Source organism: Callospermophilus lateralis, chromosome 8, assembly GCF_048772815.1.
Source record: "Callospermophilus lateralis isolate mCalLat2 chromosome 8, mCalLat2.hap1, whole genome shotgun sequence".
NCBI classification, from domain to species: Eukaryota; Metazoa; Chordata; class Mammalia; order Rodentia; family Sciuridae; genus Callospermophilus; species Callospermophilus lateralis.
This window is the reverse complement of record NC_135312.1, coordinates 53,409,252-53,481,340: the sequence shown is the minus strand read 5'-3', so window position 1 is coordinate 53,481,340 and position 72,089 is coordinate 53,409,252. Positions and strand designations below refer to the sequence as shown.

The following is a 72,089-nucleotide window of genomic DNA, read 5'->3' as shown; positions in this document are numbered from 1 at the left end:
ACCCAGAGTCACACAGCAGCAAGTGATAGGTAAAATCTGACCCAATAGTCCATGCTTCTAACTACTACCCTATTCTGCATGCATAAGGGAAACCACCTTTTAGTAAACTCATGTGGTTCTATCTACAATGCATTGTTATATAGTTATTTTCTTATTTGTTTGAGTTGAATTAAATTAAACTTAATTACTTATTGAGCACTCACTATGTCTCTCAGGCTCTCTTAGAATAAAGTAAGGCAAATCCCTAATAACAGGTTTAATAGGAAAAATACTGTCTTTCTGTGAGAGAATGTTAAAATCTAAGGGTTGATGAATTGAAAGTATCTATACTTTTTCTGGTAGATCTATTAGACTGCCTAATATTTTTATAAAATAACAGTAATGATAATCTCTTCTTTGGTTTCTGGTAAGGAAATAAATTACATGCCATATAGAATATGGACATTTAAAATTTTGTATTTAAAGTCAAGCCTTTTATTTGACTCAATGTATGTTTTTAGTCAGGCATTACATGCTTTTTTATATTTAATTGAAAAAAAATTTGAGAGTTATGGATATAGAAGTAGGGAAGAAGCTATCATTTGAATCATTTTACTCTTTTCAGAACATTAAGATTTGTATTACTATCTTGAATTGATTTCATAATGCTTCTTCTCCAATACCATACAGACTTGGGACAGATTTATTAAAATATTATGAATAATGGGATAATAATGCATTATAGAGTACTTCAAGCAATTATAAGGAAAATAACACTGATCTTTAAATGTTTTTGTAATAGCTGTTATCATTATGATTGAAATGTTGCAATTAGATCTTTGCTCTGGAAATCATTTCAGGAATAATTAGACTTCCAGTTATAATAATATCTATCCTAATCATATAGCCTTTATAACTTAAAATTCATATGCTAAATCTTTGCATATTTTTAGTTGAGGCATACTGGGAGGAATTTTTAAAGGCCACTTAGCTGAAATTATAAGAATATAAAGATGGGGCTGGGGTTATGGCTCAGTGGTAGAGCATTTGCCTAGCATGCGTGAAGTGCTGGGTTTGATCCCTGGCACCACATAAAAATAAATAATAAAATAAAGGTATTGTATCCATCTACAACTAAAAAAATATTTAAAAAAAGAATGTAATTGATATTTAACAATTTTTAAATTAGCACTATTAATTAATGATATTCTTAACTCTTTAAATATCTGTTAATTGATCCAAATCCAGAAAATAAGAAATTTTCTTTGTTTATTCTGTAACATCATACTTCTCTGTCTGATATTTAGCTTATATAATATATTTTGACACTCAAGAGTTAAGGACCTTTTTAATGGTCATTTGTGTATTAATTCATTTTTTTCCTGTAGACTGCCATATTACACAGCATGGCTACTACCTCATAATATTTTCTAAATTATTTTTCAAATGTATAGAATATTCATATTATAGAATATTTTCTTTAATATCATAATATCATAGAATATTTTCTATCCTTGAAAATAATTTATACAAGAAATACTAATATAGCCCTTATGTATTTGATTTGACTTAATCATTGTATCATGATAATCTTATTATTATTGTAAACAGAATATAATTAGTTTAGGAAAATTATGGTGGAGAATATTTAAAAGTTTTAGGAAATAAGGTTATCTTAGGAGAAAACATGCCTGTTCTTACCTGTAATGCAATTTAAGCAAAAACCAACCAAATAAAAAAAAGAAAACTTTTTTTTTTTTTTTAAATAATGAAGACTGAATTTTTATTTATTTTTTTAATGTTCTTCTGAGGCTCAAATCTTGTGCTTCACACGTGCTGGGCAAGGGTTCTACCACTGAGTTACAACCCCAGCCCCCAAACTATTTTTTTTTTTTTTTTGAGTTGAGGAAGGAAGGATAAGGATGTGTTTATTTTTTTAGGATGTGATATTTTAAAAAAGGTTCAAAAGGCAAATGCTATTTTTATTTACATTGAATGAATTACTTTTGGGAAAAATCTAGATTTTTGTGGTTTTTTTTTTTTTTTTTTTTTTTGTAACTATTAGCCCTGATTTTTATAAGGCTGTGTCATTCAAAGACCTGTGCTTCTATTAGAAGCATTACATGAAAACTGGAATTCTTTCAGTTCAGGTTCTCATAGATTGATCTAAGGATAAAAGAGAAAATTCCCTTTAGAGAACATTTGGATTTCTTTCACTGTGATGTGAGATTCCACTTAACTATTTTATTGTTTTGGTACTGAGGATTGACCCCATGGGTACTTGACCACAAAGCCACATCCCCGGACCTTTTTATTTTGACACAGGGTCTCTCTAAGTTGCTTATGGTCTCACTAAGTTGCTGAGGCTGGCTTTGAACTTGCAATCCTCCTGCCTCACTGAGATCCACTGAGTCACTGGGATTATAGGATTACCACACCTAGCTTCAATTTAGCTGTTTAAGATTAGGAAAGACAGCAAGTAGAAAATGCTGGGATTGATTAACAATAAAGTTAATTTTTTTGCAGGCAAGAAATATAAATGAACTCAATAGAAGCTATATATACAGACTTTTGTTTTCCATTTTTTTGACAATGTATTTACCTTTCAAGCCCAAGATGAAGAAGAGAGGACTGTTCTTGCTGACAACAAATGTAAATGTGCCCGTGTTACTACCAGGATCATCCGTTCTGCTGAAGATCCTAATGAGGACATTGTGGAGAGAAATATTCGAATTATGTACGTGACACTCCATATTTGCTTTTTTCTCTGTTGTACACAGAGATACTTTATGTTACTAAGCATTATTTAGATTAAAATCTATATCTTTACTTCTTTTTTTGACTTGTAATACCTTACATGAGGTCGAATCACGTTAGTGAGCTTGAGGCAGTTTTGTAGAAGCTGAGGGCAGAAACAAAATGTTCCAGACAATCAAAAAACCAGTTAGATCAAATTCTAGCCAAAGGTTCTGATCTAGTCATTAACATACGCTATATTTCAGTTTAAATCAGAACTTTGAATTGTCTTTGATCAGTTCAAACTGAAACTTAAGATTAAAAGCCCTATTTATACCATATATAGGCAGCTGGGTATTTTACATTTATTCATATGTCTGTATTAAGATGAACAGAGTGGTCAAATTATATAATTTGATTCAGTCTTCAATTGTAGAGTGGACTTTAGGTATTCATTTCACCTTACACATACTGCAGAGTTATATGTTACGTAGCTTGTATTCAATATCAAGAATACTAAAAATGTTTGAGAAATGAGATTCCTATTAGATCCAATCAGTAGTAAGTTTTCCTTATTAAACACTCCTTAACAGTCCCCCCACCCCCACTTCAAATACCTATCATAGAAAAAGAACACAGTGTTCAATCCCATTCAATTCATGGGAAAAGTATACTGTTTAAAAATTTTTTTTCCAAGTGCTGGCTGGGTCATGTAATAACTGCATGCATTTATAAACAAGCTGCTTGTCCACTCTAAGCTTTAGTGTTCTCATTTTTAAATAGGGGGAAATAGTGCTTACTTCATAGTGTTATCGTAAAATAAATTGAGAAGTTTTTTCCTTTTAGAGCTTATATAGTTCCTGGCATACACTAAAAAATATTTGCTATTATTCATTTATCTAACCTATGTGTCAGTTATCATTGCCACTATCCTGCTCAAAACCCTTTTGATTGTTTCTCCATTATTATTATTAGGGCATATTTCAAATTCCTATGCTTAATCTCATAACTTAGCATAACTCTCAAGATCATTCACTGCCATTTTTACTTTATGTTAAAAAATCTAGCAGTTCTTCAGTGTCTCTATTTCCTCACATTCATAGAGCTTTTTTCTCTTGTTTTTATACCTTACTGGTTCCTCTGTTTGAAAAACTCTTTCTACCCTCCCTTTCAGTCTGGTTAACTCTTCTTTACACTGTTTATCTTAGTTTAGCTATCACTTCTCTCTCTCTCTCTCTCTCTCTCTCTCTCTCTCTCTCTCTCTCTCTTTTCGATACCAGAGATTAAACCCAGGGATGCTTAATCACTGAGCCACATCCTCAGTGCTTTTTGTATTTTATTTAGAAACAGGGTCTTGCTGAGTTGCTTAGGACCTCACTGAATTGCTAAGGCTGGTTTTGAACTCCTGATCTTTCTGCCTCAGCCTTCCAAATTGCTGGGATTACAGACACCTGCCACCATGTCTGGCCTAGCCATTACTTCTTATACCAGGTTTTCTTTGATCACTTAAATTCCTCTCATTATTCTGTTAGGGATGGAACAATTGCAGAGGCTTGTAATGGAAAGGAATGGCATCCATGACATTGACATTTAAACCATGTTAAAGAAGAGTGTTAATCTTATGTGTAAGGAAAAGAAGATTTATTTATTTATTTATTTTTGCCATACTAGGGATTGAACCCAGGGATGCTCGATGCTCTATCACTGAACTATGTCAGCCCTTTTTATTTTTTATTTTGAGAGAGATTCTTGCTAAGTTGTGAAGGTGACCTCAAAAATTGTGATCCTGCTTCTTTAGCCTTCCAAGTAGCTGGGATTGGAGGGTGCCACCACACCCAGCAGAGACATTTTTCAAATAACTCTCCATGATTCTCTAATTCATCATTTTTTATAACATTATTCTTTTTATCATATTGTTCACTGAAATCAGGTAATTCAGTTACTTCATGCATCTTTGCCTGAGGTATATTGATTTTCCCTAATCTTATTTCTGAAAGTATATTACCATTGATGTATAAATATGGCATTATTCCCAACTCCATCACTTACTACAATAATGTGACTTTGGGGGAAGTAACTTAACTAATTTGAGCCTATTTCCTAAATTGTAAAAAAGGAATAATTATGTATGTATATTTATACACATACAGGTATGTGTATATATTATTTATACATACATTTATCCTGTTTTGCAGTTTAGGAACAGGCTCAAATTAGTTATACATATATATAGAATTCTGAGGATTAAATATAATAATTTGTAAAAGGACAGTGTTCGACTCAGAGTAGATCCTCATAATATTTATACCATGCTTTTCTCATTATTAAAATCATTTATAAGAGTCTCTATAATCTAATAAAGAATAGATACATTCATTCATTCAACAAATAATTATTTAATGAATGCCAAATATTATGGGTTGGTGCTGGGGTTACAACAATCTATATAAAACTAATCCATTCTATCAAATAATTTGCAGTCTAATGGGAAACCTTAAATAAATGATTTAAACAGGCAATTACAGCCAGGCGTGGTGGCCCATGCCTGTAATCCCAGCATCTCTGGAGACTGAGACAGGAGGATTGCGAGTTCAATGCCAGCCTCAGCAACTGTGAGGCTCTAAGCAACTCAGTGAGATCCTGTCTCTAGATAAAATACAATAGGAATAAGGATGTGGCTTAGTGGTTCAGTGCCTCTGAGTTCAGTCCCTTGGTTACCTGCCCCCCCCCCCAAAAGGCAATTACAACACTCTGTTGTAAATGCTATGAAAGGAATAGGCATATGATGTTATAGGAGCCCTGTAGAAAGGTGTTCAGTCCACTTTGGAAGGAGGAAGCTACAATGGAAGGCAGAAGAATGTGTTGGTAGTAAGTGGTGGGATGGTTGATGGTTATTAGCTGAATGGTAGTTGACTGATTAAATACATATGAGGAATGAGGCGGTTGATCATTGGGGCAAAACATTCCAGGAAAAGGAAACAGATTGCTTTGAGAATTATATGAGATTATCATGTAATATGTTTAGTATAGTACCAGGTACACTGTAAGTACTTAGTGTTTGTTTCTTGCTTAACTGGTTAAGATTTGGAGATGAGAAAACCATGTTAAGTTTGTGGAATTGCAAGCAGTTGTTTATAGATGATGGCATGTAGAGGGACATGGTGGCATTGAGAGAGATAAAGCTGGAGAGTTAGGGGCATATTTTGAAATGCCTTCTATGCTATGTTAATGATACCCTGTTATCCGTGGAGATGATATTATTGGTTAGGTGGAGAAGAAAATTGGGCTTCTATTTTAGAAAGACCATTTGGGCAATAATGTGACTAGTGTATTGGGAGGGTCAAGACAAAAGGGTGTCACTACAATGTAGGACAATGGTGGTATCCTGAACAAAGGCAGTAATAATGAGAAAAGAGACAAGTGGATGGATTTCACATATGCAAAAAAAATTAGATTCAACTGGACTGTGAGATTGATTAGACATAGTCTGTGATAGGAAGGAGGATTTAGGGACGGTATCCAGGTTTTTGACTTGGATATCTATGTGGATGGTATTGCTAAATATTGAGTTAGGAAACACATTTTTTCTTTGTTTCTTTTGGTACCCCTCATATGGGGTACATATGAGGAGGAATGATGTAGGTGAAACATTTTAAAGTTAATGAAATGGTTCCGCCCGTGTCTTGCTTCCTGAGCGGTGGTGCGGAGCAGTGACGGCGGTCCCTGAGCTCGGGGCAGGATGGAGGCACGCGCCGCGAATGGCGGCCAGGGACGGCGCGGGCCCGGGGCCCCGCACGCCGGGACCAACAGGCTGCCGAAGCACTCATACTGGCTGGACCTCTGGCTCTTCGTGCTCCTGGACGTGGTGCTCTTCCGCTTAGTGTACCTCTTGCCCTGATGGGTTTGCTGACATCCCAAGATCACTGGATTCTGGAGTGAATTCTGAAAATGAACTACAGTCTTCTTGAACAAAGAAGATGGGATTGTGCTACTGTAGAATTTCAAGTCTCCAAGGGACCTTCCTTTCTTTTTACATATTCTTCTAACTCATTTGGGGAACTACTAAATGAATAGTGATCTCATTCATAGCCAAGTTCCTAAAACTAAATGCAGTGTTTCACATTTAAACTCTTTTCAAACACCTAATGTCTTTATAGGGGCTGGTGTAGAAGTAAAATTTGTACTTCAAAGCTTAGCATATTCACGAGAAGACAGTAATGTCTTTACTGTTGTAAGGGTTGGTCTGGGTTTAATTCAGTCACATAATGGGGTGTGTAACTAGGTGAGGTGAGGTAGTTGTAAATTCCAAAGTTATTCAGAAGAGAGAAAAGGACTGGTGTTCTGAGATTGTGTAGAGGCTATCACTAACACAATAGAGTCCACAGTCTATTGACTCTACATATGCTTAGTTTTTAAATGGTCTTTTCATGACCTTTGAAATGCCGGTTGGCCGAGGATCACAAAGGAGATAGTGGAAAGCCCGCCTGCGTGCCCTTTTGAGCATCCTCAAATAGGAATGTTTCAAGCCTGTTTTTTTTTTTTTTTTAAATTATTGTATTAGGTATGTTTGTGTCCAAAACATTTGCTTTCATAATGCTTGTAACTTATTTGAATACCTCCGCTGGCAGTGTGATATTTACTCATCCTACAGAGCCCTCATCTTTGGCCGGCAGCATTTTAAACATAGCTGTAGGCCAGACAGAAATTCTTTCCTTTGTAGAGACTGTTCTATCTTTGCTGTTCTTTTTAAAAATCTAATTGGTATTAAACTCAAATCTAATTGTTATTTAAAAAAAATAAAGTTAATGAAATAATGTGAACTAGTTGATAATCTTTAAATTTTTTTTTTTTTGGTACAGCATCATGGAAAAGTTTCAGTTTTGCTATGTTATTTGGTTAGGTTACTAACCCCTCTCATTTACAATTTTCACATCTTTAAAATGTGGATAATAATATCTGCCTATTCATTTAACAAGTATTGAACATATTCCACATGTCAGATATCAAGTTAGGCACTAGGATTACAGAAGTGTTTTTGTCTTAAGAACTTAAACAGCCTAGGAAAGCAACTATAGACAAGTGACTGTATGTCATTTGTTATAATAAATGTATAGGCGCTTTAATGAGACTACAAGGAATGAAGTGTATTGAGGGGAAATAGATCAAAATAAAATTTGAGCTTAGTTTTAAAGGAAAAGCAGGATTTTGCCAAGTAAGCAAAGAGAGTTGACAGAAGAATTGCTTTGAGGCTTATTTTAAGTGGGAAATATTTAAAATACAGCAAATTATTGTCAAAACCTGAGTGATAGTATTACCATACAGTGGTTAAAAGTCATGATAAGTATTGTTCTAGCATTATACCTATTACCATAAATAGCAATATTGGTGTTCCATTATTTTGATTTGTTTTCTTTCCTTTATTTTTTTAGTGTTCCTTTCAACAACAGGGAGAATATCTCTGATCCTACCTCACCGTTGAGAACCAAATTTGTGTACCATTTGTCTGATCTGTAAGAGATTTTCCTTCATAATTAATAACTTTTAATTTACGTTGTTAATATGTTTCTGAAAATCTGAACTTTTGAATACATTAATTCATGTGTTAATTATTAGATATTATAACTTCATAAAATTTTGTCACATATAAAAAGTACCTATAAATGTATTCTAAAGAAGAAATTATTTCCATTTATATAGGAATGTCCAGTGTAACCTAATAGTTCAAGAAGTGAATTTCAGCTTATTAACATGCAGATGTTTCTTTGGAAATGATAGAATCCAATATCAAATAGTTTTTAAAAAATATTCTTGTCACTCTTAATAATTCATCTAAATAAATATACAATTGGGAATAAGTTTAACATAGTAAAAATTGCTGTATGGTGTAGATACAACTAAATGTATTGTTTATTTTCAACTAATTTTTGTATATCAAGGTTGAAAAATCTCATACTATTCTGTATTGTAGAGCTGGTTAGGTCTGAAAAAAGTCATCCTTTATTAGAAGTCAGAGCTGCAGCAGCTAATTGATTTGAGATAAAACTGCATAATCATACATATTTTGAGATAGCATTTAATGGGGACTTCTATTTGTTTTTCAGCTGTAAAAAATGTGATCCCACAGAAGTGGAGCTGGATAATCAGGTGGTTACTGCCTCTCAGAGCAATATCTGTGAAGAAGACAGTGCTACAGAGACCTGCTACACTTACGATAGAAACAAGTGCTATACAGCTATGGTCCCACTTACATATGGTGGTAAGACCAAAATGGTACAAACAGCTTTGACTCCAGATTCCTGCTATCCTGACTAATTTAATTCATCGTTGACTGCACAACTCTTCTTGAGAGACTCTCCATTTTGATCCAGAAATTTAGTATATTTATTGGCAATAAATTTGAAATTAAGATTTTTTTTTGGTGATCTAAACCAATTTTCCCTCAAAATAACTGAAATAATAACATTGTTATTTTATTGGGTAATTACTTCTCAACTCTAAGTATTAAAATCATTCAATTATCATGATTTTTCTGAAAGGATAAAAAAATAGATGAAGGGAGAAAATAAAACTCGAAGACTAAAAATAAAAAATCAAGAGGCATAAATTAAATGCCTTTCATTGTTTTTGTTTTGTTTTTGCTTTGCCTTGGAGAGTCAGAGCTTTTGCACATCCTATTCTCTTTTTTAAAAGTTTCACTGTGTAGAGAAAATACATGTGTAAACAGAGGTCATTTATATTGCCTTCAGTATAAAAATAATTGGAAAACCAATTATTTGGAACCAGTTATAAAATAATATAAAATGCTATCTCTAAGATAAGTGATATAATTAAATGCATCATTGAAAAATATATTTTGAGGGCTGGGGATGAGACTCAGTGGCAGACTGCTTGCCTGTCATGCATGAGACCCTCAGTACCACCTCAGTCCCACCAAAAAAGAAAAGAAAAAAATGTGTTCTAATACGACACATAGACTTTGCAAGAGGTAAAACAATTTTTCTTTTGTTGATAAGAAAATTTTTTTGACGATCTGACTAGTGTAAGAAATTCCCATTAGAAATCATCTGTGTTGCAACTGAATTTAATGAAATATGTATTCCAAAATATGTATTCTCTAGTACAGTTTGAACAATTAAATAGATTCATAAGCATGTACCTGTGTGAAATAATTTATTTGGAAAACATTTAGGGGCTCGGATTGTGGCTCAGCGGTAGAGCACTCGCCTAGCACGGGTGGGACCCAGGTTCGATCCTCAGCACCACATAAAAATAAAGGCATTGTGTTGTGTCCATCTACACCTAAAAAATAAATATTTAAAAAAAATTATTTGTGTTAACTTTCTTATATGTGAATTAAATACAATTTGATGAACAATTAGTGTATAAGTACAATGTAATGATGCATTAATCACTGAATTCATATTTGTACATATTTGAGGTGGCTTTGTGATTTTACACCTATAATTAATAAAAAGGCAAGGTCTTCATGGCACATAAAACTTTATGGCAAGAGCTAGGGCCAAATGTTATACCTATCTAAGGGTTCGGTGGAAAGTAAATGCTGAGTCTTTATTTAAAGTAGTGGATGGGTGATTAGTAAAAGTCAATTTCTCTAGGAGGCAGTCTTCTGTTTCCTTTTTTTAGTTGTCCATGGATCTTAATTAATAAATTATTTATTTATATGTGGTGCTGAGAATTGAACCCAGTGCCTCCATGCTAGGCAAGCACTCTACCACTGAGCCACAACCCAAGCCCTATTTCCTTTTTTAAAATAATGATAGTTGTTTTGGTAACCTCTATTGTGATTATATTGATATTTAGCTTTTCTTTAGGGATAAGGATGGGACTATGGTTTGTCAATAGGAATAATAGTTTCATATACTAAAGATACATCCATTATTTATTGAACTTTGATCTAAAATGTGGTTGCAACTAAGTTTTTGGATTTCATTTAATTAGTAAACTTTTTTTGACTATTAACCTATTGCACAAAAATGTTCTATGGTGATTAAGCTTAAGAGAGTCACCATTATTGCTCACTCCCTAGATTTCTGCTCAGTTCTTCTCTGTGAGAGCCACCCTGACTATTTAAAAAATTAAAATTTTAATTAGGAAAAACCTCTTATTCTTTTATTTTGATTTATTATTCCCATATATTTATAACCTTCAAGCAGACTTATATAGTTTACCTATTTGTCATGTTTCTGGTCTGTTTCCCCCTATTAGAGTGTAATCTCCACAAGGGCAGGCAGTTTAATGTTGCCCATTTTTATGTTCCTAGCATCTAGAACTTTGTCTCGTACATAGAGGCTCTAAATATGTATTTGTTGAATGAATGAAGAACATGTGTTGAGACAGTATATGTACATAAAGAATTATAATTATTTGGTAGAAGGTGATAAAGTCAAAGAAATAGACTCCAAAAATATTATGAGAATTTATGGAATACTGCTTTTAAGAAGTTCTTCTACTCTCTCTTCATCTTTGCTGTAGTTTCTCTATGTACACAATAGGAAATTATTTTGCTATTACATTGTCAATTCTTGTATAAATGATCCTCTAGCATTTTTACCTTATTAAATGCTAGATGGAAATGGATGGCAAATTTATAATCCTGCAAGTCTTCTTTCTTTTAGAAGTTCAGATAAATTTTAAAAAAATTTTTTTAGTTGTTGATAGACCTTTATTTTATTTATTTATATGCAGTGCTGAGAATTAAACCCAGTGCTTCACACATGCCAGGAAAGTGCACTACCGCTGAGCCCCAGCCCCAGCCCCGGGAGTTCAGTTAAATTCTAAGATCACCAAGTTAATAACAATTTAGCATTAAGTGTCAGTCTAAGTTCCTTATAAATATTTACTCATTCAATAAAAATCCAGAGTAGCTGATGACTCCTAAATGAAGGTTAATGCTGCCTCCCCATTTTCCCTGACAGATATTTTCCTAAAAAGATCTCTTATACCTTTAAATTTATCTCACAATTGATATCTGCAGTGTTTGAATTAACATAATACCTAATTATTATCTATCTGATTTAATGATGATATTGAACATTGCATTCTTCACATGCCAAATAATTTATATATGTCATCTCATTTAATCCTTATAATAAGTTTTGGGGTATTACTTTCATATTGTAAAGGAGGAAGCTAACTCAGTGGGTAAGTAGCAGTTTGACTTGTTCACTTGTCTAGTAAATGATAATGATAATTCTCAATCACTCTCCTATACTTTATTTATTTTTTTACTCACCTATATTTTAACAAACATCAGCTGAGGTTCTTAGTCATGTTTTCTGTAACATTTTCATGCAACTCATGTGGCATTTTGAGGTTAATGCACCCAATTCACTTACTTGTCCTTAAGTTTATCATCATTTGTGCACTTTTTGTGATTGATTGATTTTGCATTTACTGGGGATTGCACCCAGGGGCACTCTACCACCGAGCTACATTCTCAGCACCCCACCTTTCAAAAAAATTATTTAAAATTTTGAGACAGGTCCTTTCTGAGTTGCCAGGCTGGCCTTGAATTTGTGATGCTCCTGCCTCAGCCTCCTGAGTAGCTGGGATTACATGCATGCACCCCATGCCCAGCTTCTATATGCTCTTTTAAAATTTGAATTAAATGGATGATATTTTTTAAAGACAGGCAAAAGTAGGTACCTTTGGTAAGAAATGTTTTTCTTTTTCCCATCTGCATAAGTCTTTATAAGTAAGCCGTTTGTCCAATGAGCATTCTTAGAACCAGCCAGATTTAAAAAAAAAAAGAATTAGCAATTAGAGTAATGCTTCTTTGTGCCAAGCCAAACACCCAGTTTTCAGTTTAAGACTGTTGTTATTTTTTAAAAAAATTAGTTATCGATAGAACTTTATTTTATTTATTTATATGTAGTGCTGAGAATTGAATCCAGGGCCTCACAAGTGCTAGGCAAATGCTTTATCACTGATCCACAAACCCAGTCCTACTATTGTCATTTTTAATGCTGTTATGTGACTTGATATTAAAAATGAACCATAGTTTCAATTGTACAATCACAAATATACAGATGTATGCACCTCATAAGTAGACATGCACATACTTCTTGACCTGAGAACAGTGAGATAGAATAATTACTCTTTAATGGACCTTTCAGGTCTTTGTTTTGGAATAGCAGTGTATTATATAGTCTAGTGGGTAAATCCATGGCCTAAATTGGAATACAGACTAAATGACACTGGGCAAATTAATTCAATTGAAGGTTGTTTCCTCATTTAAACAATGGAAATAAAAATAATATCTTGCAGATTTTTACAAATATTAGGATATATCCCATATGGTTGTTTCCTCATTTAAACAATGGAAATAAAAATAATGTCTTGCAGATTTTTACAAATATTAGAATATACCCCATATGTATGTATGTATGTTTGTATGTGTGTATGTTTATATGTGACAGTACAGCTGTTAATAACAGTCAACAATACTTTGTAAATTGCAGTTGTTACTATATTTCAGTTGTTTTTTGTCTCTGCCAAAGCAACAAACCAATGAAAAATGTAGATATGTGTTAGATCAGTGATCCTAAAGCTTTAAAGTGCATGAGAATAACTTGGAGGACTCATTAAAACAGATTACTGAATCCTACCCCAGACATGGCGATTAAATTGTTCTGTGGTGCAGCTGGAGAAATTGCTTCTGCTGCAGTAGGGAGTTGCTTGGCTTTGGAATTATAATCTTCCACTTCCACCTAGTGGCTAATTTATGAAGTACAATGTATATGCATTTTTAACTAATGTTTACTGCCCTATGAAAAATTCACTATCTTCATTTTACAAATGATAAAACTGAAATGTGAAGAGAACTAACTTTCTTAAAGTTTTTCAAGTAGTATAGGGGGAACTGATGATTGGATTCAAGACTGTAAAAGTTAGTGCTCTCAATTATCCTTTCTGAACACATTTTTAGACCATTTCCCCTAGTAATTCTGAGGAAATAACCAGAATTACTGACAAAGACGTAAAGAGATATTTATCATGACATTATTTATGACAGCAAAAGTTTATAAGTAGCTTTAATGTTATCATAAGGGAATGATAATATAGATATACTTGAGAATATTTTACAGACAATAAAAATGAAATTAAAAAATTTTTAATCTTATAGAAATTGCTTATACAATGCAAAGAGAAAAATTAAGATATTACATAAAAGAATGACTTTAGGAGCAACCCCTTACACATATATAAGAAATGACTTGAGGGAAATAGACCAAAATGTTATTTTGTTTCCCTTTATTTCTTAGTATTTTCTAGATGTTCTACAAACAGTGTATATTTTAAATTGTAAAAATGTTAGTGATTATTAATTTTAGTATTTCAATTATTAATTTGGGGGAAATTATAAAATTTTATTTATTTACCTATGTATTTAAAGAGAAGGTGAAGTTTACTTAACCTCTACTCTGTGCCCAGCACAGTGCCAGTAGCTATGAGTGATACATAAGAGAAATAAGAACTGACCTCACTTTTTAGAAATTATCCTACTATTTCTATAGGCAAAACTAACAGGAATAAATGAGTACATGATATATGACAAATGTAATTAAGTATAAAAATGATGTACTGTGAACTTTCAGGGAAACCTAGGATATTAGGGTTGGGATAATCTTGGAAAATATTTTAACTGAATAGGATTTTCACAGATGAGAGTAGAAAATTCTAGAACTATATGAGCTAGGCAAAGAGCCAGGAGGAAGTATAACATAGATGTAGGAATATAGAGAGGGTCACCCTGTTCTTTCTTTTTGTTATCTATTAGATTTCTCACTTATATACTTCATTTGTACACTTCCTCTCAAATTGATGCTATTTAGTTTTTTTTAGTGATCAAGACCTTTCTGTCTCTTCCCTGGTAAATGGGCAGTTATTACGTACTTAAGGGAAACCGCCTAGCACTTTGCGATGCCAAGTTTTATCTACTAACAGGTTAAGCCATCATCACCAGGGAGCATGTTAATACTACAGAACAGTGGACCCTGTTCCAGATTTCCTGAATTAAAATCTGCATTTTGCCAAGATTCATGTGCACATTAAAACATGAGAAATGCTGATATGGCAAGCATCACTGTCAGAAAACAGACTTAATCCTAGTTAAAGGAGGCAGTTGCCACTTTGTTTTAATAACTAAGGTACTGACAAGGTCCTCTACCAACAAATATTTCTGCAATTATCCTTCACTAAATACATTATGATTAGACACACTCTTTAAGGGAATAGTGGATGATATGGGAATACTACATACTAGTCAACACTTGAGAAAAATCTTTTTACCAGATTTAGCTACAGCAAATACATGCGTCATACAGTGCAGAACGAAAGGAGATATGGTTATTTGGATAAGTTCGGAGGTAATTAATATATAGGTTCTGATGAAATGCAGAAATGGGAGGGTACTAGTTGCTTAGGCATATGAAAGGGGACACTTTAAGAGCAGGGAACCTTGGTTGGGGAGGTGACCAGTCACCTTGATCTATTTACAATTTTTGTCTGTATCAAATTATAGTTTGGCTTCCTCCTTGCTTCTTCATTTGAAGAGTTCCCTGCTGCTAGGATTGGAATTTTCATTGTTACCTGCTGAATTGTGTTTCTAAATTGCATTAACTATAAATTCAAAGGGAAAAAAGGTCCAGTGACTGTTATTGGAATGGAGTGATTTGAAGAGGCAAAGAAGAACAGGTGGGTATAACCAAATACTGTATTCTTTTGTGAAATGGTGATATTCTATTTTCCATCAAGTGCAGTTTTCTTCTGAGTTTTAATTAGCTGTTGGCTTGAGTCACCCTGAACCTTTATAGTTTTGTGGAGGAGGGACAGGCCTGTTGATTTTAAGTATATTATTTCTGGTTCTTAGAAATGAAGTTTGGTTTCCAAAGGGCAAGATGGATCTTTTTTAGGTTTGTTATGGTAAAGACTGAAGGAGACAGGAGTAAGTGAGGAAAGAGGAAATGGATGGGTAGAAATTTGCAAGTAAGTAATAAATAATTCAAAGTTCTTGTTAAAGATGTGCAAAGTTAAGACCGCTGTGAATGAACAAAGTAAAACCTGTTATCTGCATCCCTAGGTGCTTCAACAAGCCAAAGAAAGAATCTCCATGAAAGTTATTTCTAGGCTAAATTTCAAAGGTTTTGTTCATCATCCTACCTCTCACATAGAGTGACAGAGAGAAAGATTTCTTCATCATCAGGACCAATGCCTCTAGAAAAGTCCATCACAGACTGTGTGACAGAAACATTATAAGGCAAGGTGTATATTAGTCTTGCTGTATTATCTTCTGTGTTTGTAATCCTCTGATGTTATCTTCTTCTTTTTATTTACTTTATCGACTAAAGGTTAAACAGTCATTTTAAAATAAGCAGGTGATGACTGCTAGATGTAGGAACTCACCATTATAGTGGGGTTGTAGTGGCGGGATGGGGATGCTTGAGCAAGGGGATTGTTTTCAGAGCCTTCCATCTTTACTGTGTGCACCCTAACTTAGGGCACACAGTGATTAATTTTTTTAAATATAAATAACTCAATTCTGGTATGGCAGAAACATAACTGCTCATGAGATAAAGTCATTTTCTATAGGAACACTTCCCCTTCTTTTTACAGTATATTCTCAAATTCAGTAGATATTTTTAGTCACACAGTGCTTTTCCATTTTTGCCTTACAGACAACTCAGATGATAACTTAATCAGTAGTACTTTACAGATGTAGATGTGTCAACTTATTTGCCAAAATAACTATGTGACTCATGTTTTGATGAAATGTATTTCACAGTGAAAGTATTCACATTGAGATAAAAATTGTTTTAAAAAAGTGGTGAAATGTTTTGAGAGTGTAATTCTCAAAAGACAGTTTTATACAGATTAAGTTAATGACTTTTTAATATCTGATAGTGTAAAACTAGTGACATGGGGAGGAATTAGCAACTAGTGGATGGCAAACATAATCTGTAATTCTATGAAGCAAATGTTGCTGAATGAATAAAGCTACAGAATGTGGTATCCTTATTCAGCATCCCGTACATTTCACCTGCAGGAAAAGTAGACTATAGTGTTTTCATGCAAGTGTTGAAAAACCATTAAAAAAATCAGTCAATGGAAAAATCTTTACTGGGTACCTTCTACAGTCAAGACACTGTGCTAGGTACTTCAAGGGCAAAGTTTCTTTTCTCAGGAAATTTTAACATTGTTTTTCCCTAATTTTCTGAGATCTTATGAAATATATTCTGGGAATTTTTTTCCCCAAGAAACTCCTTAGGGTTAGAAGTTAATTTTCTAGGTAATTTTGAGAAATTTATTCCTCCACACAAGCACCATCCAGATAATAGGCCAAAATGCCTTTAGTAAAATTAAAATATATGTATAATAATAATTTAAAAACTCAGATGTATTCTAAGCAAGGCAATATAGAAATAACTACTTTACAAAATAATTTACACTATTTAATCAAAACACCAAGAAACTGTGCCTGTGAATAATTCTACAAGGACATGGAGAATAAGCATGTTAGTGGTAGTACATGCTGGTGTAACCACTTATACTGCACTAGTAAAGAAAACTAAATATTTAGTGTCTTATCTGCATAAGGTAGTGTTTCTGAAATATCCTATATAGATCCTGCAGATTCCAAATTGGTGATAGGCGTGTGGCAAATCCTACTCTATTTTTCTGGATACATAGACCCAGAGTGACAATTTTTTCATTCTTCATTCTCTACTTTTCTAACCCTTTCCCCTAGGCTGCTAGTTCTGGTAACTAACCTGTCTTCCCTTCTCCTGGAATATGTTTCTCTAACTGAGCTGTCTACCTGATAGAGATCATAAAAAGTTAAAAACATAAGTAGGTATCAGTGACTGCGATTTCCTAAATATACCCTACACTGACAGTTTGCTGAGCCAAGAAAAAATTAGAGTAGAATTTAGATACAAAAAGTGGGGAAGTGACATTCAGTCTTAAGATACAAAAATGGCATAGCAGGAAAAAGAGAAATTGAGGGGAAGAAAGGAGTCAGAGAACAGTGATTAATTGGCAAGTGATACATTGGGAGACAGGATAGGAAAGTGAAGAGAAAGGAACATGTAATGGAGGAGGTGAACATAAAGAAGAAGCTAATGATGGTTAAAGATAGCCTTTTTAGGATGTTAGAAGTGACAGAGAAAAAGATGGAGAAGAAAAATTAGAAAGGTAAATATAGAATGGTTGAGGGAGAAAGAAAAGAATAAAGGTAAGAAAGTAAATGATAAAGGTAAAGAGAGAGGCATTGGAATTTAAAAAAATGCCAAGAATATTAACTAGAAAAAAAAACGACAAAAACCAACACACACAAAAGAAATATAGAGTGCATCACAATTAAACTGATATTTAGATCTCCATATATAAAATGAAAACTTCATCTGCCTTTCAGACATGCAAAACCAGACAATTTTGTAAATAGGGAGAAAAAAGAATCATCAAAAAAAAAAAAAAAAAAAAAAAAAAAAAGAACAAATCTAGAGAAGTGGTTTCCAAGTTTCAGGGCAGGGGTGGTCATGACCTTCATGCTCTTTCTTATGTCTGCACTTAATATGTGAAAGTGCTGGATCCAACTATCCCCAGAGGCCCAATCTCATTAACTTCACCTGAGCCACTATTCCTACTGATGGGGAAAACTTAAGGATCACCAAAAGGGTCATATAATTAAGTCTTGGGTGGGGAGGAAGTTTGTGAACCACTGGTATAGAATATTAGTTATTTTCCTTCCCCAAGAACATTTGATTAAAATAATTCCTAGACCTGAAGTAATAAGCAGTCTTGTATATGGTCCTGTGGATTGGTCCCTCTTTGAAAGGATTCAAATGGAATGTGTTCATCTGCATTAAGTTGGTCTACATTTATATTCTTAAATGGTTCCTCAGTAGCTAACCCAACCAATGTATTAGGATTTTCAGTAGGTATAGTTAGATCCCCATCAAATTGGCCTTGCCTTCCATTGCTAGATGGAGTTCCAGTGCTGGAAGAGTAAAGCTTTGCTAATTTGGAGCCAAAGCATGGTAAGCTCAGGATGCTAGGTGGTCTTTGTTGCTGTCTCTCACTCTCATTTTCTTGGACTTCATTTTGAATGCCTTCAGGCTTGGAATCTTCATCAATGGTACCAATAACAAGTTGCTCAGGAGTAAGGGCAACAGATCTTTCATTGAGCTGGTTTCCTTCAAAAATTTGTTCTAGAATATTGTTCCCATCTCCTCCAAGATCATTCTTGAGACACGGTATATTTTTTGATTGAGGAGAGCTGGTCTCAGAAGAGGACATCATTCCTGTTTGATCCAGTTGATTCTTTACAGAACATGGTGTATTCCTTCTCAGAGTGGACACATCATCTCTAAAAGGACTTGTGTTTTGGCTTTCCTCAGGCAGTTTCTTCTCTGAGCTGTTTCTTTGACCAGGGAGAATGCTTGTTGGGGAGACAATAGGTCTTGTATGCTTGGTAAGACTACTTTCTGTGTACATAGGGTTGGTGGCTTGGTTCTCCCCTGGTGCAAGATCATAGGATGAAGTGTAATCTTGAAGAGCTAGTGGATTGTCCTTGTGTCCCGTGGAGCCACTAACACAGCAAGAACCTCTTGGGCTGTGGTGAAATAAATGTGCTTCTTTTTGTCCTGATGGGTAGCTTTGAGGAATGAAGTCTGGGAAAGCCAAATGTTGTCTCTCTGGTGAATTTAAACTAGTAATTTGCATGTCATAGTTCAAATTCTGACCTTCCTGCCATGTTGGATTTTTCTGAAGCCCGGCTGGGGTATTACTGGAATAGGGATTGTTCTCTTTCTGGTCTGGTAGACTAGCTTTCTGTGAATTTGTTGCCTGATCCCAGAAATTTCTGTTAAAATATGACTCTCTTTCTTTCTGTCCTTGGGGTTGAATCCTGTGGTCCCAGGAGTTCCATGAAGGAAAGAAAGTGCTTTCTTCTTCTCCAATAGCATTATTACCATAATAGCCCCTGTTCTCCACAGGTGGTGATATAGTGGGACCTGGATTATATGATGGAAAAGTCTCTTCTGGGCTCCAGGGATAAAATTCACTATAAGGAAAGTCTTCCCTGGGTTTTGATGGATTATCTAAGGAATAGGGAGGATACTGCTTTGGTTGATTTGAAGCATATTGCTCGCCTTCATAGAGCCTCACTGTTGGACTTCCTTTAAAGCTCAACTCTTCCTCACCCCATTTACTTCGTGCTGGAAAAGATTCATCTCCAGTTGGATCTATTGGGTCCTCTTCATTGTAATGAACTGTCTCTTTCTGGACTAGAGTATTCATAGAGTACCGTGGATTTTCTGGTTGCCTTATAGTATTGGGAGAATCAATTCTCTCATCCCAGATATTGCTTCTGATGTATGGTAAATTTTCCCTGGGATAATAGGGGTTATATTCATGGTAGAAAACACTTCCTCTAGAGCCTTGGGATGGCTGTGGCAAATGTTCTTCCTGCCTCCCAGGATCTTCCTTAAAGTATGGAGGAATTTCTTTGTTGCTCCAAGTATTTCTTCCAGTAGGAAAATGTTCTCTTGTAGTAGAGGGAATTTCCTCAGGGTATACAGGCTGTTGTGTACTGTGCTTTAATTCAGGCTGATTAGTTTCTGATTCATATGGGATTCTTCTTGGTTCTAAAGCAATACCTTTGGGCAAATTCTGACTTTGGGTTTGTACATCAGAACTTGGTGCTTTTCTGGAATCTCCTCTTGGAAAATAAGAATTTTCACGTTGATTAATAGAATTAAAATTTGGACCTAGCATATTGTCCTCGGGGCGAGGTGATTTATAATTTGGTTTATTAACTCCGTGATGTTGAGAGGTTTTCCAAACACCAGCTGTATCCTTTGTAGGACTCATTATTCTATCTTTTTGGCCTAATGATTTTTCTTGTGGATTTTGATTTTTTTCATTGCGGCCAACAGTAGCCTGTTTGGGGCCCAAGGGTATGACATTGGTTCCCATAAGGTGTTTATTTGGCGCCTGAGGCTTTCTTCTGAAATTTGCTGGATTTCCTGCATAATTGGGGTAATTGACTCTTGAAGTGGGAGGATAAGCTTTACGATAAGTTGGATTTCCTGGCCGAGTTGCTTGTTTTCCTTCCCAAGCTAAGGAATTCCACCGAGGACCCCGTTGAACTTGTTGATTTCGGTATAAAGGCCCATACTGTCTGTGTCCCATGGCAGTACCAGTGGGATGCCATTGTCTTCCAGTAGGAGGATTTCGGATGTTAGGATTTGGGTAAATTTCATGAATATTTGGCTGACTTGGTCTCCATGGGATTTGACTTCTGGGCCCTCCCTGGCCTGAAACATTAACTGAAGGGGGTGGGAAGACACCATTTTGAGCTGTAGGGTTGTTCCCAGTGTTAGGTACTAGGGCATTATTTCCTATTGAGTAGGTGTCATTTCCACCTTGACTTCTTCCAGGATTTGGCTGGGTAGAATTAGTCTCAGTAACTGTTGAATTAGCTGAGGGTTCTGCCGGTGGACTCTCAGTTTTAGGAGGATCTTTTTCTTTGGGTTTTTCAATATCATCAAACATCTCTTCTGAATAATAAGGGGGGTGACCTCCAAAGCCATGATATCCAAAATATCCAAAATAAGGATTCTGTAGGAAAGGAAATGGAAATCAATAATTATTCTTTGTTTCCTACCATGGTGTTGCTTGGAAATTTATAGTGTAATAGGGAAATCTTATCAGCCACGTTCTTAACTTAATCAGCTGTGTTTTATTTCTTGAAATTTGATTCTTCTTTTTCCATGACCCTGTCTGCCCATTTTTGGTTTTCTCTTCTGGTATTCTTTCTGACCATTAGGCCTAGATTTTAAATCTGAGGGTTAAAAAAAAATTTTTTTTGTTCTATACTTTATCCTCCTTACTCTGCTGTTCTTGTTTTACACACATACCTGGAGCAGAGTGCATGCTAATACTTCCAGTAGGAATCCATACTGATAACCCCCAAAGGCCAACAACACTTTCTCTTGAGGGTAAGACAACGAGGCTGCTTCACAAAGATCTTATGAGTACTTTTAATTGAATATACCTAGAACTGGGATCATCTCCTCTAAAACCTCCTTCAACATTCTATATTTAAGAAGTACAATCAAGCCAGTTCCCAGATTTCTGCTCTAACCGTTATTTCCCCAATTAACTACCAAGTCCTAGAAAATCTAAACTTTCATATTGTCTCATCTTTATCCCCAGTACTACTGAACTGTTTTAATGATTTTCTTAATGCCTGCTCTGTATGTAATCTTACTTTCCTCTAATCTTGCCTCTTAATTGCTATCAGAGTGGTGAAGGCTAGGGATGGGCATGTGGAAATCCTTCCACTTTCCTCTTTTAATATAAATGTATTTAAAGTTCCTTACACCTTACAGGATAAAATATATAAACTCTTTAGCATAAAATAGAAAGCAGTACAGCTTAGTGCTAAAAAATGGGGATCTAGACAGATGTGAGTTAACATCTGTATTCTACAAGTGTTAGTACTGTGACTCTTGACTTACCTCAGTTTATTCATTTGTAATGTGGAGATAATAATAAAATAATATCAACTTTATAGCTTGTTATGAGGGTCAAACGAGATAACATGTATAAAGTTCTGTGCCTGGAACTTGGGAATTGATAATAAGTGTTATACATAAGATGATGATGATGATGATGATAATAATAATAATAATAATAATAATAATAATAATAATAACAATAATTTTTAATGATTGTCTGAGCTATAAGTATTACATTCAGCTTCATTTCTTCCTCCTTGTACTTAATGCAATTGTAAATCACTGTTACTATTAGTTGTCTGGGAACTCAGTTCTCTTTATGAACATAAATGTTTCATGCCCTTGCACATGGCTTCTTCATATCTAGCCTTCTCCCACCTACACGTTTATCCTTTCTGGCAAACTTGACTCATCCTTCAGGACTCAGCTTGACTGTCTGTCCTGATTTCCATGGGCAGAATTAGGCTGTACTGCCAGGTGTCCACAGCAATACCAATTTTTGTCATAATAATCATCCCACTGAATTTCAGTTGCTTATATTCCTGGGTTCTCCCACTTGATTTTCCCATGTGAAATTTTTGAATGAAAACATGTTTCTCATCTTAGTTTTCCAGTATCTAGCACAGTAGGAAGTGTGTAATAAATGGTCATTTAATGATTTAATCATCATAAACTCTGTAAATTTCTAGACATTTGTGAAGCATTTAGGTAACTTAGTTTTTGTTTTAAAACAAATTCAATTCCAAGAAAAAGTATTTTTATCCCCATTTGTGTATAGAGATGATGAGAAAGATGAATGATAAGAAATCCTCATCATTCTGGCGATGGTGGCAGTGGCCCCAACTGGTAGAATATGGACTTAATGTCTATACTATTTGCCTGGATTATTCTGCTTCATTTTCTCATGTTATATTTGTGAAAATCTGAAGTACCAATTTTTAGGTTAGATTGCATGTAATTATATAAATCATTTTTATTTTGGGTTTTTACAATATTTAAAGTACTTTATTTTTTAAAAAAATTTTTAGTTGGGGATGTAGCTTTATTTATTTATAAGAGGTGCTGAGAATCGAACCTAGTGTCTCACACATGCTAGACAAGCACTCTTCCATCGAGCTACAACCATAGCCCTAATATTTAAAGTACTTTATATCATCATTGACTTAGTAATCTTCACTATCAACTGGTTTAAGGACACTTTTTCTCTCTCCTCACCAAACTGTTCTGCATTTCACTAAGCACATATCATACATTTAGGGAAAAAGAGGAAATAAGCTCTAGGGGTGGGGTCTTATGCCATAACTGCTAAAATGACATTTTTGATGACATGGTGCTGGAATATTTTAAGAGTATATTACCCTGTGACAGAGTGTGAGGTAGTAAAAAAAAGATTGGACTGGATATCAAAAGACTTAGATTCTGGGTCCAGTTCATCCACTAAGTAAGTAGACAAAACTAAATCGTGATTTATCTTGTCTGGACTTCAGTTTATTTATACAATGAGGGATCTAAAAGATCATTAAATTCCATTCTGAAAATAACATTGTATGATGCTCTTAACTTCCTTCTCTGTTTATCACTGTCTGAGCTTATTAGCTTTCTTAGCAAGTATGTGAGGGAGATCTTTCAATGCATGTAGAAATGATGTGTCACATTTTACTTAGGCTACTGACTTGATTTGTTTCACTTTTTTTTTTTTTTTTAAGTTTTGGGAACATGAGCTATAGAAAGTTCATATGTTGGATTTGAGCTTTCTTACTAGATGTAGATTAAAAAATAGTACCTTAGGGCTGTGGTTATGACTGGGGCTGTGGTTGTGGCTCAGTGGTGGAGCATTTGCCTCACATGCATGAGGCACTGGGTTCAATCCTCAGCACCACATAAAAATAAAATAAAGGTATTGTGTCCATCTACAACTAAAAAATATTAAAAAAATAGTACCTAATAGACTGTAATTTCTAATAGAGAATGTAACTTACTCCTTCTTCATTGCTGAGTGGTAGACGTCCATAACGTGGTGGCGGTACCCTCTGAAAGGTGAAAAACACAGGGAATACAAGAGAAAACCCCCTTATGCTACCATTTGTTTATAGGACTGAAGGTACATTAAATTAGCTCAAGTCAGTATTGGATGTTCGTACTATGAACTTTTAGCTTCTGAGTCATTAGATCTCACTAACTATAAAGACTTATCCTACTCAAAATACCTTGTATAGCCACATATGTTAGCCATCACTCCACCCTACTACTTCCAGCATTCCTAACCTCCACCCCCTCATCACACCTTGCCACACACCACTCCACACATGGGGGAGGGAGACTGTGGAGGGAAGGGAGGGAGAGAGATAGAGAGAGAGTGAGGGAGGAAAAAATAAAGGTATTGAAATTGAGATTTGAGTGATATTAAACATTCATATTTGAACATCTAGTTATAGAGATTGAAATAATGTTATTTTTAGAACGTGTGCATCATATTTAGAGTCAATTTTCCTAATCAAATTTGGAGGATGAACTTCTGCTCAGTGATTTGCAAAGTGGGAGGGTTTAGAAAAGTAGTTTGGTTCCTATAGACTTTCTTTCTTTCTTTCTTTTTTTCCAGACAGGGTCTTATTAAATTACTCAGGCTGGCCTTGAAGTTGTAATTCTCCTGCCTTAACCTCCCAAGTAGCTGGGACTACAGGCACATGCCATGTAGGGAGATAGATTTTCAAGAAGTTCTATGTAAAGGAGATTAATAGTTACTTTGGCATAAGAATCATGCTATTTTAAAAATCTTTACCTTGAATTGCTTTAATTTTTTTAGTTTATTATGGCCAGTAAAAGGAAGTTGCTTTTTTAAGAGGCGGGGGAAGGAACTCAGTTGGGTGTGGTGGCATGTCTGTAATCCTAGCAACTCAGGAGGTTGAGGCAGGAGGATCCCAAATTGAAGACCAACCTGGACAATTTAGGGAGTTCCTGTCTCAAAATAAAAAATAAAAAAGGGTTGGGGGTGTAGCTTAGTGATAGAGAACCTTTGGGTTCAATCTTAGTACTGCAAAAATCAAAAACAAAACAAAAAGTAGAACAAAACAGCAAAAGAAAGGAACTCATACTCCTTGAAATGAATTGTTCTTGTTGATAAGCTCTTTCCATTAGAGTTGTGAACAACAACAAAAAAATCCATGGTATAGCTGAATGTACAGTCACCAAGTATTTCTTGATGTTGTTTTAGGTTTTTTTTTTTTTTTTTTTAAGACAAATAGTCTTTACTATTAACTTAATTCAAATAGTTTATTTTGCCATCCATATTTTTAATGCCTATGACATAATTTCAATATTTAATAATTTTAAACTTTAATAATTCTTTGAGTGTTCTTATAAATATCATTTTGGAAGGTTCTGTATTATGATGTATCTGTGACTAGAAACACTAAGGTATGATGAAAAGATCTTGTAGTTTTAGTTGTAGATGGACACAATACGTTTATTTTATTTATTTATTTTTATGTGGTGCTGAGGATTGAGCACAGTGCCTCACACACACTAGGCAAATGCTCTACCACTGAGCAACAACCCACCCGCAAGATCTTAGCTTAATCATAGCTTACCCTATGTTTTTCAAACTCTGTTCACAGTCAATTTCCCCATTACATTAAATGAAGACAGTCATTGTGTTTTGTAATCTCATAGTGAAGTGGGGTCATAGCTGTTTGGTGATTTAGGCAGTGTTCATGCCATTAATTAGTCTGAACAAAAAATTCATTCAAAAATTATCGTTTTCCTGCATGGTTACAGATGTGATAATTTTTGTTTCATATTCTATTGATTAGAATGTGGCATTCTATTACAGCATCTGAACTTGTATTAATTTAAGATATAACTTGCTAATACCATTTTTTGTTTCTAGTGTAAAGATAAAACATTTTTACCTGTGGAATTGGCCAGGGTGGTTGGCCATAGGGAAATAGTCCATTGCCAAATGGTGGGAATGCCTTGAGAGAAAGAAAGAATCAGAGTTATGTGGAAGTGAGAAAAATAAATTAAAAATGAATATTATTATTTGAATCTTGGGGAACTTTTATTTCCTTTTGCATTAAACTGTGTTTATTTTAGGGCAGAGATAATAATAATAATTACTGTATTGAACCTTTATGTTTCAAGTACTGTGCTTAACATTATATATTGTTAAACTCATATAATGCTCAGATAACCATGGAAGATAGGTACTTCATTATTTCCATTTTATTTAAGAATCTGAGACTCATAGAAGGTAAGTCACTTGCCCAGATTCTCATGGCAGGGGAATGATTGAAACCAGGATTCAAATCCAGTGGTGTCTTTTTATTCAATTTTGTATTTCCTGTATTATAATTGTAAGTGATAATAAATGACCAAAAACTATTGATTGAGATTTTGAGAAACCATTTGCACATCTTTTTGTCTTATTTCAGGACTGCACTTATGTCATCTGAAATACTAGAAGAAGTATTTATTTTAGAGCAGTATTTTAGGTCATCTAAGTGTGGATCTAGAAAGGACTTAGAGACTATATAGTTTATTCATGGGGAAACAGTTGTCTAGAAAGGTAAAGTGACTTTCTCATGATCATAAACCAATAAAACTTGGGAGTAGAACTTAAACCTTTGTTTCTTGACTCTTACTCTTGCGGCCATTTTTGTTATACCATATTGACTCTGTATTTTAAAAGGATCTTCTTTAAGTCAATGTATTTGTATAATTTTGAACCAAACAAGGTTGGAGTTGACTCTTCAGACAGTTTTGGATAAATGTCAGAACTCAATATCATATTACATATAACAGAACCTGTATTAAGTTTCAGAGGAAGTGTGTATTCAGGGATGATATGGACCTCCAAATACATTTTATGGCTTTTACTGACTTTGATTTGGGATTTTTTTTTTTATGGATGAGCCTTACCTGAGGAGGTTGGGTTTCTTCTTTGCCCTGAGTTGTGGCTTGTGATGGCTGCTTTAAAGGCTGTTTTTGTGGTGGATTTTTTGGCTGGGTTTGGTTGGGTTTCTGTGTCTCTTGGGTTTGATCAGTCTTGGTCTGGTGTTGGGGTTCTGGGGGATTCTGCCATGCATTGGGTGGCGGCTGAGGCCACATGGGCATCTGGTACTGTGGAAATGGCTGAGGGATTTGAAAACCATTTCCGTAAAGGCCCATATGTGCCATCTGAAAGAGTAACAAAAAACAGTGAAACCACATTAGGGTTGATATTTAGACTCTCCCTACCCTCTAATATTAGTCTCCAAAACCCATCCTAGGAGCTTAAAAATTCTATGGAACTTGGCTCCACAATGGAAGCTTCAGACTCTTTAGCAGGAACTTTTTTACATAAAAGAACTTCTCTATAAAATCAAACTAACCAAAGCTCAGAATTCAATGAGAAGTTTATTTCAGAATTTGATAATTTTCTAACTCTGAAATCCTGACTCAGGTAAGCAGTGTAAAGTTAGAGACACTTCTCAGAAGAAAATATACAATGGATCAACAAATATATGAAAAAATGTTCAACTTCTCTAGTAATTAGAGAAATGCAAATCAAAACTACTCTAAGATTTCATCTCACTCCAGTCAGAATGGCAGTTATCAAGAATACAAGCAATAATAAATGTTGGCGAGGATGTGAAGAAAAAGGTACACACATATATTGTTGGTGGCACTGCAAATTCTTCCAACCACTATGGAAAGCAATATGGATATTCCTTAGAAAACTTGGAATGGAACTACCATTGGACCCAACTATTCCATTCCTTGGTCTATACTCAAAGGACTTAAAATCAGCATACTTTATAATGACACAGCCATATCAATGTTCATAGCAGCTCAATTCACAGTAGCTAAACTGTGGAACCAATTTAGGTGCCCTTAAACAGATGAACAGATAAAGAAATTGTGGTACATATACACAATGGAATATTAGTTAGCATTAAAAGAGAATAAAATTGTGGTAAATAGATGGAGTTGAAGATTATCATGCTAAGCAAAGTAAGCCAATCCCCAAAACTAAAGGCCGAATGTTCTCTCTGATAAGTGGATGCTGATCCATAGTGGGGGTTGAGGGGTGGGCATGGGGGATAATGGAGGAACTTTGGGCAAAGGGGAGGGAGGGAAGGATAGCAGGCATGGGGGCAGGAAAGTTGGTGGAAAGAGATGAATGTTATAACCCTAGGTACATATATGACTGCACATGTAGAGTGTACATCTACATCGTGTACAACCAGAGAAATGAAAAGTTGTGCTCCATTTGTGTACAATGAATTGAAATGCATTCTGCTGTCATGTGTAACTAATTAGAACAATAACAGCAAAAAAAAAAAAAAAAAAAAAAAGAAGAGTATAAGTTAGGTTCCAGGGAGTTTGATGTCAAACTCAAACCCAGTGTGACTTGTAATAAGGCAGGATAAAAAGAACAAAAAGGAAAAAGAAAATAAAGTAAGCATGACTATAATGCAAAGTAGAAAAACAAGCAAAAAGGACAAAACAACAACAAGAACAAAAACTCCCAAACAGAAATAATTAAAATTCTGTGTAAACACCCTTATATGGTGCATATATTTCTTGATTACAGACGGAAACTCTTTAATGCTGCTTTTTTCAGAATTTCCCCAGTTACAGGGTTGAACAGGAAAGCAAAAGTCATTATAACCTGAAAATGATTATTTATGAATTGATGTTAGTCTTGCAATATCAATCCCCATGATTTCCTCCCTGATTTAATGCCAGTCTCTATCTCCAGTCTTCATTAATTAGTCTCTTACTGTCTGCTGGATGATTACATATGACAATGCATGATACAATCAAACAAAGGTTATTGATGGAAGGCACTAAAACCAAGAATGAGGATGTGAAAAAGTTGGACCAAAGAGAAATTGAGGGAGAGAATATTGAAAATGATGATGATTATAGGCGAAGGTCTTCAAGAGAGAATGACTGGATAAGTTCATGCCCTCCACTGCCATCAATGGCCATCATCATCATGCCACAAAAGTCAAAAGTGACACGTTGGGTTGTTTTGCAAGTTTGTTAGAAAATTACACCAAAAAACAACTGACACTTGATTCATGTACTAGTTTTTTCTAAGAATTAGCACAGTGATAAGAATAATCCACGTTTATTTCAATAAAATAAAAAAATACTCTTTCACAATTTTAGTGTTATCTGTCAAGACAATACAAATAAAATTTACTACCCCCCCCAAATATTTATTATGTTATTTTTTATTATGCTCTTTTTATTGTTATTGTGAATATGTTATTTGTGATATTTTCCTAGAACCAATTTTTTATATGAAGAACCCTTGTAATTACTGGATGATTTTGATTTATGGGAGAATAATAGTAATGAAAAGGAGGAAAATTTACCAAGGAGGGACAAATGAAATGACTTTCCCCTTTGAAACTTTTTTGCAATTATATGGTAATTAAAATGTATGTAGCTATTAATGTCTCTATTAGCTAAGTAAAACCTTATAATGTAGTTATCTGGATTTAAACAAGAAATCCTCAGAAATGCTATAAAGGAGAACTTACATGTGGAGCGTTCATAAAGTTGAACGGACCAAAACGCATCATCTGCAATGAAAGGGATCCATTAATGTGGAAAAGGTTTTATTTAGTTAGTTCACAATTAATAAGCAAGTTGAATTTCTGATTTTTAAGGAACAGTAATTATAATGTTTTTTACTAGTTACACACAGATTTAAAATAAGTATATATAAAAACTTTTAGGGCATTTTAAGTTAGAATTTTCAGAAGAATCAATATAGAATGATAGATATAAACATCTGGTCTACTTTGTTGTTTTAAAATGTTCTGTTCTCTTCATTTGAAATTCAGAATTTGAGAACAAGATAATTCTATGATAAGATGATTCTTTTTTCTGATGTGCATTGAATTTGGTTAGTGATCCCTGTATGAGTATATAAGATACTTATATGCTTAAACATCTACTGTCTAACAACCTTTGGTACAAGTGACTACTTTTTCTAGCTAACAAAATTATCCCAAAAGCTGATATGAACTAAATTTTAATATAAATCCATCTTTAACTTAAAAAGAAATATTGAAGCAACCAGATAGGATCATGCTGGAGGGAATTAGCCTTGATTTGAGAGTTTAATACTTGCAATGCTTCCTCCTTTTACCTTTTTCATTAGAAATTTTAATAAGAATTTCATAATTCATGAGAAATTTTGCTAGTATTCTAATTTTTTTGAACTTAAGAGGATAAGGCCCTGGGAAACTTTTCCCCTCATACTGAGCATACATACCTCTTCACTTTTACTGCTAAATCCAGGCATTCGGGGCATATGCATCTGGAACTGAGAGAATATCAGTGACAAATGCAGAACCTTAGTTGAAATAAGCCCAACAGCTATTCCCAAGCTATGTAACAATAGAACACAAAGAAAAGGTCTAATATTTAAAAAAATACTCACTGGCATAGCAGCAGAATTACCAAGAAGACCTAGAAAGACCAGGAGAATCTTCATTTTTCCACTTGGTACCTAGATTACAAAACTGAATATTATTTTTGTACTGTGAAATATTGTATTTAGGGCACTCTGCAGTTATTTAACTGCCAATCAACTTATCTGTCAAGGAAAGTACAGAAATACAAGGGGTCTCTGCTCTTTCTTATGTTAAGAAATCAGTATTACCTAGTACTGTTCCAAGTTGTCCAAAGTATCAGATTAGAAAGGAAAGGAAAGATAGGAGAGAGCAAGAGTGAGAAAGAGAAAAAGAATAATGATGCTTGGGAAGATGGTTCATAACATTAAAATATGGAAATTAGAAATTAAGAAGTAACCTAAAAATAGGAATATTTATAGTTTTGAATTTCTAGTTCTAAATTGGATTAAAAAGGCATAATAATATCCAACTACATTCACTTTAAGAAATAATTTCAATTTCAATGAGTATCCATTAGGACTTTGTATTATTAAGATGTTATAAACAACATTCCATTATATGGAAGTTAATTAATATTCGAATGAAACTGGAATATTCCAAAATCCTATTTTTCTTCTTTCCTCTATTATTAATTTTATTATTTTTAAAATAATAAACAATAAGTAATTTATTATTTATTATAATAAATCATTTCTGCTCAAGGGCTGGTCAGGAAAATAGGAAGAAATAGGCAGACATGCAAGCTTATCTCTTCGTTAGATAAGTAACAGTTGTGACTTGTGTTTAGTATAGGTTACAACAAGTGGATGCTTTCTAAATGTTTCTAAGATAATAAATCAAGATATGGGGAACCTTTGTTTAATTTCTCTCAATCATACATTTCATCTGTGTAGTAACTGTCACAACAGTTTTTGCTAGTTCTGCACATTCATGAAGGAAGATGTGGAATTTTATTTTACTAATATAAAATGCCACTTACTTTCTCTTTTGTAAAGTTGATGTATTATGTTAGATGATTCTTAATATCCACATTACCTCTAAAAGTGCATAATTGGATGTAAGTCTATGATATTTTTTGAATTGAAAATGATAGTGGTTTATTTCTATGAAGTACAATGACTGTGTAAGTTCTTCCATTTCATCTGTGAACACAGATATGCTTTGGTTTTTCTGATGTACTTAAATAGTGTTTTGTGCTCTCAAATATACTTCTGGTAATGTCTAGTTTCATAAGATAGATATTAGGAAAAATAAGTGAAAATACTCACCAAGTTATATAACTTAGGAAAAGAGGCTCCATTCCTGCACTGAAGCAGCAACATTTTTCACCAAAATTTTCATAAGCTTTTGGAAAAATTAAAAATAAAGTATGAAAAGAAACTCAAATATAGAAGCGGAACAAAGAAACAAACAAATAGCAAAGCTTCACCTCTGTGGAAGCACATGTCATGTTAACCATTTTATCCAATCACACTCTTATTAGAGGATCCTCAAAATCAAGCTTAATCGTCTGCTGTTTTAAGATTAAGATGAGAGCTCAATGAGAGAGAAAATGACATAGGCATTGTATTTTTGAGATTACTTGTAGTACATTGTTGACAAAGCTTGACTTCCTTATGGGGAAATGTATAAAGATACAATATTAAAGGAGTTCTAAATAGTTAGGAAGAAAATGCATAGATAAACATACCAAATAAACCAAAGAGTTAAATTTTTTATCAGATTAGTCTACAAATATGATGGTACAACCAATATAAATGCAATAAGGAAATCAGTTGACATCTATGAATTCAGTTCATTATTTGGCACTATAAATTTATGTTGACAATATCTAATACTCACCCAATGCCGGTTGGAAACTGCAATATATAAAAAAAATAAGCGTTTACTTGAACTTTGTTTGCCTGTCTTTGAAATATATTCCTAATGATCTATAGTGGAAATGAAAATAAATTGCTGAAGCCAGGGAGATCCAAGGAGCAATACAAATTTATTTTTAAATAACAAAACAAAAATTCTTCATGAATATGTCATATTCAGAACCAAAAGGCTTAAAATAAAAGATTCCTCCTTCACAGAAAGCTTGGCATAGCAAGATCACATTTAAGCACTGTTGTAGACATGTATAACCAATCAGCTTTGAGGAAAAAGGTTTTGCCATCACAAGAGTTTAAGGTAATACACACACACACACACACACACACACACACACACACATCACACATGTTATTACAGGAGTTGTCAAATCAAGTCTCTTATTATATATAATTGCAGTTCAGGGAAATGAGCTTACAGCAGTAAGATTTAGAAGATGCTTTCCTTGTGAATTTGGTTTTGAAGTATAGAAACATCATTTATACAAATATTTGGGTAACAAAGGTGAATATTAACTATTTACTATTGTCATCAATCACTGGCAATCACTAGAAGGCAGAACAACATATATATATATATATATATATATATATATATATATATATATATATATATATATATTCAATTTAATATGTTTAATATATAATCAGGATGAACTGCAATGTTATATCCATTTATAACTCAATGACTTGATTTGATTTGTACTATGTTAAGACCATGAGTACCTAGTTTCTTTTTTAAAAAAACATTTTAAAATATGTTTTAATTTTATTTATTATTTATAAATAATAAATAATTATTTATTATTTATTTTTATGTGGTGCTAGGCATTGAACTCAGTGCCTCATACGTGCTTGGCAAGCCCTCTAGCACTGAGTTACAACCCCAGGACCCTAGTTTCTTATTAAAGTCAAATATAGTTCAGTCATTGATTTAGAATTTTTAAAAAGCTGGTTAAAATGGCAAGTGAACTCTCAGCTATTCGTGACAGTATAACCCCATGAAAAGAGGAACAAAGAAATTCACTGAAGTGGTTATGTTATGGATTTTTTTCTGCACTCTGATTTTTCATGAGAAAGATTTCACTTCTAAATAAATCAAATTATACTTTCCATTGACAAAAGCAAACTTTGCTATCTTTATTGAACTTTGTTGTTTCCTTATAGTTCCATGAGATAAAATGTTTGTCATGTTGATGCTTGCTTAGTTTAATGCTGGTATTTTACAAATTGAGAATAATTGAATTTGATGCCAAAAGCTGGTTTCTACTTGGTATGGTTGTGTATGTGAGTTCATCCAGTTTTTGTATATGGTGCTATTCTTCCAAGACATGAGAAGTGCCATGTCTGTTATTTTGGGCCAAATAACATTGCATTTCTTAGCAGTCCTGCTCCCAGAGTTTAGTACCACAAAGAATAAAACTGTGCTAGAATAATCACTTTTAAGCCAGAAATATTTAAGTTTGTATGTATTCAAGATATTCAAAGTGTTTCTGCTTCAAGTATGTGGCTGCCTTTGTCTGGTTTTGTAGAAATGAGTAGCAATTATAATACTTTACATTGAGATGAATTTGCAAGTGGTAGGACACCTAGGAGACAGTATATTCTTAGAGATGAATGGGACTTTTGGTGCTAGATGACCGTACTATATGCCTGTACCATTCATGTAAACTGGATTTTTAATTTTGATTTTAGCATACATTAGGTTATTGGGAGTTGCTATTAAACCTCACTGTTACCTGTTTTTTCTATTTACTCTTGTTTCCATTGCCACAAGAGTTATTGGTTGTCATGAAATAATTAATATTTCTAAAATCCTTGCTAACTAGTGAGTGAACTTTTCACTGTTGGATTGGATTCAGAAAATAACCAAAGCTCTTTTTTCTTAAAAATGAAAACCCAAAACTGAAGAACTGTTTTGAAACACTTCTTTGTGACTTTTCCCCCTTTATTCCAACCATCACTTTTTATTTTATAAATTATTTTTGTCTCCAAACAATTTAAAACCATTGGTGAACATGTTTTTTAACTTAGCTTTAAAAATTTTTAAAATATACTCTTTGTTGTTTTTCATCTGTATTTCTTTTTTATGTAAATTTTTTATTTATATATGACAGCAGAATGCATTACAATTCTTATTACACATATAGAGCACAATTTTTCATATCTCTAATTGTATACATAGTATATTCATACGAATTCGTGTCTTCATACCTGTACTTTGGATAGTAATGATTATCACATTCCACCATGATTAATTACCCCATGCCCTCTCTCTTCCCCTCCAACCTCTCTGCCCCATCTAGGTTCATCTGTTCCTCCCATGCTCCCTCTCCCTATCCCACTATGATAAGCCTCCTTATATCAAAGAAAATATTCGACATTTGTTTTTTTGGGATTGGCTAACTTCACTTATCTTTATCTTCTCTAACTCCATCCATTTACCTGCAAATGCCATGATTTTGTTCTCTTTTATTGCCGAGTAATATTCCATTGTGTATATATGCCACTTTAAAAAAAATCCATTCATTTATTAAAGGGCATCTAGGTTGGTTCCACAGTTTAGCTATTGTGAATGGTGCTGCTATAAACATTGATGTGGCTGTGTCCCTGTAGTATGCTGTTTTTAAGTCCTTTGGGTATAGACCAAGAGGAGGGATAGCTGGGTCAAATGGTGGTTCCATTCCCAATTTTCCAAGAAATCTCCATACTGCTTTCCATATTGGCTGCACCAATTTGCAGTCCCACCAGCAATGTATGAGTGTACCTTTTTCCCCACATTTTCACCAACAAGAGTATCTTCTTCTCCATCTTGTTGTTTGTATGCATAATAGCTGCCAATCCGACTGGAGGGAGATAAAATCTTAGAGTGGTTTTGATTTGCATTTCTCTAATTGCTAGTGATGATGAACATTTTTTCATGTATTTGTTGATTGATTGTACATCATCTTCTGAGAAGTGTCTCTTCAGGTCCTTGGCCCATTTATTGATTGGGTTATTTTTTTTTTTTTGGTGTTTAGCTTTTTGAGTTCTTTATATACCCTAGAGATTAGTGCTCTATCTGATGTGTGAGGGGTAAAGATTTGCTCTCAAGATGTAGGCTCTCTAATCAGCTCACAGATTATTTCTTTTGCTGAGAAGAAGCTTTTTAGTTTGAATCCATCCTATTTATTGATTCTTGATTTTAATTCTTGTGCCACAGGAGTCTTATTAAGGAAGTTGGGGTCTAATCCCACATTATGGAGATTAGGGCCTACTTAGGGCCTCTATTAGACGTAGGGTCTCTGGTTGTATTCTTAAGTCCTTGATCCATTTTGTGTTTTATTCATAAAACATGGCTTCTCAACCTGGGATCTGTCAACCCAAGAAATTTTGTATAAGAATTTGTCTGTTTATGTGTAAATGTACTGCATACCCGCTATGAAACAGAAAACATATCCCCAAGGGTCTATGATCTCTCCCCTTTTTTTTGTTCCTCTAATTGTTAGCATTCCCTTGTTGATTTAGATTGTAAGCTGCTAAGAACAGAAAAGTTTTTGGACTTTTTGGTTTTAGTTATGGTGGAAAGAGACTGGTTTTTGAGTTACCAGACTTGAGTTTAAACTTTTCACAAATTATCCAACTACCCACTTTCCTGTTCAGTAAAATGGGGGTAACATTACCAAGACTCATACTAAATGAATGAAATAATATTGTAAAATGCCTTGAATCTAGTGGTAGATAAGTATCAGCATCTGATTGACCAATCTATGAGGGTACTTGTGGTTTTACGTTATACCTAGTAATGATTACTAATGATTTATTAATGATTTAAAAGTAATAAATAAAGTCATACTTCTCAGAGAAAATAGATCCTCTTCTAAGCACAGGTATTGATCAAATTTCTGTGGCTTATTAGCAGAGCATTCTGCCACAGCAGGGTCACTCAGTGAAGGGCCTGAGACTAAGTAGTACTTAAGGCTTCCATTACTGGTGCCAAATAATGTCAAAGGGTCCACAACCTTGACTTCTCTCTGAAACCATTCAGTATATTTTCAGGATCTAAGCATGAGAAACTCTTCTAATAAACAGAAGAGGAAGAATAGTTTAATCTCTCATGGACTAAATGGCTAGTAATCATATTTTATACCATAGTTGCTGAGCAGCTACTTCACACAAACCCCTGGCTTAGGTGTCTGCCCACCCTGCACAGGATATTAGGGTAGGAAATTTTCTAAGTAGGGGCTTCAAATTCTGGTTTCTTCAACTTACTTATTTTAAAATCAGTTTCATCATCTGTAAGTGGAGGATAATAACAAAATTCCTTTTATAGATTTGTTGATAATTTAATGAGATACTTCACTTAAATGTCTTAGCACATAAAATGGGAGTAGTGGCACATGCCTGTAATTCCAAAAACTCAGGAGACTGAGGCAGAAGGATTGCCAGTTCGAGGCCAGCCTCAGCAATTCGGGAGGCCCTCAGCAACTTAGCAAGACTCTGTCTCATAATAAAAAGTAAAAAGAGGATATAAGTCAGTAGTAAAGCACCCCTGGGTTCAATCCCCAGTACCCTAACAAAAAGCAAACAATATCCCTCCAAAGTTCTTAGCACATAGTTCAAACGAATGTTATTGGTAAATAAATAGATAAGTAAATGTTACTTGTTATTGTTCTTATTAGTGCTTCTCAATATTTGCTTTATTATTCATCACTGACAAGTTTTCTCATGATTCTGAGGAGTGTTCTCCTCACTGTACTTATTTATTCATGAAAAAGAATAAACAAACAAAAAACCTTTAAAAGAACAACTAAATACCTACACAAACAGAACACAGGAAAAAGAAACTAGATCATAAAGTTTATCAGATTTTATTCAATTTAAATTCAGCATTTTGTCTACAAGTAGCAAAGTGACTCAGTGAAGTCAGTGTTGGTGGGTGGTTATTTATTTGGACCACCCTCAGAGGTAGTATTTACTTCTTGGAGCTCTGAGCAATTAAAAAATCTCTTATATATGTTCAAGATCAGCTTTAAAATAATTCAGAATCAAACAAGAGTATCTTCTTCTCCATCTTCTCTTTTCACCTTGAGAAGAAAATGTTGGTAAGAACACAGGCCTTGAGGCAGGAAATACTGAGTGCTTACAATAGCACTTGACTCATAGGAAGTGTTTCATGGTTACGACAACTCATCATGGAAATAATATATTTTATCACTTTTTCATAACTTTGTTTCTTCCTTTGCTATAAAACAACCATGTGACATTCTGTGTTTCCCTATTACCCTTATTATTAGGAAACTCAGAGCTAAATTTGATGCTTAATTAACAGTGGATATAGGTTATGTGAGGCCTAAACTAATAAAATTTTAGATGATCTCTTTAAGAAAAAGAATACAGTATTAGATAAGAAAGTAAATATTTGCTCTGATAAGGAATTGCAACAATTTTCAGATTTTCAAAATAGTATAAATACTATTTTGAAAGGTGAAAAATAGCATAAATCCAGAAAAACAATATTTTTGTAATTGCTTGATACACCTTTATTCTGATTCTATGCCTCATTTCCCTGTAACCTCCCACATGTTTATAAGTGCCAGTTGTCAAGGACACATTCATATTGCAATATAACATCTGGTCCTACATCTTTGGGCCGCATACCAAGTGAATAGTTACTGAGAATAAAGAAGGAGAGAGGAAAATTCCTGAAAAGCATTCCTACATGAGATGTCTAGCAATATTTTAACCATATATAGAATTTGACTGAGAATAACATATATATATTCCACTATATCCAAACTATATATCTCCTCAGCTTCCTCAAAATGTCATGATTGTTCTAAGACCATTTGATTTTAGAAGTGTGATAAAAGGAACATTAGATAGAGGGAATCTTTTTTTTTTTTAAAGTATTTTTTAGTGTTGATGGACCTTTATTTTATTCATATATATATATATATATATATATATATATATATATATATATATATGCTGAGAATTGAACCCAGTGACTTACACATGTGAGGCAAGCACTCTACCACTGAGCCACAACCCTGGCCCTAGAGGGAATCTTAATGAAGTTGAATAACTTGCCCAAGGCTAAGTGATAAAATAGGAATTTGAGCTTAAATCTGCCTTCGAAGAGTCATTTCACTGCATAGAGATAGTAGAGCTATAGATGTTTTACCAGTCATGTCAGAATACCAGTATTCTACAAAGGTCTTCTCTGCAAAAATGAAGTGGGCTGTCCATAGGGGAAGCATTCCAACATATTGGCATAGGAGCTGCTTTCTCAATAAGATTTCTATTGCTCAGGAAATAATAGCAAGAATCAATAAATGAGATGGCCTCAAACTAAAAGCTTTTGGACAGCAAAGGAAACAAAGCATAAAGGAAAAAAAAAACCCTACAGAATAGGAGAAATTCTTTGGTATTTTAACAACAAAAGATTAATATCTAGACATTATAAAGAGCTTAAAAAACTTAACACCAAAACTAAAAAGAGTAACCCATTCAAAAATGGGCAAAAATGAACTAAAAAGACACTTCTCAAAAATAGAATATAAAAAATAGAAGTACAAATGGCCAACTATTACGTGAAAAACATGTCAACATTTCTAACAATCAGGGAAATAAAAATTAAAAACTGTGAGTTTCTGTCTTACTCTGGTTAGAATGGCTGTCTGCAAGAATACAAATGATAATAAACTCTGGTGAGGATGCAAGGAAAAAGGTATCCTTATACATTATTGGTGGAAATGTAAATTAGTACAGCAACTGTGGAAGTTACTATGAAGTTCCCTTAAAAAAACTAAAAATGGAACTAACATAAATTATACCAGTTATACCATTCCTTGGTATCTTTTCAAAAGAATTAAAGTCAGAATACTTTGGAGATACATGCAGTCCCATGTTTACAGCAATACAATTCCCAATAGCCAAATTGTGGAATCAGCCTAGGTGTCTGTCAACAGAAGAATGAATAAAGAAAATGTGGTATATATACACAATGGAGTTTCAGTCATAAAACAGAAAGAAATAGTGTCATTTGCATAAATGGATGGAAATGGAGAGCTTTATGTTGAGCAAAACAAACCAAACTCAGAAGGACAAGTGTCATATTTTTTCTCTCATACATGAAAACTAGAGAGAAAAAAGAACAAAACAAAACAAAAGTGGGGGATCTCATGAAAATAAAAGAGAAATAAGCCAAATTCATAAAGTCAAGGATCATATGTTTTCCCTCACATGTAGAAGCTAGGGAGGAAAAAGGAAATGAAAGGTAGAGGAATTCTCATGGAAACCAAGAGGGAGATCAATTGAGGAGAGGAAAGGGACCAGGGGAAGGGAAGAGGTGAGTGACAGGGAAAATACTAGGGAATGATATTGGTCAAATTATATTGCTTTATTGTATGCATATATGAACATGTAATAATGATTACCACAATTATGTTTGATTTATAATGCACAAACAAAATATTGATAAAAAAGAAAATAGAAGAGAGACCTTTAGGGTAGAGGAAGGGGATCAGGACTTGAAGAGGGAAGAGGTGCGTAAGGGGAAGTACTGGTATGTGAAATCCATTAAATTATGTTATATGCGTATATGAATATGCCACAATGAAATCTATTCTTTATCATTAATATAAACCAATAAGATTTTTTATAAAAAATGAAGTGAGATGTGAACTTAAATGAAATTGGTTTATAAAATTTCAGTTTCAAATACTGACATGAATTAAGATATTTTAAAAGTCCAATTGCATGGAAAGTGAAAAAATGAAAAGCTTTGCTTTCCTTGAAAAACAAACAAATAATCTCTTGGTATTGGAAATGGAGTACATTCTGGCAGAATAAACCAACTTTACATAAACAATTATGGCAGACTGGATAATTGAGTAAGTTGATGCTTATTGAGTCTATGACATCATTTCTGGCCAGACACTGTCTAATCACTTTTTCCAGAAGTGTTAGCATATACACTGACACATCTCTATTCAAATGATGCATGAAGTTCAGGCCTCTCTTCCTAAACAGGCCCATATTCATGGGAAACAACCCTCTGTTTATGGCTTTTGTATTATAAGGGTTCTCCTTTCCACCATTTACCACCCAAATTCATAGGGAATGTCTCTCATAAGCCCACCCTTAGGATGTTAGTCTCCTGTGCCATTGGACACAAACATTTCATACTACAGATGTGTTATCTTTTTTTTTCCCAACTCTGAACAACAGGTATTTAACACATGTGGAAACTGGTTCTTCTGTCTTCCTTTCAGGACAAGATTGTTCTGAACCTATCAGCCTCATCTAAAGGAAATATGGAAACACAGCACAATTCAGCATTCAAAAGATAAGTAACTGTAAAAGACTGAATTTTTTTAAATGAACATTTTTTTTCCAGTATTTTATAAAAAGAATTTTACTATACTTTAAAGCTTTCTGAAGAGAGAAAAGAATTTAAAAGAGGTAGTATATAATAACTTATTTCTAAATAAGTAAAACATTCCAAAATGAAGAAAGAGAAAAAGCTTCTACAAATCAGAAACTCAGAGTCAGAAAAGACCTTATGTGTCTCTGTTGTTCCAGTTCTGATCACCTAAAACCCTGGGGTCATCCTTAATTCCTCTCTTCTCTCATTCTCAGGCAAATTCTGTCAAGATAGATCCAGAATGAGGCCAATTTACAAATGGCCATCCACTGTGGTTCAATATTAACCGTCTTACTAGTACCACTGCCTCTTTTCCTTCTGTAGTTTATCCTCAAATCAGCAGTCAATGATACTTTAAAAACATAGTCAGACCATACCCTCCCCCTCTAGCGCTCCTTATTGCCATCTATGTTAAAGCTTTGGGATTAGATCCAATCTCTCTAAGGCTCAGCCCTTACAATTCTCAATCTCTTCTCTACTCCAGCCACATAGACCTCATTATTCTATCTGGATCATACCAAGCATGCTTCTTAGGATCTTTGGACTTGTCTCAATTTGTCTTCCAAAGTCTGTATGCCTCTTGTCTCCTTCAGGTCTTTCACCCAAATGCTACCTTCTCAGCAAGGCCGTACCTAATGAAAATGTAACCTCATCATTCTTCTTAATCCCATTTCCTGCTTTATTTTTCTCTATCGTATTCATCCCCCATTCACAAATATTTTCTAATTTAAATTTTGTTGTCTATCTTTTCTACTACAATGTAAGTTCTATAAAGGCAGGGAAGTTCTGTTTGTTGCTATATTCCTTGCACCTAGAATATAGGTGGTCAGAAAATATTTCTGGAATTAAATAAAATCTAGTTCAATTCTTTTATTGTAAAAAGAAGAGTAACTGAGCTCTAGAGAGATTGATTGATTTTCCATCATATCCATTGCTGGCTAGGGTCATAGTAGGGATGCTGACTTTTAATTTAATGTGCATTTCACCACATGATATCTTCTTCTGAGCAATTCCTTTCTTTTGGGTACTAGGGATTGAACTCAGGGACAATTGACCATTGAACCACATCCCCAGCCCTATTTTGTATTTTATTTAGAGATAGGCTCTCACTGAGTTACTTAGTTTCTGAGGCTTGCTTTGAATTTTCGATCTTCCTGCCTCAGTATGTGCCTCCATGCCCAGCTTGAGCAATTCTTAACAATTGATGTTATATTAAATGTTGAAGACTCAGTATACAAAATACTGAGATAAGCAGAGACAACAAGAGAGGAAGAGTGATAATGAAAGTATCATATATACACAGAGTCAAGAAGATAGGCAGAGACTGAAAAAAAAAAAGAAGACAACGACAGAGATAGCTCTAACTATATTTATGCCTAACTATTTCTGATCCAGGTACAATCTTCAATCTTCCATGTTATTTCTGGGTTAATTTTCCCCAATTTATTTATGATTCTATCACACCCTTGGAGTTTCCCTAGGAGCTGTAGAACAAAAATGTATGATTCTTAGCTTGGCATACAAGTCACTTCTTCCTCCTGTTTTTCTCAACACAGCACCACATAATTTTCCCTGATATCTGACACTCATGTCATAGTGCTCTATTTCCCTTTCCAGATTCTTCAGATCTTTCTACATATTTGTCTGTCTACACATGTGTGGTTTTCTGAACCTAAAATTTCTCTTCATTTCTTCTACATGAACACTTCTCCACATCATGTAAGAGCCAACTCGAAAATCCCCTTTATGAAACTTTCCCCTTCTCTCTCAGCAGTCAAGCTTTTCTGTCTTGGTGGTAATATTTACCACATAGTTTATGTTTCCAATTTTTGTGGCATCATTAGTGGCTAGCACAGTGCTAGGGCCTAGAAGTTTCCAAAATATGTTAGTTGAATGAATTAAGACCAATCACATAAACTTACTTGAATTGAATTCTTAGAATAAGTGGTTATGGGCAGGAAGTATGGGATCATGCACACTTTGCTGGTTATATAAAATAAAGTTAGGTTACTGCTACCCAAACTTCTCCCCCCCCTTTTTTTTTGATACCAGAAATTGAACCCAGGGTCACTTAACCAATGAGCAATATCCCAACCCTTTATTTATATATAAGGGTTGGGGATATTTTATATATATATATATATTTTGAGGCAGCATCTTAACTGAGTTGCATAGGGCCTTGCCAAGTTGCTGGGGTTGGCTTTGAACTTGCGCCCAAGCCATTTTGATTACAGGTGTGCACTACTGCACCTGGCTCAAACTTCTGCCTTGTGACAACGAATATCAAGTTCTAGATTACAGCTTTAAGTCAGTGTCCACTGGTTGTTTTTAATAGTATACATTTTTTTTTTACCAGCTTTGTTTTCCTTTCCAATGATTTCAGAAATTATGCATTTTAAGTCATTAATTAACTTAGAAAATATTGAGCATGCATTTTTGTCAGTACTGTAGGGCTTGGGGACACTAAGGTAAACAAGATAAATAATAGGGTAGCAAATCTTCAAAATATTACCGAACTTTTTTTTCTTTTTCTTTTTTTTTACAATTGGGATAATAGGCAATAGTATAAATGTAAGTAACTCTGAAAAAGCACAGTAATACCTTCTATTTATTGAGGTATTTTTTTTTGTGTGTATGTGTGTGTGTTTGTATGCTGGGTATTAAACCCAGGGTCATATCCCAGCCCTTTAATATTTTATTTAGAGATAGGGTCTTGCTGAATTGCTTAGGGCTTCACTAAGATGCTGTGGCTGGCTTTGAACTCACAATCCTCCTGCCTTAGCCTCAGCCTCCTAAACCACTGGGATTATAGGCATGTGCCACAGTGCCTGGCCTTATTGAGGTCTTCATATGTGTAAATCACTGGTGTAAGTGCTTTGCATGTTTAGTTTATTACTTCTGTTTGCCCTGAGTATTGAGTTCTATTATTATTGTTTTGTTTTGGCATAGAAAAATTAAGTAACAGGGTCACGGGTTGGTGAGGGCAGAATCTGAATTTAAACTATTATGCTTTATTTCTGTTTAGTGCTTATATAAGAGAGAATATTTTCAAGTTCTAATGAAATCAGGTATGGAGTCCAGGTCAATTAAAAATTTTTTTCCCCACCAGAAAACACTAAAACCAAGAAGGTACTTCAATACATGGCAAATGTTAGCCTAGAAACCAGACTGAAAATGCTTTAGTCAGGAAGACATCAGGATGACTTCTAATTGTGAGCCTTGTTATCCTCTCTGGGCCACTGTAAGAAAGTTATTTGGCAATTGGGTTTTGAAAAAATGTGTGTGTTTGACTAACTGTTCTTTAAGGATATTTCAGTTTTGAAATCATTGCATTCAAATGTCACTTCCTCAGGGAGACCTCCCTGACCAGTCCACATCTCTTCGTCTTCTCTCTTCTCTCACTGTGCTTTTTAGTTTTTGCCACAGAATTTATCATAACCTCACATTGTATTATAGATTTGATTTAAAAAAAACTACTGTTTTCATAATGCCTAAAATAGTGCTTAGTATGTAGCATTTACTTGGATTTCTCCTGAGTAAATATGTCTTCCAGGAGAGTGAGATAGGTAACAACCCTCAGAACCCACATGGGATCTTTCACAAAAATATATGCTTGGAACTAATAATCCCCAAACTGTAGAAAAGTATGCAAAACATTTTTTTTTTAAGAATCTTCCATCAAAGGGAAAACTACATTTTGTGAACTTGGCTTGACAGAAGTTGACTTGGTATATTTGGCCATTGGATAGATCTAAATGAAAGCCTTAGAGAACCCAAACAGAAAGTCAGTCTCTGTCAGTGTTTCTTTCTTTCTTTCTTCCTTCAATTTTTCCCTATGAGTGGAGGAATAACAGTAGCCTGTCACAATAGAGGTGTTAAATTTCTGTCTTTTGGGGATCTGTCCTCCTTGTTTCGTGGAGGTTGCAAAGTCTTAGACAGTCATACAGGAATGATATCCAAAGTGTGCTAGACACATAACTCCAGGGTTGACCTTGTTTTAAATGCCAGTTTTCCCAAAACACATATTCAACATCCATGCATTTCTAGTTTGTGAATAAATTAGAATGTAAATCCCCATCCACTCTAAAAAACTCACCTTCATTTCCTTTGTTGTGCTCACTGCAGCTTATCGTTAAGTCATTATCAAACTGGTTATTAGCTGGGTCTCTGGGTAGAAAGCTGCTGAACCTTAGGGGAAAGATGAAAGTACTGGGAGAGAACTGAAGCATCAGCAAAAGTTGTTTCGACAGACAGCTTGATAATGGTCATTTCTCAAAGCTAGAAATTTTTGTTTCTAATGTCTGGCTTCTATGGAGTGTGGTTGCTGCTGTTTCTACTTTTCTCCAAGTCTGTAATGTTTATGGAAAAAAGAAGTTGTCTAAACTTCTGGTTTGGGCTCCCCATTGTAAAATACATCACTGCTGTCTGTTGATGTCATTTGACAAATAGCCACATGCTGTTTACCACAGTCAACTTTTTAGTGCTGAGCAGTTTTGGATAGAAGAGGAACACACGTAGAAACTCAAAGCTTTAATGGGTTTGAGACTTATTTTTCTGAATATAATATTTCAAGTTCTAATAAAATGTAGACAGTAAGTCTAGGTTAGTTTTAGTATTTGCTTCCTCTCATTTAATATCATATTAACACTAAATGGAGTTTGAAAACCATAGGGTAAGCTACAATTAAACTAAGATCTTTCCATTATATCTTACTGTTTTTAGTCACAGATGTATCATAATACAGAATCTTCCAAAATAATCTTTATAAGAATGCTTAAAGAATTATTAAAGTCTTGGCATTGGTCTCCTCAATCATAAGTGAGAAGATTAAATTAAATTAGTGTTTTCCCCAAGATTATTTATGTGCACAATCATAGTCATCTTTATGGTTATTGCCATATCCAGTTGCAACCTAGATTATTTATTTAATATTTTTTCTTTCATAAAAACATTAAAAAACTTATTTCAAAAGGAACCTCTTCTTTAAATCTGTAAGTGGAAAACCAGTGTCATTTGTAAGTTAAAGAGGAGGTTGTGCATATGTTTCATAAAGATTATTTTCTTACTGGCTTAGTGATATACTCTTATAATCCCAGCTGCTTGGGAGTTTGAGGAAGGAGGACCACAAGATTGAGGCCAGCCTAGAAAACTTAGTAAGATCTTTTTTCAAAATAAAAAAAAATATTGAAAAAGGTCAGGGGAAGTAGCTCAGTGGTAGACCACCCCTGTATTCAATCCCTAGTACCTACACCCCACCCCCACAAAGATTATTCACACAGCTGATGGGTGTGCTGCACTTGATATTCTGGTATCATGGAGATGTTGTGTTAATTAGTTCATATTTGCTCTTCACCCTTTCCTTTCCAGAAGAGCCCAGAAAATATTCCTTTGTCAAAACATTAAGAAACAAAAATCTTTGTGGTCAGGTATAATGAAGGATTTTCTTTGGATTTTTAAAGTGGGGAATAGGTAAGAAAAAATAGAGGTCAGATAGTGGGGCTTATCTCTTAAGGACAAGGAGGATGCAAGTACCATAAGAAGCCATAGGATGGAGTTTGTTTATTTTAACTGATGCAAAATATTTATTCCAAGTTAGTCATTTTATGCAGTAGTTTTCCCCCTCAATAGACTTATGCTAACCACATATTTTAAATTTATAGATAATGTTGTCAGAATAATATTTGAAATCTCACAAAAGTTTATATTTTACAATGCACCCCAGATTATCAAGGTTGCAAGAATAACACAACATTTCCTATATCCAAATATTTCACAGCTATGCCCAAAAAGGAAAAGGAAAAAAAAACCCAAACCACTATGCTTTGTTAAGGACTAAAGTTACCCAAGCAGCCCCAAATAAAACAAAATATCCAAATTATTAGCATTGATTTAATATAGTTATAACTTCAATAGTCACTTTGTCTTTGACAATGATTGCTTGAGCACAGGGTTGAGTACTCTAAGGACTGGTTGTAGAAGCTGTTGCTGCAGTGTCTCCTCCTCTATATACACTATGTGGGTGCATTGAAAAAATTTTTCCCATCACACAAACTCTAATGAAGAACAACAACAAAAGCTAAACAAACCTACTGCTCTTTATTTGGGACATGATTATTTTCCTTGTGCATGAAGTATTCAACAACAAAAGAAAAAGTAAAGGAAAAGAACAATTTCTTTGTATATTCCCTAAACATACAAGACAAGTTTGCTGGGTCAGATTTACTGTGGCATTTACTCTGATACCTTCTAGACCAGGTGTTATATTTATCATTTCCATGGTTGTCATTTATGTTCATTTTTATTATGTCTACTTCCGGGCATTGTCATCTGATGTTTCATTTGTTTCTATGTCTGAGACATCAAACTCTGCTTTATAGGTACTTCTCCAGGGGGAGAGCAGGCTGGAACTGCAGCTTTGCAAGAAGCCATTCTTTGCAAAAACATTCTCTGGGAGAGGAAAGCAATTCTCATCATTTTCAGGATATTCCTGCCATCCCATTGCTTTCAATAACATGTGCTCTGCTTTTAGAGAGTATGACAGGTTAGCCCTTCCATGATGGAGAGAAAGACAGTTCTGAAGACAGCCTTCTTGTCCATTTTCCTTTGGTTCAGATATGCTGTTGTCCTTTAAATCCTCCAGCATGCCTCAGCCTCTTTTCTTTGAGAAGTCTCCATTCTGGTCATCCTTGAGTCTTCAGGCACTCACTCTTCCTATTGGTGGTTTTGTGGGTCAACTTGGTCAGATGAGAGAGGCTGATCTTAATTGGAGGGGTGATATTGGAGGAAATCTCCTTGGAAAAGCTTAGAACTATGCCATCAGCTAGTACCACTGCTTTGGTGGATGATTGGATTGGTAAATGCAGACTTTGGGCTAGAGGAAAGGGATTCTTATTTGGGTTCCAGTCTGTTAGATTTCCGTGCATCAGGCTTAGAAGGAGGTGGTGCAGGCATAGACCCTTGGAATCATGGTTGATGATTTGTTCCCATTTGCATGGTGAGATCTTGGTGAGGTGAATGTAGCCGAGAAGGCAGCAACAGAATTCTCTTTAGAAACTTTTTTGAAAACTAATGTCTTGGAGGGTTGCTTTGCACTATGTGATTATTTCCACACTCCAGAAGGGGTCCTAATAGGTCTGTATGATTGACTCTGTTTGCCAGCTTCTGTATTCAAAGAAGGAAATTTTTCCTCTTCTAACTGTAACTTTTCCTCTTTGTCTTCTTTCTTTTCTTCCCTAATCTCTGTAGGTGGGGTTTTCCTGAAAGGCACAGCCTTTCCAGGAAAGGAATCTACCATTCCAGTGTCAATGGTTCCCTGTGCCACCTCCACTATGCTGGCTCATTCCATCATGACTTTGGGAGGAACTGTGCCAACTAGAAAGGTTTCCTGTGATTTCAGGATATGCTCCCTTAGAGATACCAGAGTCTACAGAATCATGGTGGAACAGGGAGGGCTGGTGCCAGGAATCTCCTGTAGGTCATAGTGACTCATTGTTAAAAAAAGCTATTAAAAGGAATTGTGTGGATAGCTCACAGCAAATACACCTTTTAAAAAAATTTGTTCTAATTAGTTATACATGACAATAGAAAGCATTTTATCACATCATACATAAATGGAGTATAACTCCTTATTCTTCTGGTTGTATATGATATAGGATTATACAGGTTGTGTAATCATATATGCACATAGGGTCATAATGTCCAATTCATTCTATTATCCTTCCTATTCCCATACCCTCTCCCCTCTCTTCATTCCTGTCTGTCTACCCAAAGTACCTCTATTGTTTCCTAGCCCGCTGTTCCCCTCGGCCCACTGCACCCCCACCTTATTGTGAATTAGCATCCACATATCAGAGAAAACATTTGTCCTCTGGTTCTTTGGGATTGACTTTATTTTGCTTAGCATGATGTTCTTTAGTTCCATATATGTACCAGCAAATGCCATGATTTCATTCTTCTTTAAGCTGAGTAATATTTCACTGTGTATACTACAGTTTCTTTATCCATTCATCTGTTGAAGGGCACCTAGGTTGGTTCCATAGTTCAGCTATTGTGAATTGAGTTGCTATGAACATTGATGTGGCTGCATCATTGCCGAATGCTGATTTTAAGTCCTTTGAGTATAGACCAAGGAGTAGGATAGCTGGGTCAAATGGTGGTTCCATTCCAACTTTTCTGAGGATTCTCCGTATGCTTTTCATACTAGCAATATATGAGTGTATCTTTTCCCCCACATCATCACCAACATTTATTGTTGCTTGTATTCTTGATAATTGCCATTCTGACTGGAGTGACATGAAATCTTAGAGTAGTTTTGATTAGTGTTTCTCTAATTGCTGAAGATGTTGGACATTTTTTCATATATTTGTTGATTGAGTGTATTTCTTCTTTGAAGTGTCTGTTCAGTTCCTTAGCCTATTTATTTATTGGGTTATATTTTTTTGGTGTTAAGTTTTTTGAGTTCTTTGTATATCCTGGAGATTAATCCTCTATCTAAGGTGCATATGGTACAGCAAATCTACCTTCTTTTTGGGGTGGGTGCTCTCCATATTTTTCAAAGGGGGCTGGAGGTGACTTGACTGGCTGGAGTATTGCAAAATTTAGCTAAACAGAAACAAAGTCATGCTAGGTCATTTAGACCCATTGTCTGTTTTCAGCAAGGTGAGGCATCCAACCTCATGGACAGGATCCTAGAGTATAACCTCTGTTTTCTGAACTCCTTGAATCTACTACTTGGATATCCCATGACATTTTTAAGTTAAAAAAGGTGCTGAAATAGTTTGGATGATAATATGCCTTGTGATGAAACACAAAGAAGCCCTGCTTTATGTGGCTCTCACTCTCAGTCCCCTCAATAGCTTACCCTAAACCACACACTTCCAAAAGGGGTGGGAAACATAAAAGTATTTGTCACATTTGAAAAGTGGATTCAGGGAAAAGAACTATGTCTATGTTCACCTCATTCAACTTCCTTGAATAATGGCACCATGCTGCTGCCTAAATAGGCAATACATGGACATTTGCACAGTGAATGCAAACTATAACAAGGTAATAGCAAGAAAGACAGGTGGCCTCATGTATGGACAAGTAGTGCCATCCAAGTAATAGTTCAAAAATATAATATTAAAACTCTAGAAAAGATCTTCTGGGTAGTAAACTCCAGTGGCAAAACAACCACTTAACAAAGCTCTTAAAACACCAATGCTGTTACTCTTACACAACATGTGCAGATATGTTCATATTTGTCTTAATCTTTAAAATATGAACATATAAGAAATCTTGTTTTAGTAAAGAATCAGACAGAAACTTGATACTTTCACCCCCCACAGAATAGCAGGTTTCAAGGCAATTTTTCAGTATAAAGCTCCTAAATGTGTGTTCTGTTTCTTTGGTCTTCACTATTTATAAATTCAGAACAAAATTTAAACAAGTAGAAAGATAGGGGGTGAGGAATAGTCAAGGAGAAAGATAGTTTCAAAGTGAGATTTTCTTATCTTTAGTTTTCTGTTTCACTTGTTTTACTTCTGCCCCAAACTGAATTCAGCTACTGGATGGTGGTATGAAAAATTTTCTACTGCTTGATAGAGAAGTCACTTTTAATTTTGGATCATTTTTTGACATTATTCAATTATTAAAAGGTCACATGAATCTACCAATTGGATGGTAGTGAGGCTATTGCCAAGGAAGAGATGTGGCATCTGAGGACATGTCCTCAACTTCTTGGCCCAGCAGAGGTGACTAGTCCCCATAACGTAGTGCTTTCTGAACTAGGATGGAGTGATAATCAGGATATTTGACCAGTATTGTTCTGTTTGGATCATTAGTTGGTCACAGGACTCTAGAAAAAAATGGATGAACAATCCGTTACAGTGCTGTTTGAGTTAAAAAAATTCTAGGTTCACTGAACCTAATTCAAATTATCATAGTGGAATTCATAGTCTCTTATCCAATTTTCAGATCTGGAGTCCCTCAACTGGGGGATACCAGATCCCTATGAGGGAGGACCTTGTAATGTGGCCATATATGTGCATCACCAAATTTCCTGAAACTTTCTCTAGAGGGTCCTGAAACAATTTACTAGGGATACAGTGTAGGGTGGGATGGGAAAGGAAAATACCCAGGCTTTCTGTGGGTTATTAGATAGTGGTTATGAATTTAAAAGCCTTTATAGTTTACTAATTAATGCTTATAGAAGTCATATTAGAGATGAAAATTTGATTCTTATTCATCTAACAGTGGATCTTGTGGATCTATCATGTGGTAATTTTTCATGTGGTATGGTAAGAATAGTTGTACCTACTAATTGGCAGGATTCCACAGTGATTCCTTCATCAGTTGAATTAAAGCTGTAGTGGGAAGGGACAAGTGGAAGGAGGCCCCTGGAACTATACTCTTTCTTCTTTGTTCCTAACAATGTAGTAAGTACTATGGGTGAAATGTGGAGATTAGTGTTAACATGGAAGACTTGAGAGATACAGTGAAATATGTCCTAACACTTACCCATTTAATTCATTATTTGACTGGTAAAAAGCTAAATGGATTATGGGGTGTTAAATTGGAATATTGCAAACTCAATCAGGTAGTGTTGCCAGTTGCAGATGTATTTGCAGATGTAACCTTCTTGGAGTAAATAATGTAGCCCATGGCATTTTATATATCTATTGATCTGGCAGATGCTTTTTTTTCTATTCCAATCCACAATAAAAATCAGAAGCAGTTTGATTGTAAAGTATACAAACAATACCAGTTTTTAATGTTTTGCTTTAGGATTATATCAACTATCCTGCAGTTTGTCCTATGATGGTCCTGAGGGTACTTGATCATTTTTATATTCCAGAGGACATTCATGACTGTCCAGGCATTCAAGACTTAATGCAACAGGATTTGATTAACATGGAGTAAAAAGTCATAGGGTGGAACATAAATGCCACAAAAGTCTGTGGACTGTGATGGCATTTCTAGGGGTAGTTTGAGGCATACTGGGAGAGCGGAAGTTGTCGGCAAGTTGTTGTTTCTTATGTTATCCTATACAAAAAATGAAGTGTAATGCTTCTTGGATTTCTCTGTTTTGAAAACAACATATATCACATACTGTATAACTTGAAAGGCTGCCAATTTTGAGTAGGACGTAAAGCATGAAAAAGATCCAGCCCAAGCTTTCCTATCACTTGAGCATTATGGCCCACAAGGCTCCAATGTGTTAGAAGTATCTGTAACAGTATAGGATCTATGACAAACCATGAAAGGAGAATAACAACATAGAACTTTGAGGTTTTCTTTGTGAAAAGTAATTCTTGCTTTTTTTTTCTTATTAGACTCTAATAGAATAGAGACAATGGGAGGTCAAGTGATTTTTCCATCTGACATACCCATCTTGGACTAGTTGGTATATGATTCACTGAATCATAGTAAAAATGAACATAAATGACAACAGTGGAAATGATAAATATGACACCTGATCTGGAGGGCATAATTAAATTGCAAAAGCAACTGTTCAGATTTCCACATTTTTTATTATTTATAATTTTGATGACCTTTCTTCAATTTACTCATGTGTCATAGGAGTTTCATGAGACTTGAATAACCAGATAGTAGGTTTGTCTTAGGTAGTACTAGTTTATACTTGTTGTCCAGCATAATCATTGATGACACTTCTTTTCATTGTCAAAAATGTCCCAGTAGAGAATAACTTATATGGCCACCCTTCCTGCAACCAGTTTATGGAGAGGAAAGAGTGTGTTCCTGTCTCATGGATTTCTGCCTGGGTAGTGTGGAATCAGCTGAAAGTGCAAAGTCAATGTATTCAAGGGGCAGAACTTTAAATGGTGTATCTTGTTTTTTAATTTTGTGTGGAAAGAGAGATGATCTGAGGTACAGAATTATACTCAATCAGGGTACTCCATATCAGTCACCAGGGATTTGGAAAGAATAAAATTGGAAGATTGGTGGTAAGGAGGGTCCAGAAAAAAGTCTATTTGTATAGGCCTCTCAGGATGGGACATTGTATGAGGATATTTTTTTTTCTCATGAAAATGTCTGCTAGAGGGAATGCTCAATAATTAAGATGTCTCTGATAGTGATATTTAGCCTGTTTCTCTGGCTACCTTGTTGTCTGTTCAATGTGCTAGTGTTTGAAATGACTGTGGTGTTGGGGAGAGAGATCATTCAAGGGCTCTATATGATACTACTCCTCACCAAAATTGATTTAGCTTTTACCACTGTTAGGCTCCCAGCCTACTAATAGCAGAAGCAAACTTTGGCCCTTGATATTACAACATTTGCCAGCATATGTGGTCTCACAAATGCATGATATGAATTATAAAGAAGGACCAAAAGGGCAATGTGTATAGTGTTCATGGAAAAACACAAATTCATTAAATTATGGGAATAATCCATTTTTGCTGTGAAATGGATCAGCTGGAAAAGAAGGGCACTATTATGATTCAGTAATTTCATCTGTGTACTTTATTTCATATTATTCTTACATTAACCCTGTGAGCCAGATAGTAGCCCCACTGTAGAAATCACTCTCTCTCTCTCTCTCTCTCTCTCTCTCTCACACACACACACACACACACACACACACACAAAGTTTCACATCTAAAGGCTCAGTGATGTCTAGGTTTGAACACAGATCTGTCAGTATATCTTTTACCATGTTTTTTTCTTTTCTTTTCTTTTTTTTTTTTTTTTTTTTTTGGACACTGTTTGGAAGTCTAAAATGGGTCTGAGTATCTGTTGGCTACTATGGAAGTCATTCTCCTGCTTTTTCACCTTTGCTGGAGTCACCAAGATAGGTAAATTGAGTTTCTGTCTTCTGCATCTCTCTTCTAGCTCTAGTCGTGGGGAGAGCAGAACCCTGCCTAAAAAGAGGAAGGCAGTAAGTTGTGGCAACATGCTCCTGCTAGGGTTCCTGAAGTATGCCAGGTTGGGAAGCATCTCAGGGATCTTTTTCCTTGGTTGTATTCCTAAAGTCTTCATCAGGGAATGGAGGAGAGTCTGAATTCCATGGAATCTAAGAATGGGTTGGGCAACTTAGTAGAAAGTGGAGAGAGTAAAATAGGAGGCTAATTTTCAGGGATAACCAAATATGGATTTATAGTCTCTTAATTTAGGCATATTTTCCATACATACACATATCAGACCTTTGTCACAAGCAAGGGTCACTTTCTATACCTCCTTTCCTATATTATATTTCATAGAATTGAACTCATTCCATGTCTTTTCTTGTATTTCTTTCTCTTGGAGACTTTGTTCTGCAGTTTTTGATACTGTTCTGAGAATACTTGTCTGATTCCTCCTAGTGTTTCCATGCCACTTATGCTGGTTTAGGTGTCTCTTCTCTGTGATTCCAAAGAGCACTTTGTGCTTGGTCTTTTCATAGCACTCTTCATGTGTACTATAGGGTTGAGGGTATCTATTTTGCAATACTGATGTGAGAAAATATATGTAAAGTAGCTGATCTTGGCTTAGAGTGGTTGTTTTTTTAAATTAACATTGTGATTCTCTATCTACATTTCAATCATGCCCCTTGTTATCTTTGAAGGAAGGGACTGTATGCCTGATGACTTGCACACTGTGTAGGACTTAGGTAGATATTCAGTAAACTTTGAAAAAAAATAAATGAATTGAATAAAATGAATTAATGACTAGCAAAGGTAAGGGATGAGTATGCTTTTCTTAACTACTCAAATATGTAAATAATAAGCATACAATTCCTCATATTTTCAATGAGAAAAAAAAATCTTTATTTAAAATAGGCTAACTGTTTTAGATTAAATAAAATACTCTAAAAATAAGAATTTAAAATCCAATGTATAAAACCCAGTAATACCAGGGAGAGGTTCTTTACGCATTTCAATTTAATCAAGTTTAAATGAAACAGCTTTGAATTCTGAGACTATGTGCTTCTTGCTTAGAAAAAAGAAAGCAGTGCTGCATTTCCTGGATATAATAGTGTCATGCTAGTAGGAGAAATCCTATAATGCTGAAGAGAGTTAAGAAACAGATTATCAAATGCTGAGACTCTTAGACTTGCTGTTAATAGTATTTCTAAATCACAGAGACAGTCAACACATTTTATTTCAATAAGAGAATGAAAGCAAGAAGGGAACCTACACTATTTCTAGCCACTTGTATTTATTAATACATGCTTAGCGTGTTTAATGCCTTTGCTGTAGAAGGTATTAAGTGTTTTAGCAAAAAGGTAGACTGTGGGGACAAAACTGGGAAGCTTGTGCATACAGAAAGTAATTGACATCTCAAGGTTTTCAGGGCTCGTGGAAACGCCATGCATCATGTACCATCTGGGGTTGGTGGACTTTGTTTCCTGGCATTGATGTTTGCTGAGTGTCTGGGGTCATTGTGGTATCCATGGTTGCTTCTCCTGTATCCAGGGGTGTGGTAACATCAGCACCATAGGTTTCATAAACCTCAGCTAATTCAGGGGTCATCAGTGGGTCAGCAGCTGATGGGGTGACCCCGAGGGGTCCCTTTCTCTGCCCTGCAGGGCCCCTTGCCAGGTTTGGAATGTTGTCCTTAGGGAAAGCAAGGAGTCCTGCATGAGCACCAGGTGCTATCTGTGAAAGTAGTGCTGGGTTTTTTGAATTGGCTGGGTTGGCCTCCTGCATGGGGGAGGCTTGTGCCTCTCCTTCTCCCTTCTCAGGACCTTTTGTTCCTGCTGGGGAGTCAAATTCCAGAGTAAAATCTCCACCCATGGCTGGATTGGGAGACATTCTCCTAAGGCTGTGCCTCAGGCCTCCAAATCCTGGGAACATGGCTCCATAGCCCATGGGGCCTCCTCTTCCTCCCTGGAAAAACCAACATTTATCAAGGAAACCATTAGTACATTCTATTAGCAATGTCACGCAATTATACCTGATCATATTCTCTGAGAATTTAGGAAAAAATTGATAGAGAACAGGGAACTGGCTGACAGCTTTGTGTAAACGTATTTCTCATTGAACTAGCTTTAAAATATAATAGGATTCTGCACATATCTAAGTTGGGGAAGGCAACTTCTGTGAAAGGTAGATAGAGTCTCCTTACCATGCTTGGCTGGAGGGAGAGGAGAGCAGCAGGCACAGGGCAGAAGAAAGAAAAAGTTAGTTTGAATTTAATTTTAAGAAAACAACAAACAGCTGAAATGGCTACAACCATCAGAAAACAAACAAAAACTGAAATCCATAACTGTGTTTGTTGAAGAATGTTTTGGAAGATCTTGTCAATGGCATTTCAAAGTATTCCCCAAATGAATGAAGCCCCATGTAAGAATTTTTCTTTCTTTTTCTCCTTTTCTTTCCTTCTCTCCTTTCCTCTAACCAAGTAAAATTTTTAAAAAAGCTTGATTTGTCTGAAGGAACTAAAATAGAATTCCATAACTTATCATGTTTCTTTTCTACCTTTACTACAAGGTAATCTGGGATGTTTGTGGTGATCAGCAATGTGTGACTCATATTTGTATTCTCATTTCCTTACAGTTTTGACTCACTTTAAATCCTACCTTCAATTTTCTTTGGCTATTTTTATTGTGTGTTTTTCATAAGCCACTACAAAATCTCTTGGGAATGAGTCAGAATATAAATAACTTGATCGATAGTATAAGATGGTAATTAGCACTTAATTTGAAATTTTAATTTGCAGCCAGTTGTGTTCATGTTATATAGATTCAACACTCTTTACTTCTGCCTTCTCTGACTCTGTTCTGAGTCTCAGCTCTTGGTGGGAATCCTTGGTCTGGGCTAGTTATATTTTCTTTCTTCTTCTTTCTTTCCTTAATAAGACAGTGACTGCCCTTATCCTAGGAATTTCACATTATCTGCACTGTGCTTGTCTTTTCTATTCATTCTGTAAAAGCAGGAATCTTATTTATCTTATTTATGGTATCTTTCTATGCATATAGCAAACAAAAGGCACTCCAAAATGTTGAGCTATGAGTTTTCTTTTAGTGATAGCATTTGTGTATATTTATTAATTTGATAGTATATATAGTTGACAATACCTTGTTAATTTAATATAACTTTTGCTTTGTTATCTTTGTTAACATATGTAACAGGAATTTCTGAGAAAAAATGTTAAGATATGTGGATTTATTGATTTCAAATATTAAACTGTACTCTTCATATGTGGATGTGAATGTAAGAATATACTATCCTTGACTTAGGCACTTTAAAGTTTATAATAATCAAATTTTAAACTTGGCTAATTTTCTTTTCCTTTTTGATCTTTTAATTTTGTGATCTGAATTATTTTTTGCTGCTATTGAATTGAGTGTTTAGGAGATTAAATGGTCCTAGAAAGAAAGGGATTGTGTATGAACTGCACATATCTTTTTTTTTTTTTTTTTAAGTGTTTGCAGTTCATTGCTGATGCCCTTTCAGGAGAGGTGTCTTTTCTGATCATACACAAAGAATGAGGCAGAACCCTAAACTCAAGAATAGTTATCATTAAAAAATATAGGAATTCCTGGGCGAGAGCTGTAGCTCAGTGGCAGAGCACTTGCTTTGCATGTGTGAGGCACTGGGTTCGATCCTTAGCACTGCATAAAAAACTAAAGAAATAAAGCATGCTGTCCTTCTACAACTAAAAGAAAAAATTTAAAAACATAGGAATTCCTCTATAGGAAATGCGATGAAATCTTTTGATACTATTTCAGAGTCAAGCTTCTGGTTTGGGAGTAGAAAAATCTAAGTCCTGTGATCTTTTGACTACTTTCATGGTTAGTGTCTTTTGTAGCTACTCATCTATGACTGTTATTTCTTGGTCACTATTTCAAGAAGAGTTAGAAGACATTACTCACGTCCATTTCTTCTGAACTCATCATGCCAAGTCTGGTAGGAGCATTCTGTTCAAGGAGAAACAGTGCATCATATTATGAACCAGCTGCCTTTTATTACCTTCTTATATACTAAAACAAAGTTAAAAGTCATTTAGCATTTCCTTAAGGCTTAATATTAATGCAGTATCCAGGGACAGAGCAGAAAGTCCAGTCATTCTTGAAAAAATGTAGCAAATTTGTCAGATCTAAAATTCACTTTTCCTTAATGCTAATTGTTGTGTCTGGCCAGAATTATCCAAATAGGGAACTGTGCCTCCTTACCATTTCAGTTGATAATGTAGGCACTTAGAGAATAGTTATTTGCAATATCTTGTGTGAGGTCTGGATTTTTATAATTTTAGCCCTCAAGATGATATTTAATTAAATATACTTTTAATAGAATATGAACTTACCAGTTGATTTGCTCCATAAGACGTGTAAAACATTCCTGGATAAAGCTACACAAAATAAAATGGTTTTCACAAAATGCTTTTTCCAAGGAAAGAACTTTCAAATCAAATTGCAAACACTTAGAGAAGCTGTATTTTAAAAACAAACAAACTTACTGCAGATGGTTTGTTTTGTGGCAGTGGTCCCCGAGATATCAAACGGGCTATATGGAACAACTTTAAGTGGTAAAAAATAAAACAAATGATTTACATAGGCAAATCCCACTACAGTAATACATAAGAATTATATGAAATACATTTTCAAATGGATTACTATGAAGAATTGATACTTAACGTTTCAGGAAACAAAAGAACCCATAATACTTCATATTTATGGACAAATGGAACAATTAAAAATTTCGTTAAATTTTTTTTTGAAATACAGATATATTTTTCCTAGGAAAGTATCTCAGTGAAATCTATACTTACTGATGGAACCTGTGGACCAGCAAAATCCATTACCAGGAGCTATATCATAGATAAGGATTAAAGTTACCAGTCAAAATAAACAAACTGAACAGACACTTATTTACGATTACAATAAAACAATTTAAAATATGTTTCTCTCTTTTATTTTTTTTAGTCTTTTAAGGGGATGACCCAAGAATTTACAATTGTCTTTTACTAAAGTGACTCAAGTGTTCTGGCAGGACAATTTGCTAGATCTAAAATTCACTTTTCCTTTAAATTTTATTGTGTGTGTCTGGCCAGAATTTGCTATATCTTGCAGAAAAAAAAGTAATGAATTTTGGAATTGGAACATACTTGGTTTGAATTCTGGCTCTGCCACTTTGATTTTATGTAATCCTGGCCAAATTCTGTAATTTCTTTAAGTCTATCTTGTCCTTAAAAGGGATAATCATATCTATCTTTATAGATATTAAAAGGGATGATCATATATATATTTTATAATATGACCTTTATGTTGTATATCTACTTTTCTAGATTGTAGGCAGGGTGACATGGGAGAATGTTAAATACCTCCAGCATAATAGTTACATGGTATATCTTCTTTTTTTCTGTCCATTGTTTTTTTTCTCTATTAAAGATACTTTATCAGAGATAAGATAAATTATGTTATAATGGCATATTAAGAATTGTAATGCAAAAATAAATAAATTAATTAAAAAAGATACTTTATTAAAGGTACTTTTGTACTTTTGGTTTTCATCTCTGCAGAGAGGTGATAATATAAGATCCTACTTGTTATGCTGAAGGATTAATCCTCTCCTCTGTCTTTCTAACAAATGAAAAAATGATGGTAGATTGCCTGGACTTCTCTGGGCTGCCCTGTATCCTATGAAAACTTTCACCTTTTGTAACTAAGAAGCCAAGTTTTAAAAGCATAGAATATTTTTTGAATGTGTCTTATCTCTGGTGGTAAAGGGTACAAATGAATATTTATGTTTTACTTAAAAAATAGTCCTCAAAATGAAAGGCTGATCAATAACATTTATATTTTCGTGTATTAGTTCTGAAGGCTGTGATTTTTAGAATTGGCCAGCTAATTAGTTTTCTTTCATTAGGTTAGTAGGTGATCCTGATCTGAATATAGAGAAAAGAATTACCTTAGATGTTGGTGGTTTCTCTGTTGGTGCCACCTGTTGCTCAGTTGCTGGGGGTTCTCCATCCTGCAAGGGCAGCTGCCTTGGATGCATTGGAGGTTGAGGACCACCCTTCTGGGCTGTTGCCTGGATAGCGGTTGCAGCAGTGGGCTGGAGGAAAGGTTTCAGTCCTGACTGTTGAGGCTGCAGGGATGGCTGTGATGGGAGAGGTGGGGGATGCACAGGCAAAGAATATTCATACTGTAGAAAAATTTGAAAAGAGTGTCAGGAAGGGTGTGGTGCCTAGAATTTCTACAGCAAAAGACTTGGGTGGTTTTTGTTTGGAAGGAATGTTAGGGGACTTAAAGCAGTATTTACATAGGAAGCAGAACTGATTTTATTTGAAGAAATTTTGGGTATGTTTGTTTCTTCTACCTCCTTTGGGATAAACATTGCTCTGGGAGATGGAAAGCTACTTGAACTTCCTAATGGAATGAATCATTCATTTCCTCCTCTGGGTTCTATGACTACCTGTATGTATTTTTATTTTACTACTTTCACTGCATTATAATTATTTGTCATAAATCTTTGGTCTCCTGTTAACTGAGAAAAAATAATGTATTTTATCTTTATAGCTCTTGTATTTAACATATTAACATAGTTCCTAACAAGTGTCTGGCACATGGTAGGTACTTAATAAATTGTGAGTTAATGAAAAGATAAGAACTAATTAAATAAAATACACATCAAATCCCTTCATCATGAAGTTCATTTTGGAAAAATTAGTCAAGTGAAGAAACAATTACCATTAACATAATTTATTGACTACTAAATGTGGACTGTAGTATAATGCTCCTGATGAGGAAGACCATCTGGAATTAAAAGATACTGTCAAAACCACCATGTTTGTTTGAGTCTTTTAGAAATTACTTGTGCTGAGTGGCTCCATATTGCTTGTAGATCAGTTACAAATTCCTCAAACTGGCATGGAAGTCTAATAATAATTGGCACTGTTTTGCCTCTTCAACCATTGTACATGTGTAAACTCTCATGCTATTTATTACTTCTACAATGCAATTTAGCACCTTGTAATATGTTGTCTTATCTCCCATAACATTTGAAATGTTATAAGCTTGGAGTCATTCTAAAATGTATTTATTTTTATCCCAAAGCACAGTTTGATTAACTTTATACTTGTTAGGCACCCAACAAATAATGATTAACAGATTGATATATTTATTGACTTCTATAGGGTTTGTTGTGTTTTAACAAGGATGTTTGTCATCATTTGAAATTAGCCTTTGGGAATTATATTTAGATAATTTTTAAAAATGAAAATAGTCCAAACTATAATCTGTTTTTAATTCTAAGGATTGTTTATCTATTATCCTTGCTAATAATTTTAACATTTCTCTTTTGTATTTTTTTCAATTTTTTTCTTAGTTGTAGATGGACACAATGCCTTTATTTATTTTTATGTGGTGCTGAGGATCGAACCCAGTACCTTACACGTGCTAGTCAAGCGCTCTGCCACTGAGCCACAACCCAAGCCCCAGATCTTTTGTATTTTGGAGGCCATTATCTTTCTATGTGAAATACATATGCAAATGGGTTGAAAATTTAAATTTCCTAATTAATAACAGTTTTTATAGGTTTTATTTTATTTGGTATTAGAATAATTAATGGTAAATTGCTAGTTCTTATTTCTAATATAACATAACTTAAAGAAGACAAGTGGGGAAAGATTTTAAAGCTTGAAATTTCAAACAAACTCATGCTTACCTGTTGAGTTTCATGTTCTGTTGGTCTTAGCCACGGGAGAGAGGAATGTGGTGGAAGGAGACCATGCAACCACAAAGAATTAAGTGATTTCCCAAAGCCAAATCTAGAAAACTATAAACATGGAGAAAAAACAAAACAAACATACTTACATTTCAAACTTATGGAATACAAATAAAAAGTAAAAATAACATTGGTTAATGTAAATTCTCTCTTCCAACAGACAAAAATTTCATTCTGGGTAAGACTGCAGTATTGCTATAAATTTGTTTAAGATTCAGCTTTTTAAGCACATGTGTTTTGGGCTATATAATAAAACTGATAATGTAAGAAAGGATTTAATTTTTTTTTTACTTGTAGATAGGATACAATACCTTTATTTATTTATTTATTTATTTTTATTGATGCTGAGGATCGAACCCAGTGCCTCCCATGTGGTAGGCAAATGCTCTACCACTAAGCTATACCCCCAGCCCAGGATTTTTTTTTAACTAAAGAAAATTCAATATTGTGTTTGTTTTCCCCTGCCACCCACCTTATTTTGTTTTTGGCAATCTCAATTACTTATTTGTTCTTTCAGTATTTAGGATATTATCTATTCATAAGCAGATTTTTTGAATTATTGCTACCACCATCATCACCACCACTAATTTCTGAATTAGAAATATTTGAAAATATGATTACCTGAGAAAGTGCATTCAATCCCTGGAGACTTCCCAACTGCCTCATTGTCTATTAAGTAAAAAATAAAATAAAATTAGTGTTTGTTGTATTAGTACATGCACTTTGGATAATGATGTCTATAATTTTCTTCCTTTTGACCCAGTTGATTTCTCATGACATTTAACATTATCAAGATAAAGTGTGGAATGGGTTAACTTGAATAAAAAAATGAGTAGACCCAAATCATACTGAGAGATGTACATGTGAAAGTGTGGATTTGCCATTATTGTTATTCTAATTAAAAAATGAGCTGGCTTTTATCATTAATTAAAGAAGGAACAGTGTCAGGTAAGTGTGTGTGGGGGTCACATTAAACATGGAAAAATGGCTCATTCAACTGATATATAAGTGTAATTGTGAGGATATTGCTTCATTAAATCTTTCCCCCTACTTAAATTACTTTATCTTAAACACATTCAATTTGAAAAACAATTTGGAAAAATAGACACACCAAACAAAGCAAACCAATCTTCAACTTTTTCCTGAGAAAAAAGACTTCAAAAACATAAGTATAAAATACATTGGAAGAAACATCTGGATAGATTATCAAGAATGTGACTATATCAACAAAAAGTCAATTTTACTTTTTTAATGGGAAAAGATTTAGAGTACTTTATAATGAGTTTAACTTGAAAGTGAGAAGAAAATTTCAAAGAAATGAGCTTCTATGTGAGATAAACTTCTAGCCCATATACCTACTGGCTGACCTCAGATTGTTATGAAAGAAGGAAATTTTGCAATGCCTTGTGGAAACTGGGGTATTTATAAACTCCTAAATTTCTGTTTATAGCTGTAAATGTTTTATTGTATGGTCAGAAGTTTCTATGTTTCGGGGGTTGTTATGAGAACTGCAGTAAGGGAAATACAGGCTATACAGGTGGTATTATAGTACAATGCTAATGCTATTTATTTATTTATAAAAAATAAATGAGAGCAAATGCGTTACAATTCTTACTACACATATACAGCACAATTTTTCATATCTCTGGTTGTATATAAAGTATGTTAATACCAGTTCGTGTCTTCATACTTGTACTTTGGATAATGATGTCTGTCACTTTCCACCATCCTTGCTAACTCCCTGACCCTCCCTTTGCCTTCCACCCCTCTGCCCTATCTAGAGTTCGTCTATTCCTCCCATGTTCCCCCTCCCTTCCCCACTATGAATCAGCCTCCTTATAACAGAGAAAACATTTGACATTTTTTGGGGGGGATTGGCTAACTTCACTTAGCATTAGCTTCTCTAATGCCATCAATTTACCTGCAAATGCCATGATTTCATTCTCTTTTATTGCTGAGTAAAATTCCATTGTGTATATATATTCCACGTTTTTTTTTTTTTATCCATTCATCCACTGAAGGGCATCTAGGCTGGCTCCACAATTTAGCTATTGTGAATTTGCTGCTATTAAATATTGATGTGGCTGTTTTCCCGTAGTATGCTGATTTTAGCACTTTTTTTGAACAAATAAATTTGTGCAGGTACGTTTTCTTCATGAAAACTTTATTACGTAAGATATTATAAGTGGCATGGCCAAATATAAACCATTTGTGACTATAGAGCAATGTGTTTTAATTAATGTCATAATTACATTAATGTGTACATAATATAAGGTATTAATTATAATTATTGCTTTGATTCACATATAGATTATATTTGAAAGCTTAAAGCACCTGCAAATTTAAAATTGCAGAATTATAGAATAAAGCTCTAATAAATCTCACTAACGTATCTAGAACTGCTTGGGATGACAGTCACAGACTTCTGACTAGGAAAACTAAAAACAGTTTATTATGTTTCTCCAAGATCAGGGACATGCCAATGTAAATATTATATACACAAACTCTAGTAATACATACCTCAAGGCTCAAACTAGCCATGCCAGGTGCCATGCCTGGTGCCCCAGGTTGCTGAGGAAACATCTAAATTGAAATAAGAATAATTTTGAGTTCTCTTAGAAACTTTCTTAAATGCATATTGGGAATAGAAAATCACCCCAGTACATAAGGGCTAGCTGAGAGGCCACCATATTGGTTTATTACTCAAATGAATTGGTATTTTGGACAGAATAAAGAAGAATTTAAGTTATTTAGGAGAATTACCATAATATTTAATAATTTTGCTACCTATGCATCATTTATTTTTGTGCATAGCTTACTCCTATGTTACTTTAAAAGCAAAATTTGATTTAAAGCTAAACACAATGAGAAGTAAAGTAACAAAAGAGTAGTAAAATAGATAGAATAGTAGTAAATAAATAAAGCAAAATTTCTTAAAAATTATTACATAAAAAGCAAAGGGGTTACACATGAACTGAATTTTCATATGATTTCAACAAACCTCCATGTTTTTGGTTTATGGCATTAAGGAAAATCATGTGCAAGACCTAACTTGCTTCCTATTCAATGGGCTTTAACAAGTCTTCCATCATCTTTAGTGGATGATTACTCTATCAACCAGTTGATCTGTGTTTTGTATTCTTAAATCACACCCAGGCTGGTTTTCCTTAAATAAAAAGCATTCTAGCACTAGTACTGTGCTATTATACTCAATATGTTCACTTGAAAGTTGTTAAAATTATAGCTGTATTTACAGAAATTAGTTTAAAATTTTAATTATTACCTTTTTAAGCCTTCCTTATATTTTTACATATTAATATGTGCAAATACCAGGGCACAAAATAGAGAATAGAAGAGTAGGAATTAGGGTAAATGGATTTTTAAAGTTTTTAGTTCTTTGGATATTTACATTTCTAGTGTCAAGGAATTCCTTCTTTCTTTCATTTGTACTACATATATTTTTGGAATATCTACTAAATATATTGGGATTATTTTTTCCTTTAGAAGTAAGAAGTTCAGGAATTGTACCCCATCTCATTTTAATCCCTACTTTTTCATGTAAGTAAAATCCCACTTTCTGAGTCATGGTGAAAATTTTTCTAAATAATTCAGTTTTGGACATGAATAGAAGGGAAGACATTATAAATGTGTAGCAAACACTCTGGGTAGAGAAGGAGGTTAGTTGTTTAGCTAGGAAGAATGATTGTGAGTACCTGTGTATATATGGGTATGAGTATGTATTATACAGCAGACTGCTCAGAATTTGAGAGGACTGTAAGAGCACAGTCTTCTTCCTTCCTATTGGTCAGAATACAAATAACACAGGTTTAACTACAGGACAAAATATAAGTATATTCTGGAACATATATTTCTATATGTTCCAAGGCATGAATTAAGGAACAATATTTACATAAATGTAAATAAAAATACATTTTCAATGAGGAATTAAAAGGAGACGAATATCTGATTTGATGGACAATTGTAAGGAATTGTCCTGTTCCTCAGAGTGGGCCTGATTGATTAAGGTATAGATCAGATAAGGTTCATAGTATCAATGTAATAGATAGTTGAGGTAGACCCTAATGTTGGTACCATATAAAGTTAAGTTAGGGTGGCAACCTCAATTTTTCTTTCATTTAAAATTCATCTTGCATGATAGGACAGAAATTCTACTTTTATTGTGGAAATTAAAATTTTCCTTCTTATAATATGTTTTCATCCTCTTTAAAACATTTAAGGAACTCAAATAGTTATAACCTTTTCTCTCAAGGAATTAAAATATTCTGAAGCTCATTTGAGGCCAACTATGAGCTCCTCAAGATAAGAGATCATGGCTTAATGTATTTTCATGTCTCCAGTGCATACCTCATAGCTGGATGCATGGTATGTGCATGTAATTGCATGTAGTCTGTGTGTAATTGCTAATGTATATAGCAACTGAATAAAGTCTTGCAACTGAAAAAGTCTTTGACATATCAGAATTGCGTGCTTAACTGAAGTAGTTTAGTGCTCCAAGAGATCATGTTTGTATGAGATCCTTACCCTATATGATTGTGTGGATTGGATGACATGTACTTAGCCCCATTGCCACGACCTGTTTTGAGAAATTGCAGCTCTCTGTCACACAATTTCACCCCTAAAAGGTAAATTTGTTACTTAATTACTAACTTTAACTAGAATTACCTAGCTTAGTTTTGTAACCAAAATAATTTGGCCAATATTGTCCTTTTTAAAATGAAGAAGTATACTTTACTTTTTTTCAGAGAAATTTTCTCTTTCCATTAAATACCATAATGATATAGCAAGGAGTTAATAACAAAATTGTGCCATGGTATTGTGGATGCCCCCAAAGTCTTTTAACTTCAAATAAATGAAATAAAACTTAGAAATTGTCTTTGGGATATTTTAAATATTGTTTGGAATAGAAAAAATATGTGACAGACTTATTGCATTTTGATAATAAGGCTGAAATGTGAGCTGCATGACTTTGATTCAGTAGAATCTATACCAATGAATTAAATCAAATGAGTTCATGTAAGGACTCTTAGCCAATGTCATTTCAGTGTTGCCTGATATCAAACTATCAGAAACCCATGTAGGGTATACTCTAGAAGATAAACTTACCGGCACTGCAAAACTCATTTCCAGGAGGCACAGGATCAGTATCAAGTCTTTCATTTTGAAAAATGAAATCTAAAACACAATTGGTGGAGAATTAAATCAGGTAAATTTTTACATCATGACTAAAAGACATTTAAAAAAGTGAATCTGAATCTATGCTCTTCCAAAATAATCAAGTTTTAAAAAAATATCCAAAAAGATTTGTAATTTAGTTATTCCTGGAATGAATTGGCAAGTAACTAAAAATATCTAAACACTTTATTATGGAGTTACAATCTAAATGACAATTTAGGAATGACCTATAAGGATATTCTTTAAATTCTGTGCTGCATTTCATAAAACAAATTATAAATAAATCCCTTCCAGTATGTGAAATCTTGGTCTATCAAGTACTATTAACAGAAAACTATAGTTTGCTTAAACTTTGGGACAAATTTTGAAATACATTTACAATGCAATTTCAATAAACCTTTATTTGCAGATGTATGGGATATATCATTTGATGTTTAGATTATCTACATAAGTATGCCAAAATTTATCTTTGTCAAGTTAGAGTAAATGGAATATTTTAATTTCTTTTGGCTTTAGTCGAATATATGTCCCCCAATTCAGTTTTTCCTCCTAAAATGAATTATCTTTCTAAATTTATTCTGTAAGCTCAAAAGGATCTTTGCTGTTACATAAGTGGAAATCTGAATAATAAATAAATTTGCTTATCTCCTAATACTTTTCTAAATTAGGTACTGTCACTAATAATCACAGATAGTAAAAAGAAAAGGTCTATAGTTAAGTCTTTTTTTTGCTCAGCTGGATGGTTATTAGATATGTCTTCTCTGAAACATGCTAATGGATTATAATAAGCTATTATTCAGCATCTAGTGACAAATGAAGATAAATCTTCTTTATAAAGGTTGCCTGAAGATAGGAAAAAAGAACTTACAGGAAATATATGGAAACCATAAAATCACATTTTACCTTAGATGCTGACATTCACTGTGTTCTCAGGGTCTGTTGATGCTAATCAAGATAGTTCTAAGGAAAGAAGATTAAATTTTTTTTCTGGACTGTGCCTAGGACTTGCTCTGTACCTCTCATTCAGGGAAGATCAGAAACCTTTATTTAAAGTGGTGGTCCACCAATCAAAGTGAAGCAAAATGCAGGAAAAAAAAATCTCTGCTCCTGCAATTAGCCCACACCCTTTTATTGCATGCAAGGACATTGACCCTGTAGGGTTTCATTATTTTTAATTGTAACTCAACCCTTGTGTTTATTCAGAGAACTGAATTACAGGGAAAACAGCAAGGGAAAAGCGGACATAGGTTCTAAAGACAATCATTTTGGTGAGTTGAGGGAAATATACGTAAAATAGTTGCAAAACAAGCCATTATCTGTTTTGTGTAAGCATTTATCTGTAGATAAAGCTAGTGACCCAGTGCCAGCAATCTCAGGAGTTTCAAACTCAGGTTTATTGTGGTAAAGGTAACTCCTTTCCTTCCCTCCAACAGACATTCACACTAGGGGTAAACACTAAAATATCTTTCTGGGTTTGAAAGAGAAGGTGAAAATATTAGATGGATAATGAAAGTGTTGTGTTTTTTCCCCCACAGAATTTTCCAGGTATTTTCATATCCAAAGATAACTGATTAGAGAAAATCAAGCTTTTGTAAGACATTTTAATTCGATCTTCTGCAATAATCACTTTGGGTAAGGCTTTGAGTGCATATTCTTTGTGGGGAGGGGAGCAAGATTCAGAAGATTCTCCATGAACCAATCAGATAAATGGGCACAACTCTCACTTCACTCTTTAGATAAATCCATTTCTAGGCATTGGTATCAAGCCAGATTAATAAGGCAAATTTGGGTCCCTTGAAAGGTTAACATCAACATGGATGGGTTTTTCTCCATGAATAGATAAAAATATTGTAGCTATAGATAGAAAATCATCTGCTTTTGTTACATCTCTGCCCCTCTTAGTCTTTCTAAAGGTGTGATTTAACACATGGTAGGGTTAAGCACAGAAGGAATAGTTTCTGAAGAAGGGATGACTCAGTACACTCTAGGGAAGTAGAGATCTTGTCAATTATAGGGAATATGGAGGAAACTGGTATTTTGGGAGAAAGACATCTCCATAACGAAGTACAGGTCTAATAGCTTCAAACAATGTTTATCTAATAAGCTGTCCTTGGAAAACCCTTTCTCCCACTTATAACAAAATTATCTTTAGGATGCAAAGAAATAATATCAGTGTGTTTTGTAAACAGTAAGATATTATTGAAATAAAAGTGTTATTCTCCCCACTCGCCCCAAGCTCTGTTGCTTGATCAAGTCCCTTAGTCTCTGTGAGCCATGGTTTCTTTTTTCATAATATAAGGCTAATAACTTATAGCCACAGGCTTGTCTTGAAAATTCACTGAGATGATGAATATGTAACAGTTGCCAAACAGTGGATGCTTAATAAATGTGTTGACTGTCCTTTTTGTGGGAGAAACTGCTTGAAACATGGGGCCACAAGGACACTGAAGTGTGTGTGTGTGTGTGTGTGTGTGTGTGTGTTGAAACATGGGGCCACAAGGACACTGAAGTGTGTGTGTGTGTATGTGTATGTGTGTGTGTGTGTGTGTTGAAACATGGGGCCACAAGGACACTGAAGTGTGTGTGTGTGTATGTGTATGTGTGTGTGTGTGTGTGTGTGTGTGTGTGTGTTGGAGGAGATGGTATGCTATAGTTAGCTTCATGAACTCCAAGAATAGTTAAAGGAGAGACCCAATGGTAGGCATTTCCTCTGTATGGAAATTGATGCTGAATCCATGAGACAGCTAAAATGGGGAATGATGGTATGCGTATCTTTTACAAGTTATGAGCATCATTATGGAATAGTGATGAAGTTGTTTTGGTAGGATTCCTATGTTCTACTTTGCTCTTAAGCAAAATATCCAATATATCATAGTTGATATTGCTTCTTCTTATCTTCAAAAGTCCTTCATGCTTACTCCTGTATTCTTCATTTTCAGATGTTTACCTGGTATTTTTTTTTCTCTTCCGATATCTTGCATACCAACAGCAAAGTTTTCTTAAATACTGGTTTCAGCACTTCGCTGCCCTACTCACAAACTTTTAAAGGATCCTAAGGCTATCATGTAAAATTCACTCTCTGTAATTAGACAGTTAAATTAACATTTCAACTTACCTTTCCAATTTTTTCTCTCACTTTATGTGAGCTACTGTGCATTGATACAGTAATAATGACTGTTGCAATCAGTTGGAGTTGGTTTCATTTTGCTGTATGTTTTTGGGAAAGTTGATAAGTATCCTAATAAATTCTATGAATCATATTTTAATTACAAGAAAATTGGAAATTAGTATAAAATTAATTTCTTCTAGTCATTACAGTTGAGGCAATAACTGTAGTTGACAAATAATGTTGGTCATGACTATACCTATATGAAGAACAACCAGAGTGCCGATAAAAAGCTATAACATGCTTGCATCTAGAGTACAGCAAAAATGAACAACAAACAAAAACCCTCATGTAATATGCTACAGAAAAACTCATACGAAGAATTCTAGGGCAAGGGGATCCTGCAGAAGATGTTAGTATAGTGACTAAGAATACATCTGTTTAAATTCCCTCTGTTACTTACATTTAATATTTTCATTTGTAAAATGTGACTTATGATGTCAACATTAGTTTAATAAAATTTAAATATAATAATAAATATTATGTACATATTTAGTATGCAGAAGATGTCTATTGATGATGAATTATTATTATTATTATATATTATTATATTGTTATATATTATTGTTAAAGAAACATGTATGCTAAGTGTACTTCATATTGGACTTTTTAAAGGATTATTGAGGTAGAAAATAAGTACAAAAAGTATATCAGTACAAAAAGTAACACATATTTAATGTATACATACTCATGATACCATCATTACAAACAAGGCAGTAAACATATCCATCACCTCCAAAAATTTCCTTGTGTTATTCTGTGGGGTGTTTTTTAAAATTTTTGTAATTAACTTAGCATGAGGTCTATCTTAATATATTTAAACATATTTTGTGGTACTGGGAATTGAATCCAGGGGTGCTTAACTACTGAGTCACTCTCCTGCCCTCTTTAAAATTTTACTTTTGAGACAAGGTCTTATTAAGTTGCTGAGGCTGGCCTTCAACTTTCCATCTTTTTTCCTCAACCTCTTGAGTCACTAGGATTTCAGGTGTTCTCCATGGTACCTGGTTCTTGACATATTTTAAAGTGCACAATATAGTTTTCTTAACTATAGGCCCTACTGTATGTTGTACAGTAGGTCTCTAGAACTTATTCATCTTGTAGATGAATAACATAACTTTTATCCATTTTCCCCTCCTTCTAGTTCCTGTTTCTGTGTGTTTAGTTTAGATACCTCATATAAGTAGAATTATGCAGTATTTGTTCTTTAGTGACTAGCTTATTTCACTTGGCATGTCTTCTAGGTTCATCTACATTGTTGTCTATGCAGGACTTCCCTCTTTTTGAGGATGAATAATATCCCATTATATCTATATACCATGTTTTCTTTGCACATTCATCTGTTGATAGACATTTAGCTTGTTCTCTATCTTATTCTTAGATATTGTGAATAAAGCTGCTATGAACATGGTGGGTCTTTCCAACTTTTCTACCCTCTTAATACTTATTGCTTAAAGTTCTACTTAGATTTTACCTCTTTTATAACTCCTTCTCTAACCATTCTGTTCCACTGTGATTTTTCCCTTCTCTGAATTCCAAATATTTGTTTTTTCCATATTTTTATTGGTGCATTGTTAATATATACAATAGTGGGATTTGTTGTTACATAATCATCCAGGCACCCAATATAACAGTCTAATTTGATTGTTCCATAGTATTTACCTATTACCCGACACCACTTTCTCTTCTGATCTCCCTTTGATTTTCATGAGATCCACCCTTTCCACATTTCTTTCTTATTTTCCTCTCTAGCTTCCACATATGAATGAAAAGATATGACTCTTAGCTTTTGGAGTTTGGCTGACTTAGCTTAACCATAATGTTCTCAAGTTCCATCCATTTCCCTGAAAATGACATAATTTCATTCTTCTTTTTTTTGGTGGGGGGGTAACCAGGGATTGAACTCAGGGGCCCTTGGCCACTGAGCCACATCCCCAGATCTAGTTTGTATTTTATTTAGACACAGGGTCTCACTGAGTTGCTTAGCACCTCACTTTTGCTGAGGCTGGCTTTGAACTTGTGATCCTCCTGCCTCAGCCTCCTGAGCTGCTGAGGTTACAGACGTGTGCCCCTGTGCTTGGCTCATTCTTCTATATGACTGAATAAAACTCCATTTTGTATA

At 34.5% G+C, this 72,089-nt stretch overlaps 3 protein-coding genes and 1 pseudogene across 4 annotated transcripts in view; 1 reads left to right on the top strand and 3 right to left on the bottom strand.

Annotated features, from left to right (window-relative positions):
• Nucleotides 1-9,866, top strand: part of Jchain (joining chain of multimeric IgA and IgM) — an 11,050-nt gene extending 1,184 nt beyond the window's left edge. Inside the window, exons 2-4 of the mRNA XM_076864795.1 lie at nt 2,590-2,716; nt 8,145-8,225; nt 8,817-9,866. Coding sequence (XP_076720910.1) covers nt 2,590-2,716; nt 8,145-8,225; nt 8,817-9,027 — 419 coding nt within the window. The 3' untranslated portion in view covers nt 9,028-9,866. The remainder of the gene's footprint in view (nt 1-2,589; nt 2,717-8,144; nt 8,226-8,816) is intronic.
• Nucleotides 9,867-18,510: 8,644 nt separating this feature from the next.
• On the bottom strand, nt 18,511-31,998 carry Enam (enamelin). Its single transcript, XM_076864034.1, has 8 exons — nt 31,945-31,998; nt 30,703-30,771; nt 30,535-30,579; nt 29,795-29,836; nt 27,177-27,434; nt 26,168-26,230; nt 24,239-24,289; nt 18,511-21,357 (listed from the first exon to the last, which is right to left on the bottom strand). Exons 1-8 carry the CDS (start codon nt 31,996-31,998, stop codon nt 18,511-18,513), a joined length of 3,429 nt encoding a protein of 1,142 aa, XP_076720149.1.
• A 15,269-nt stretch (nt 31,999-47,267) lies between these two features.
• On the bottom strand, nt 47,268-50,706 carry LOC143405667 (vasculin-like protein 1; annotated as a pseudogene).
• A 4,521-nt stretch (nt 50,707-55,227) lies between these two features.
• On the bottom strand, nt 55,228-67,719 carry Ambn (ameloblastin). 2 transcript variants are annotated; one of them, XM_076865036.2, is made up of 11 exons: nt 67,705-67,719; nt 66,733-66,801; nt 64,129-64,191; nt 62,230-62,277; nt 61,549-61,659; nt 59,791-60,027; nt 58,652-58,690; nt 58,340-58,399; nt 58,187-58,231; nt 57,756-57,800; nt 55,228-55,767 (listed from the first exon to the last, which is right to left on the bottom strand). In XM_076865036.2, exons 1-11 carry the CDS (start codon nt 67,717-67,719, stop codon nt 55,228-55,230), a joined length of 1,272 nt encoding a protein of 423 aa, XP_076721151.1. The 2 variants fall into 2 exon arrangements, with proteins under 2 accessions (XP_076721151.1, XP_076721152.1); XM_076865037.2 differs by having other exon boundaries at nt 59,791-59,982.
• Nucleotides 67,720-72,089: the final 4,370 nt, after the last annotated feature.

Coding starts and splice junctions, on each gene's coding strand:
- Enam (XM_076864034.1), bottom strand. CDS start 31,998: ATGTTGCTGCTTCAGTGCAGGAATGGAGCCTCTTTTCCTAAGTTATAT. Junction 30,772..31,944: donor TTCCTAAGTTATATAACTTG/GTGAGTATTTTC, acceptor TTTGTAATCTAG/GTACCAAGTGGAAAAATGAA. Junction 27,435..29,794: donor ACTTTATGAACGCTCCACAT/GTAAGTTCTCCT, acceptor TTACTCTTTCAG/ATGGCACATATGGGCCTTTA.
- Ambn (XM_076865036.2), bottom strand. Junction 61,660..62,229: donor GATTGAATGCACTTTCTCAG/GTAATCATATTT, acceptor CCATGTTTATAG/TTTTCTAGATTTGGCTTTGG. Junction 58,691..59,790: donor AGAAACCACCAACATCTAAG/GTAATTCTTTTC, acceptor TCTATGATATAG/CTCCTGGTAATGGATTTTGC.